The sequence below is a fragment of the Mya arenaria genome, chromosome 9 (assembly GCF_026914265.1).
Source record: "Mya arenaria isolate MELC-2E11 chromosome 9, ASM2691426v1".
NCBI classification, from domain to species: domain Eukaryota; kingdom Metazoa; phylum Mollusca; class Bivalvia; order Myida; family Myidae; genus Mya; species Mya arenaria.
In genome coordinates, this window is record NC_069130.1 from 1,498,360 (window position 1) to 1,570,448 (window position 72,089).

At 33.7% G+C, this 72,089-nt stretch overlaps 2 protein-coding genes across 2 annotated transcripts; one reads left to right on the forward strand and one right to left on the reverse strand.

Annotated features, from left to right (window-relative positions):
* The first annotated feature begins 5,163 nt into the window (after positions 1-5,163).
* LOC128203170 (guanylate-binding protein 1-like) lies at positions 5,164-18,830 on the forward strand. Its single transcript, XM_052904463.1, has 5 exons — positions 5,164-5,572; positions 6,154-6,428; positions 7,725-7,949; positions 17,081-17,177; positions 18,188-18,830. The coding sequence occupies exons 1-5, from the start codon at positions 5,164-5,166 to the stop codon at positions 18,589-18,591; spliced, it is 1,410 nt and encodes a 469-aa protein (XP_052760423.1). The 3' UTR covers positions 18,592-18,830.
* A 23,367-nt stretch (positions 18,831-42,197) lies between these two features.
* Positions 42,198-65,326, reverse strand: LOC128245520 (guanylate-binding protein 3-like). Its single transcript, XM_052963715.1, has 12 exons — positions 65,240-65,326; positions 59,982-60,060; positions 56,369-56,416; positions 55,967-56,018; positions 51,892-52,094; positions 48,639-48,766; positions 47,024-47,133; positions 45,303-45,724; positions 44,447-44,713; positions 43,952-44,176; positions 43,274-43,364; positions 42,198-42,571 (listed from the first exon to the last, which is right to left on the reverse strand). Coding segments are annotated over exons 4-9 (1,074 nt in total). The 5' UTR covers positions 55,969-56,018; positions 56,369-56,416; positions 59,982-60,060; positions 65,240-65,326; the 3' UTR covers positions 42,198-42,571; positions 43,274-43,364; positions 43,952-44,176; positions 44,447-44,504.
* Between the last annotated feature and the right edge of the window lie 6,763 nt (positions 65,327-72,089).

The following is a 72,089-nucleotide window of genomic DNA, read 5'->3' on the forward strand; positions in this document are numbered from 1 at the left end:
ACAAAATAATATGGGAGTTACAGTAGAAGTTAGAAACACAGCATTTGAGCATCACATTCTTAAAGAGATTGTTGTTAAAAATAATACACATACTGTTTCAAGGAAAGCGAAAATAATATTTAAATCGTTTTAAGGTCATTCCTGAAAAAGCTATTTTATTCATGTTATTTGTGATAAATTATAATGACTTAGCTCCTGTGTACATGACTACGTACTTCCTACAATCATCGTATTTTTCAAAGCGTCGATGTTCTGTTATATAAAGTGTTATTATTTTTCTTTGTAGACCAAATCCCAGTTTCGAAAGAGAATTATCAACAAAGTTACAATCCCTCCCGCCAAAATCACCCCAGTGAGTTCTAATTCAATTTACTATCAAAAAAGACACTGCATGGTCGCTGAAAAGTGCATTATACACTGTCTGCCGCATTTGAGATGGATTGATAATACGATTGCTTGATACGGTACATATGCAAAAAATGTACCTAAAATATATTTTTAAATACATCAGTCTAGATATGCCTAAACATTGTCATATTCAGGTATCTGTCGACGCACGATTCCAGCGTTTTCAAAAAACCGCAATGCCTAATAACCGCGAGAGAAGAAAATAAACTTGAAGTCTGCGATGGTGTGCTTGACGAGATATCCCGCATAGACAAACCATGTGTCATTGTGTCCATTGCGGGGTTATATCGAACAGGAAAATCTTACTTGATGAATCGACTTGCTGACGCACAAAAAGGTACTTATTGTATTCAAAAGATCTTAACAATAACGATTGATTCGTATAAACACTAGTCAATAATATAGACCTAAATGGTAACTTTACATTAGCTATGTTTTGGCTTTGTTTAAATAGCAATTGTGGTGTTTGGAATATTGTTTAACTTTAACTGATGCAACTCTAAAGAATATTATCATCCCTGTCAACAAACAATAAAGAAAATAAGATACTAGTTATGTATATATTGTAAACACGTGGCGTTGATGTTTTTTATTTAATTAATTAATCCTCTGTTTTTTTCGGAGTGCCTTTTATTCTGTTGGTTATGATAAGCGTTTGATATGGAATACAAGTGGTTTAAATTTTATTGATGGAATAGATGTTATCTCATTTATTTTTTTCTTATTCATTTAGACAGAAATTATAATTTTAAAGAGATTTTAAAAGAGCTTATTTTTTATACAGTTATATTGTGCTATTGTATAGGGGTTATATTTGATCATAACATTTTATGTTCAGATGTTTTCATCAAATGCCACTTACTATGAAACTTGTCCTTTGATGTTTTATCACAAGGTACAGATGCAAATGCCATAAACCAGTTTACTTCAGTTGTCGATTTAAAACGTGTTTGGGCCATTTTGCAGAATAGTACCAACGCAATTTGGCGCAATATAACCAGATCTCTTTATGACTTGAATTAACCAAGATATTTAGTGGGATAATGATGTATTCAATGCCACTGTAGGACATTTCACACCCAAACATTTGATGAAGATATATTATTGTTATATTAGTATGTTGACATGTTTCAGTGTGTGTCTCGTTGAGTATCATTCGGGCTTTGATGATGCTTCCTTTAAACAATCTTATAGATAATGTTTGGACTGCTAAACAGCTCCTTGTAGCGTTTTCTTTTTTAAGAAAATGTATAGTATGTAAATGACGTAGGTTTTGCACTCGGTGAAACAATACAGTCCAAGACGAAAGGCATCTGGGTGTGGTGTAGAGTTCATCCTGAACAGAAGGACACTGTTCTTATACTTCTGGATACGGAAGGATTGGGAGACGTTGAAAAGGTAAGCGTTGGGATGTTTCAGCAAGCCAGCTAATAAGAGCACAAAGGCACCTGAGTACAGTTATATTCAAATATTTTCCCATGTTCTTTGTTAGCATCGTCTACATAGTTGGCCATGTGATAGCAGTTACACAAAACGTCCGTGTCCGGTTGAATACCGTTCTCAATTTCACGATACCGAATCAAATGTCCATGAGTAGGTTGTGAATGCTGTTACTTACTTAGATTGTATTCAACATGTGATGAACAGTGCGCTAAGCTGAGATCAAATTTGTACCAGCCAGACATTTAACTTGGCTGTTAACGCTGATCATGTTTTTTTCACCATAAAAGCAGGCGAGTTTTGCTTGGAGTGCGCTGGTTCTTAACTTCATTAAACATTAGCTGAACCTTTGTATGCACGTCACTTTTTCACACGAATCGGATTACCGTGGTGAGCATATTACCGTTGTTCAGCCTTCTCGAACATATATACATCGTCCACCGCTCAAACTGTGCTGCTCGGACTCTTTTACAGTCATGAGTGCTGTAATCTGTAGCTCAGGCCTCTCATTGTGCTGCCTAGGTATGGTTTTTTGAATAGGAACTGACCGATATGAGCATTTTACTGAATTTTAACAAAAATGTCCATTTTGTTCAACAAGCATCGTAAATGCATTGCATGTATTGTGAGAAGGCATCATGCATTGCAGTATGGGGCAAATGCTGCTCAATGTCGCACAAAACACACGGTTTAACTTTACTCATTTGTAGTTAGGTTGGAGTGTTTGCTTACCAAAAAATAGACATAGAGTGAGGTCTCTATCAAACCTGCCGTTGAATTTTAAAAACGAAGAACAATGTCCTATTAAATGAAAATATTACATTGCATACAGTTTTATGTTCCAGCTGTTATTAATATAGATTGCTTTATTGCATATATTTTAATTGTATGTGTTTAATAATAAGGCACCATTTTTTTTAATTAATTATGTACTAGGGATATGACAATTTGAAATATATATTTATTTCATGAATTTTATTTATTTTACATTATATTATATATTTTTCTGAAATCAGTAACGGAAAAAGGAACAATAAGTTAGGCAGAGCTAAAATGACTGCACAAGAAGACTAATTCAACTTTTCTGCCACATTGGTCAATGTCAAACTGTTTTTATTATAATCTCTATCTTCTTTTTGGCGATTTAGGGGGATACAAACCACGACAACCGCATTTTCACCCTCGCTACACTGCTGTGCAGCACACTAGTGTACAACATGAAAGGAGCGTTCGACCAGGAGGCTGTCAACAAACTAACGTATCCTTTCGCTGTCATGTTTGTTGTTTTCGATATGAACTATAATTGCCAACATTTTTAATGAAGACATCCATTGCTTTATTTCGTTCCTTGATTACCGATGTAATGCAAACGCATTCAATGTTATGTTGCACAGTCATATTAAAAATAAATAGTTATGGTGTGAAACCATTTCCTCAGAACCTCATGAAAGAGCTCTATTACATGTATGTGAAACATGACTAATTTACATACCTTTCAATATGAAGGAAATGTGTAATTGTGAACATAAACGTGAAACAGATTAGTTTAATCTAAAGATGGCTTCGCAATGCACGAAAACGTTAAGTCCATATTCCTTTTTTGTATATCTTTTTTTGTTCATGGTTCGTCAACTATCATTTAAATGGTATTGCCCTGAATAAGCATTATTTGTTTTTGCATCGGCATGATACTTGATCACAAAAATGTTCTGATAACAGTGGACAAGTACAATTAATTGTAATAAAATAGCATCTGGATCATTAAAGACTACAGCCAAAATAAAACAAATAAATAAATTATATTACGATATGTCCTCTTTTCACAAAATCTTGGCGAAATGTAGCGAATCGCGGACACATATGCATTTATTTTGTATCACAGTTACTGTAGCTGTTTAAATTGCCGTCAGTACATATTGATTTTTTTAACTTGGATTGGAATGTTTTAATCATGGGTACTATTTCCCTTATTTAAATATACATGTTGTTTTTGATAAAGAATAAAAGGTATTTGTAAAACCACATAATAAACGTTATCTCTTGATTTAGAAAGAAACGTTTTATTTACTCAAGGACTTTTTTGTGCTTATTGATATAGTATCATTGGCGGCCATCTTGGATGCCATGTGGGGTAATATATGGTCTAAAGTATGTTCTATGCAATACGTATTATACCATTGCACTATCAAAGATAAAAAGAACTTATAATTTATTTGTAACAAATTCATCAAAAACAACCTTTCCGTTTTGTTTGTTTCGGTTGCCAGTTTGGACGCCATGATGGTTAACATATTTAATAAATTTCAGTAGAATTTAATTGGATGTTAATCATAGAAATCACAAATGTATAGATTTGAAAGATAACCAAAACAGTAACAAATAATTCAAAGCAAATTGTCAATTTTGTAAATTTTGGCGATCACCTTGGACATCATCTTGGATATAAATGAATATAAACGGTGGCGCAAAGGTTGATGTATAAGAGATTCCAGGCTACCTAAATATGCAATACTATTTTCTATTCTCTTTTCTCTTTCTATGCAAGGTTTTACTAAAAGACCCCATTTTGCTTCTGGACAATACGCTGTTCAAACACTCATGATAAATTACTTTTGAATTTGATATTTAACACGCTTTTCACTTTGAGCTAAAATTTAACATGGGTTATTACGGTAAATGTCGGAATGATTGCCTGACATTTTTACACGGGAGAAGTAAACATGTATTTATTTGAAAGATTTCAGTCTTAAAAATATCACGCGTTAAACAGTTGCATTAATACTTGCATTAAATATACGTTTGGTATGCCTGCATATATTCATTTCATAGTACAAGTTGAAATTGAAAAATCACCATTTTGTACATTGTAGATTATAAATTATTTTCGCGTTGATCCCCGTCCATGATTAAAAAGTAAACTAATATATTCATTGCATTATATATTAACTCTCAAGGAGTTCTCTTAAAATATTTTAAGTATTTGTAACATTCTTTAAAGAAATCCCATGTGAGAAAACGTGACTGAAAATGTCTTTTTTCTTCTGCTTTAGAAAAACTAAAACTTTCACGAAAATAATAATATTACTTATTATGCGTCCTTTTTTAAAACGTTCACTAAACTGATCACCACGTATTATGTACAAGGAGGTCGTAGGAACGGCTCTAATATTAGCCTCTTCTAAAAAAAATCCAGATTACAGAATCAAGAAAGAGTGACTTTGGCTAATTCATGTCTTTATAATCGACCTAAATTTAATAAGTAGATACTAAGCGGTCGTATCAATTTTACCTTAATGAAACAGATTTGTGTCTGAAATGTCCAAAAACATCAGATTTGGCAGAAGATGTGATGAAGATAACCTTCTTTTGCAAAGCGTCCTTCCCGGGTTTGTGCTCGCTTTAAGAGATTTTTCGCTGAGATTGATCAAAGATGATAGGCAGATAACATCAGACGAATACCTTGAAGAAAGCCTGGCAAATAGAACGACAAAAGGTGTTTCTTTCAACAAACCCCGTGAATGCATCCGGAAATTCTTTCCACAAGACAAACGAAGATGTTTTGCGTTTCCAGCTCCCGGAGATATTGACGTTTTAGAAAACCTAGAAAACCTTACATTCCAAGACCTTACGAAGAGATTTCAGACCGTTACAACAATGTTTGTGTCATATATTTACAGTCAGGGACCAAAGCAACTCCAAGTTAGCAAACCAGTCAACGGATCTAGTGAGTTATTTAAAACATGTTTAAACATTAATTAGGACACGGTTAAGTTTGTGATTTCGAACGTATGTAAAGTTACGTTCTGAAGATTATTATGTTCACATAAATTCCTTCCTAGTATCATTTGACGGCACGTGATTCTTAAAGCGAATACAACACCTGTTAACTCTGTTTTGACCTTTTTAGTACACTATATTTGATCGATTAATCGCTCGTTTACTTAACAAATCGCTATCACTTTACTAAACTAAGCCTTCTATGTTTTTTGGCAGTTGAGCCGGTGTGATGCTGTCATATTTTGTCGTAAAATATTTTACCGGATATATGGCGTAACGCGTGAATGCTTTCATAACGTTGCGTTATTGTATTATTTGTCGACATACATAAAACAGCCCGATGTTGATGACGTACCATTCGCATGTCCACTGGTTATAATAGCGCGCAATGATCTTCTTATGCTTTCTTACAATTGTATATTGATATAAGCCAGTAACCTTAAATATTTCTTTGTAGCATAAATTAATTTATGGCACTTTTCCTTTTTTTACTGAAGCCATAGACATTCAAATGAGTTCATTTTGCAGTGTTTGCCACGCTTACCAGGAAATATGTGGACGCTCTTGCAAGGGGAGCTCTGCCTGATGTTGACGATGCCTTTGCAACGGTTGCTAAAATCGAAAATGAAAGAATTAGAGACGAATGCATGAACATGTTTCGATCCGGAATAAATGATATAAAGTTGCCTCTTCCATCAAAATCGCTGGATAAACTTTTCAAGAAAATCCGATGGTCTGCACTTGAATACATGCGTACAAATGCTGTCCGGGATGTCGCCAATGTAGTTGAAAAGGAAGCCCAGGTTTGTTGTCCATGATTACAAAATAGTTCAATAATGTCAATGTGACATGCACAGCTTGGCAGACATACAGTTATTCTGTAGTTTAAACCAAGTGTAAATCAGGGAGTAAAGGAAGTCTGGTTAATACGGGCTTGAATTGCAGCGCTTGAATGTAAGTCCTTCTATTGTTGATGTGTAAAACGGACTGCTATATATTTTGCCGCAGTTTGCCGATGCTATTGTTTGTTTTTTGGTTCAGCTAATGGCAACCTGAAAAATGCGCGAATATATTGCTCATATAAGGGTCTGTAAACCAATGGAAATTAATACGAAATACCCGAGTTACATGTTTATGCATGTACAAAGGTATTTTTGCTTAGTCTTTGAATATAGTTCAATATTTTTTCGGGAACTATATTCCATTACCGTATGGAGCAAACAATGCTACTGACGCGTTCAGTAAATATTGTTTAAACAAAATATTTATGAAATACGATTCATATGACTGTATTTGTCCGTAGGTCACGATATAAATGAAGTCAATTAAGGTTGAAAGGGTTTTGCCCCTCCCAAAATGATTTTTGTGAAATATTTATCTTTAAACATCATTTAAAGTCTGCAGTAAGTCCTCAGTACATGGATTTTAATGCTTGTAGAAAATAGCAAAATGCTTGTTGTCATTCAACCATACAAATGTATCATATTACATTTATAAAAAATATAGAAGTTATTTTTGACAAACAACCTACGACAAACAACCAGGCAGAATAAGGTTCCAAGCTGTGTAATTTCAATAGCCATTCTCAGCGTTTGCAATTAAATCAGCTTGCGATAAACAAAATACGCAAATTATGATTAGTATCATTGGTATCATTATTGTTAAATGACAACTTTTCTTTCTTGTTCTGTTTGATAGATATTCTCCTAATGCAATTGTGTACTTTATCAAATGCATAGTTTTTAAGGCGAAATAAATGGAACAACTGAATTTTTAATCATGATTTTTAAAACAAATCAATATGTACTCACTTCTCATTCACTCCTACTATATCTCACTTTATGTAATTAGTATTACTTTACTATAGCAAGTCCTGCAATTATGCTTCAAGCCCCTTGAGACAGCGCCTTATTTCATCTTATCGTTCTATTTTAAAAATAAATAGCATCATCGGGTTGTTGAACTGAAAGCATTCATATTCGGTTGTTGTTTTTTAACAGTTTTAATACAACTCCCAATGTTGACATTTTGAGCCGGTTTTGTATATCTATGACTCATTTGTATACCATTATTTACATATAGTCTTTCGTTATTTACAGATGGAAATGGATTTGTCCTGGCAACAGTTTCAAAGTCAAAATGAAGAGGAAATAGAGAAGCATTGTACAAACGTACTGATAGGTTTGACATCCTTCAGCAACTTGCAAGCAGGGTTGAAGAACAAAGGTTATAACGTCCTCGGAGGCCATAAAAAATTCAAACGAGACGTAGACGAGGTCAGGCAGCAATACGAGCAGGCTCTTCAGAATTACGAACCAAGAGAGGTAAATTATCTTTTAATTCCCGGATCTACTGGGTTTTTGCACATAGAAAAGGGTTGTTTATAAAGATTCCGTATATTCAATTAATTAAATTGTTTGACTAAACGTTTTGATATGCAAATGTTTTTTGTTAATTCACCTTAGCACGACGTTCTCATGGTGGGCATTTTTTTCTGTTGTACGACGTCTTTTTTTTGGCTTTAACTCATTCACCTCATAAACAACTCTGCCAATGTCAATCAATATTACTGGAACACCCTTTGGTATTAATTCTTTTTTTGATGAATAACCAAATGGAAACAAACTAGAAATGGCCTCGAAAAGGGCTTGTATGTCTTTAGTTGAAATTTTGAAATCACGAAAATGGTATATATGTTTGTCTTGGACGGGACTCCAAACCTACGCCACAATGCATAGGCTTGCCGCGCTAAGAAGGTTTACGTCATGTATTTCAGACATTTATATGATCAGTGAATTTATTTGTTATTCTCTTAAAGCGAAAAAATCTTAAACCATCAACTACTGCTGTAGAAGCTTTAAGATATTGGTTCTGTTACCAATATAAAATATTTGCCGCCATTTCAATCACTGGAATTGATTTCATTGATGATTTGAATATCCACCGCATTTCTTGGGTTTTGTGGTTAATTTATTAGCGTAATATGACTTTCACGACTGAATACCGCACAACCTATACTATCTCGCTAAAGAGACGATGGCAGAAGCCTGAGATGTTTGTTTAAAACACTATTTTGTTAGATGTCTTGCATTCCCATAGCATCGAGGACATAGCTGGTCTGGGATCCAAAATCTGCAAGCGTCCTTACGTTGACTTTGATAGAGGAAGAATGTGAGGCTCATGAATAATCATCGCAATTTAAAACAGATACACACACTGTCAGCATATTTAGCAATATTAAGATCATAGATTTCGCATCCCAGTCTACGCTCACCGTTTGAGTTGTACTGTCGAGCACCGGAATCTGAAAGAAGTATGCAGTATATGACAGTACAGGAACTCATAGATGCAGAACGAAATGGATATGCAACTGACAAGATGTCTCGGTGGAAGAGGTTTATGTGTCAACTGCGCGTTTGTGTTGACTTGAATGACACTGTCCGTTGCGAAGGGTTTGTATGCAATGCATCAGGTTAGGAAAAAGTTATCTACCCACCTATCTTTGAGGCCCCTGTTTGTGCAAGATGCTTTCCAAGCATCTCAAAATGCCGGAATTACCGGAACAGTTGCTGCCATCCGTCAGAAATATTTGATGCAGCGTACAGGCAGAGACCCGGACGTGCATCCTCTGCAAGCAGACGATAGGACACCCAAATGAAACCCCGGACCCACTTCTACCGCCAGAAATAAGATTTTCCTCAGGTAAGATGTTCCGCTGGAAGAGACAATAAACCTTCATATGTCTTGTTGGCGTCTTTAAAATATATTGTAACTTACTTATCAGAAGACTCGTTACCGAAAATTGAGCAGCCGAAAATATCTTTCACGACTGATGTTCTTAGAGAAATGCACAACCAACACTGCCGCCTCCGCAAACCCAAAACGATTGTTTTGAACCCATTATCTGCGCAATACCCTGAACTCCATTTGAACCGAATGAAAATACATTCGTAAGAGAACTCCCTGGTTTGGAGGTTGGTTCGAAAGGCTGATTTGATTGACAAATGCAACACTAGGAAATATTTGTGGACGGTCCTTCGTCGACACATTGCAGAAGACCGTAACTGAAATATAAGCTGTAATCATTGAAATACCATTACATTGGTAACTTCAGGGGCCCGAAAACCATAGCAACTCACACCTGCAAAATTGCTGTATGGGAGGCATATTATCGGATTTCCATTTGCCACATTCCAGATAATTCATTTATTACCACCAGGTAAAGGGCTTTATCGGATCAGGGCTTATCGGATCGGGGATAACAGAAGATGGCAAGTGGAAACAACCAACGGTCGATCCAAATCGGTTATGTCGTACTTGTGCTGGACCCCTAACCACGATGCATATTGAAGCTTGTTTCAAACGAAATAACGAAGTCGGATACGGTTCTGACATTTCCGGTCATGTTCTAGCCGTCAATTTTTCCACCAAACGCTGAAAATAACTGTGCTAAGAAGTGGACGGCAATGGCGGGTATTTGAAATATTGGTTTTGAAAGCGCATTATCAAAATACAATTACATGTTAAGCCGTCTTTTTCTGTAGAAGTCACTTTGTCTGTTTATTAACAATAATCCAATTAAAATTAAAACCTGTCAATCGATGAAATGTAAGGACTAAACGGCAATGAATGTTCATGCAAAATACGTGTTTTAAGTAGTCATGGTCGTCAAAGTTACGTCGTATAAGGAAAACCAGCACTGCATACTACGTTTCTGGGTCTTATTAGCTGTAAACAATAATAAAAACTGTGTAAAATTCATTCAGAAATAAATTTGACAATATGTATATTCAACTTCAATATTGTGCATGGATAACATTGACCTTTTGACTTTCTTACTTCTTATTAAGGTGACACTCTTATTCAAATTAATAAATGCACATGTATTTTGAGTGATAAACCTTTCAATACTTCCTAAATGATACATGTATGGAACTTGGTAATCAAACATGGCGGCCGCCTAAAACTAACGTGGCAAAAAGTTAACTTTCAACTTCAAATTAAAAAGCATAATAAGCATACAAGAGCCTAAACAACCTTGTAATGAATCAAGCAATATATTCAGAGAAGTACGCTTAAGCGACGGTTACCTCCACCCTACACCAAAGAAACGGACCAAAGAAGAGACAACCTCCACGTCGACGGGTGGGGTAAGGACGCCACCACCTCAATCTAGAGGCCCAAACTCCAGCCCGAGCCACCCAATCAATCCAGATATTTATCCGTCCCTAACCAAAAATAACACTCCTGTTAACTTTGAGCTCTTAAAGCAACTCCCAAGTGATGAAAAACTGAATGCCATACTTGAAAACATTGTATCGTTGAATTTGGGACACTGCAGAATAAACAATGTAGAGCACGCCTGTACATAAAATCTCGCTTCACTTGATATTGTTGATGAACGACTAAGGCTATTAGAATATAAATCAATCGAACTAAAGGCCCGTCAACGTGAATCGAATATGTATATAGGTGGCCTGCCAGAAGTGCTAGGTGAAAACTGCACGGACCTTGCCTTAAGCGTCATTGCTCAAAATCTCAAACTGAAAGAAGAGGACTTAAATGTCGTATCTGCATACCGGGTTGGCGAACGGCAACATCAGCAAGGCCCCCGACAAATACAACATAGGCTCATATTTGTGTCTTTTTCGCACCCAGGCCAGATCAACGAGGTTATGAAAAATCCCTTTAAGTTGAAGAGTTCAAAAGTGAGCTTGAATAGGGACTACCCTAGGGAAATTCAGGAGGCCAGAAAAGCCCTTTGGCATGAATTCAAGGCAAACAGAGATAGATTTGGAGCTAAAAAACGTCAGAATCAAATTCCCAGCTGCCCTAGTGGTAAATGGCCAAACAATACGGGATCTGTTCCCGAACTGGAACACTGTACCAGCTGAAAGCCGCAACACAAACCTTAAAAACACGTTTGATGTCTGCATACGAAACAAGGCGCTCCGACCTATACGAGACGCTCGCTCCCGCCAGTTCCAATTCACATGCCACCAGGGAGCCTCATACAGAAAACACGGCTCAAAACTCACCCCAAGCGTAGCACCAATGCCTAATGAAGCAGTTCCAGCTACAGTACCGACTTCCGGTCAAGCGGCGGCACCTGGTGCCTCTGACTCAACACGACGGGGTCGTAACTCCCCTCACCAGAGAGCCAGTTATTATGGCGCGCCCGCCAATTAACAGTTCAGAAACGCTCCTCCCGGCCAAACGGCTCCAGAACCGCCTGTCCAGCCCTCCAGAAATTAACCCGCTGAGGACAGACAGGGTGCAATGACCAATGATAGAAACTATGAAACATTGTCAAGAGGATCGTTAAATGTGTGTGGAATTAAATCAAGATTGCACGGAATTTACAAATTTAATCAATATTTATGATATATTTGCTGTACTGAAACTATGTTATCTGATTTAGACATCATTACCATTGAGAATTATGAATTTTTATCATAACCTAGAAAACAGAATGTTTTGAATAATTCAGGAGGTATTGGATTGTTTATAAAAGACAAACTTGTCAAGCACTTTGAAATGATGGAAACTCAGTCTGATTATATCATGTGGGTAAAGGCTAATAAGGGATCTCTGTACATAGATAAAGATGTAATATTGGGTATTATTTACATACCTCCTGAATCTTCCAGATTCTTTAGCCATGATGAAATGCTTATTGTTGTGCTATGTGGTGACTCTAATTGTCACACTTCAAATGCAAAGCATTTTGTTGAAAGCGATGATTTTATCGCAGATTTATTCAATTTTGATGACGAAACCTTAGATTATTTTAATCAAGTACGAACACTTGATTTGAATAAGTTAACGCTGAATCGCTCTTATGTTGATACCAAAATAAATACAATCGGTACAACTATTTTGAAAATATGCAAATATAATAATTTATTCATCTTAAATGGTAGGTTTTGAAGGGATAAGGGCATAGGCAAAAGTACCTATAAGCAACATTCGATATAGATTACTTCATAAGCTCGCCTCTTTTTTTGAATAACATACTACAATTTGAAATACATGATTTAGACCCACTTTATTCCGATGGTCATGCACTATTATCATTAACTGTGGCATTATATACTGCTGCAAATAATCCGTCTGGTGATAAAATTATATCCTCTAATCAAAAACATACGTGGAACGAAGAAAACACACGCGAATTCGTAAATAAAATAAATAACAGAAAAATAGAACATTTGCAATAAAAACTAGATCAGTTTGAAAACAGTGAAGAACAGCAAAACATCATAGATGGCATAGCAATCACATTCTGTGATCTTTCTAGCGAAGCAGCTACAAATACTTTTCCCGCCAAACGTAAAAGCTCTTATAATAATAATAATAATAATAATAATAATAATAATAATAATAATAATAGCAATTATAAGACTATAAGACTAACAAACCCTGGTTCGGGCCTCAGTGTAGGAAAAAACAAGTTATTTACAACCGAGCAAAATAGCAATATGATATTGATAAATCGGAGAATAATAGAATGTAACTCAACCGTAAAAAGTAAAGATTATAAACGTACGATGAATTTCTATGTTAGGCAATACAAATTTAATAAGGCCAATACCTTAAGGAATATGCAGAATTCCCAGCCAAAAACATACTGGTCTTACCTTAAAAACATTGAAAAGAAAGAAATGGCAAAACGCCTAGTATTGCGGAATTTCAAGATTTAAAAAAAAATCTTAACACCACTAACGGTGCCGAAAACACAGATATTTTAACCATTAATAATGAAAATGATGAAGAGACACTAAATTCACCTTTAACTTCCTTAGAAATCGAAAAAAATGATTAATTAATGCAATAATGTCAAAGCTTCTAGTTTATCTGATAATATATGTAACGAATATATAAAGTCAACTAAACAAATAGTTTTACCTATATATGTACAATTCTTAAATTGCATTCTTAATATCGGATTTTTTCCGAAATCATGGACATTATACCAATTTACAAGCAAAAGGGCTCAACAAAATCTCATGAAAATTATCGTCCGATTACAATTTTAAGTTGCCTAGGAAAATTGTTTACAGCTGCGCTAAACTAACGGTTAACTTAATTCTCGGATAATTACAAGATAATTCTGAAAATCAAGCAGGTTTCCGGAAAAATCATTCCACCTCGGACCATATTTTTACCTTACACTTTTTAACCGAATTATTATGAGTACAGAAACAAAAGCTCTTTGTAGGGTACGTCGATTTCAAACGTTGTTTTCACTCCATCCCTAGAATTGAATTATTCCAAAAATTAATTTCATTTGGCATAGACGGCAAAATTCTTAGAATTGTGCAAAATATGTACTCGAACATCAAATTCTGCGTTCAACTAATTGGAAATAGCCCCGCAACATTTTCTTGTAACATAGGTTTACGCCAGGGAGAAAATCTTTATCCAATACCTTTCTCCTAATACCTAAATGATTTGTACAACGTTCTGGATACTAGAAATAATAATTGAGTAACGATTGAGTATTTAGTAGAAGATTTAACGAACTATTAAAAAAATCTTGTCCTTTTGTACGCCGATGATACAATTATACTGGCCAGATCACAAAACGATTTTCAGAAATGCCTTAGTGATTTTAATGAATATTGTCAGCATTGGAAGCTCGATGTCAATATTAACAAAACAAAGGTCATGATATTTGGGGCGAACCGAAGATTCGGAAACATTATAGATTTACACTGAACAACGAAGAACTAGAAATCGTTGATAACTATAAGTATTTAGGAATGGTATTTAGTCCAACTGGGAAATTTAATAAAGCCAAAGAACATTTAGCTCAACAAGCAAACAAGGCTCTTTATTTCCTATACAGAAGAATTAATAAACTTAATTGATCAATTGACCAATTGATCTCCAACTTAAACTATTTGATCATACTATTGGTTCTATATTAACTTACACTTGTGAAATCCTAGAATTCTAGAATACCGAAATTTATGAAAAAATACATCTAGATTTTTTAAGGAAAATAACAAATTCAAGGAAAAATACACTTGCATATATGTTATATGGCGAGCTTGGCAGAGAACCGCTTAAAATTACAATTCAATTGTATACCGCTCGATGCGACTAAGTAACCTAAATTTTAAATGGCTTAATTATATAAAGAATATTTTTTACTCCACTGGAAATTCAAATTTGTTCGAAAATCAAATAAACGTGAATGTTGAGTTCACAAGTTATAGTATAACGAAAACACTAAAAGACCAGTACTTACAATTTTGGCACGAAAAAATGAGATCATCTAATAAGGGAATATTTTACAATAGTTTTAAGTAAACGATTACACTAGAAAAATATTGAACGATCATTCCACTTAAACATGCTTTAAATTTATACAAACTTAGATCATGTAACTTTAAATTTCCAATTGAAACTTTAGCATGGCAAGGAATAGAATACGCGCACAGGCGGTTTCCGCTCTGTCAGTCAGACATTGGCAATAGCTACCATTACATATAATCGAACAAAAATTTCCAGGATCAAAGAAAAATGTTCATTTCACGATATTATTGGCAGCATCAAAGTATGATATAGTATAGCGAGCTCTTAAATACTAGTAATAAAAAAACTCTTGTTAATCTGTCAAAGTTCGCCAGATATTTGATGAATCACGTGAAATTTTAACAATTATTAATTACTCTCCTTTTTTTACCTCCAGGGTTATATTCCAAATCACGCAGCGATCATTATCTCAACAAAGTCCATTATTCATAACTAGTTAAATCTACATAATCTCATATTTAATTTGTAGCAAGTCCAAGAACATCTACATCATTCATAAATTTATGAACATGCTTTTCGCACCATTAGCATATAAAACGCGGCGAATTTCCATTCATAAGATATCCCGAGGCAAGTTGTTTTTACTAAAAATCTGTTAGCAGATCAACGAGTAGTATACATGCAAACTTCCTAAGCTGTAAAACTTTGTATTACATTGATTTCCTTTATCATGCCTGTTAGCGATTTGTCACTGTACCTGGTGGTAAAATTGTTATTTTCCGTCATGTTGTTTACCCAATTGCCTGCATATGTTATTACATCTCTGTTGTAACGATATGTTACTGTGACAAAATAAAAAGTGTGTGTGTGTGTGTGTGTGTGGAAAATATCAATTACTGATAATATTATTGTAGCCGTGTAGTTAATAAGTGAAAACGCAAAAACGTTTGGTGAGTACTTAAAGGATTACTGCGATATACTTTCGTCTCATAAGTTAAAATACCGTGTTTTCTGCAACTTTCTATCAGACTTAACTGTATTTGAATAACAAAAACTTATTATTTACATTCATTCATAACTTTGGGTATATTAAAACAATTACATTTATTGTGGTAAATCTTATTTTGGAGTAAGAGTGCATCCGCGATACTTTTTTCTTATTTCTTATTTTTAAGTTATTTTTGAAGGTACGGTGTTTAGTTTGCAGTAACTGGTGACTTTCCGTGGCTTGGATGACCTCAAATTTTGGTCTCTTCGTATTTTTAACCTACGGCATTGCATTTCCGACCTTGTGTGCAGCTAACTGTTATTAATATCTTCATTGTATGAACTTGACCAAGACCGTTTGATCTGCCTTCTCAGTTTAGAACTGTTGTATGGATCAGTTTATATTACTGGAGTATCAAGCATTCTTTAAAAACAGTGGTAGATAGTACTGTTGAAGTAGTCGCCCATAAATGGGCATGAAGCCCGAAGGCGGAAGTTCTGTACGTTTTTTATTTACAGCTGAATTGGTTCGGGGTGTACTTGAAAGCTGAGCTTGTGCAATCTGACAGAAATTTGCATTATTAGATAAAAGATAACGATTAATGTTACGTAAGATTGAAAATTTGAAACCTTGTGCCGTTGGTAAATAAGCATACATTTGTGCTGCATAGGTTTTGATATATTAAACACGCATTAAAAGGTCGACTTGTAGCTCCATCTTTGTTGCCTGTGTACATTTTGAGGATTGTTTGCCTAGGCGTCGATGGTCTTAACGATAATGTCGTTGGAGAGCAATGCTTGAAATGTTTACCTTCAATTTTAAAGCCACACGAATAAACAAGTAATTCCAATTAGACATTTCTTTACTCTGAAACTTTCATTGCAGAATTTTGAGGCTCTCACACGTATTTTAAGAAAATTTTACTCCGGTCGGCGATTTACGACCATCTTGGCTCTCATGTTGCCATAGTTACGTTTTTTTGTGTATTTGTTTCTTTCTAAATATTTAATTTAATTAAAAACATACCAATGATTAAAAAATACTTGAACAAACATGCTGAATGTTTACAGTTATAATCAGCAGGTAAATCGAGCTATAGTCCACACTCTTATACTAAATGTATCAAATAGATACTTAATGCAATAACCATGACCGTGACAAAAACAGTGCAGTGCCAATAACAAAATGTATAATATATTTCAGATCGGATTGGTTTGGGGCAATTTCACAAGCGAACTCTGTCCAGAGGAACATAAAATCCTTGAAAAAGATGATGAGCTCTCTGACGAAGAAAAAAAGAGTTAGTATTTTAAAATATATGTCTGTAAGAATAAATGGATGTTTTGCTTATTGATACTCTTCTAAATAATTACCGTGTAACCCCATATATTTCTGGTATAATTTGAAGGAGACGGTATTGCTTGCTTATTACTTAATGTGTTAAATGAATGACCGAAACTCTGCAAGAGATAAAGTAATGGCCAAACATTCGGACCGAGTTTTATGAAGATGTTGCATGTATTATTTTTGGTCATTGGATGTCGAAAAAACACAAATTACGATCAAACTTCAAGTTGTTTAGGAGGTATTTTTAATGTTAAACAACATGACCTACTTTGTAACATAACAAGAACCATTATAGACCTAGATTTCATAAATATACACCCAATCTGACCAAGACTATAACATCGAACGACTGATTGCTCAGGTCATAAATTAATCTCATCCCGGATAGGTCAGTGGTAGACCGTCCATTTCGGGAACGGGAAGTCAAGGGTAAAATATGTCACTATTACTTTACAGCTAATCATTATACTCTTGGGGTAAATGACAATAAGGTGTCGATAAAGAAATCATCAGAAAAACAGCAATGCGATCAGATTGGTTCTTTTTCATGAAGCGTTTTAGGCAAAACGAATTGCCTTAATACAAAACTAAGTTCATTAAATTCAAGATTTCTTCGAATATACTAAATATATCCTTTCAAACCATATGTTTAATTTTAGTATATAAGCATTTGCGTTTGCTTTCAAATGCAGTGGCGAATTCCTTTAACACTTTTGTATAATCCCATAATGTTTCTGTTTTGTTTTTTAAATGTAAGATTCAGTACATGTAATAAATTAATAATTATCAGTTTGACACCCGTCAATGACAAAAACATACTTATTTTTTTAACTCTAATAACCACATGATTCTAAGAATATTAATGAGCTTGCTGTTGATTGTTCTCTTTGATCGTGGTCAGGAGTCAATTTGAAAATAGTTTTAATTATTGCATGATCAATATTAGATACCTTTTGTGTTAAGGGGAGAAAGAAGAAAACGCAAAAGCAATGGAGCGAATGAACGTGGAAATGAGGGAAGCAAATCAAAAGGCTTTAGATAAACAAAAGAAGGAGCTGGAAGAACAACAATTCAAGCTGAATGCAGAACGCGAAAGGCGAGACAAGGAACATGAAGACAAAGTAGCAGCCCTACATAGCAAGCACATTGCGTCTCTTGAAAAAAATAAGGAAGACCAAAAGAGACTTCAGGATCAAATTACTGCATTGCAGGAGGACAATAAACGACAAAAAGAAGACGCGATAAAAAAACTCGAAGCAGAGAATAAATTAGCAAAGGAAAAAGTGAAAAACCTGGAGAAGGAAAATAAAGAACGAAAAGCGAAGAATGCAATAGTAAGAGCATGGAATGCTTTTTGGAATGACTAAGATACTAATCTTGTTGTGTTTTTTATTAAAACTACGGTTGTCTTAGCAATCTGACTTTATTTTTTTAAATGTTGAGGTTATTGATAGTGTAGGTTATGAAAACATTTAAAAATGTTGCTGTTTGTTTCAATTGAAAACTGAAAACTGTCCAGCAGTCAAAAGTTAATTCTTTACACCGATGACGCAAGTTGCCTAACTTTATGTTTATTAAAAAGCACAAAAGCCATAATATGAAATTCGTCAAGTTGAAATCATAAGAACATGAATTCTTGATATCATGACTTTGTGACACTGAAATCATGAAATCGTGAATTTATGAATTTATGAATTCGTGTAAATTTAATGATCAAATCGTCAATATGACAAAACGGGGATTTGAAATCGTGACTTCGTGAATTTGAAATCGTGAGATCATGAATGTATGAAGTTGAAATTGTGAAATTTGGAAATCTTTTAGATAATAGGTATGCATGTATGCAAGGTTTCAATGTTCTTCTTTTTCTAGTAATGCTTATGGTGGTTGCAGAGTTCATGTGAAAGTTTTACCTACACAAAGGAAGCTGTGTAAGGGAGTCAACTAAAATTATTTTCTGAAATGTATACTTAAAGTGTACAAGTATCTTAACTTTCCTGTAGTGAGTCACAGTGAACTCGTTTAAGACATGTTGAGTGAACCGTTTATCTGAGTAAGAGGAACTTTGTCAATATTTTTGCCATGAAATGTATTCAATTATTTAATATAATAATTATATGAAAAAGTATGAAAATGAGTGACTTTAAAGTTGCAAACCTTTACGAGGGGCACTCAGTATATAATGGCAATCATTTTTTTTATATTTTCTGAAACTTTCAAAAGATTTAGTTCTAGAAGGTTTTTAATACAGCAACAGTATCGGGCAAGGCACACACAAATGTTTCTAAAAAAAATTATTCCAAAAGTTTAATAATAAATAATTTTTGATTTCACTTTATAAAGATGTAACTTGTAGTGCTTGATTAAGTATTGACGACTACAAATATCAGTTTCAATTCTTAAAAAAATTGTGCCGAATCAAGCCAAAAGAAAAACTATTTTAGACATTATCAATTTAATAAAAAATGACAGATATTAAACTGCGATACCCACTAGGCCGCTAAATCTAATCCGAAAAATACTGTATCTGTATTAACTTATAATTGCTGTAACAAATTTCTTTCATTTTCCTTAGATTATATTTGTTTACCTCGTAATTAAACTGAATTACATGTTATACAACGTGGCTATAAACTATGTCAAATGTATAAACTTTGGTACAAAAGGATAAGCACTGTGTATATCGTTTATTTTGATAAGTATTATCGTACTAAATATCATGTTATTTGCTCTAAAGAGACGACTATTTCGAGTCAGTAATCCAAATTTAGAGAAGTTTAGTACATGTGTAATGCATTTCAAATTCGTCGAAAACTATATAAAATTAATGTGCACTCTGTTTTCAATATGAATATTAAGTATGTCTATGTAATCGGATTTTTGAATACGTAGCATTTATTATTGTTATTGTTTTTGTTTAAAATACATGTATCTTTCTTGTCAATTAACTACACGCCGAAACGCCTTGATATATGCACTGATTGAACAATGCCGGTCAAACGATATCATAAGAACATTTTTAAGACGACAAAATATTTCCCCCTCAAATCTGATAATCAGAATATACGTAAGTATTAACAATCAAACCATCTAGCTGTAAAATTATTGCTTAGTTTGGTATGATAACATATATTATGCAATTGATACTAAAGTGGTTTTATACTTGTCGGAATTAAATCAATTAAAACGAATCATTTACTGTTAGATAGACGCTCAGGTGTATGGTCAATCATGTATATTGGGTTGTTTAGTCTGTAAAAAATTGCTGACATATATATTCTGTGTTGCTTAAATCGTACCACGTCTTTATAATTATTGAATCATTAGAAGTGTTATCATATATCTTTGCAGTTTAGTTGGTATAAAACATAGCTCTAACAATTTCTCAGAGCGCCGATTCGATCTCATAGAAGTTCAAAAAGCAACTTAGGGAGCAAAATGCAATTATACTATTTTATATCATCTTAGATACTTAGATATAGGGAGCAGTTTCCGCTTCCTTGCATTGTCAGTTATTTTGGGGAGCCATGAAATGTGTATGTTTATAATGGGAAAGTTACGTGATGAGTGTCGCTAAATATACTGACGCTGCTTTTAAAACTGGGTAAACATAAAGAGTAGATTTTAAATTGGAAAATTAAGCAAACACTGCTAAAGTTAATTGTGCTGAAAGCAATGAGACACACCAGTAGGTAAAATTAATTGCGTTGGATCAATTCAATGTTTTTGACAATTTTCTTTTTTTTCTTGCAATTGTATCACCTAGTGTCTATTCCCTTTAAAGCTTGTACCATGCAGCAACAGATTAAAAAAAGGTTTAAATCATATCTTTGATAATCAAATATTGCACGAAACGTTAGCTCATAGGCAGCTAATTATGCGATTATATTGCAGGTGATTGTACTAAATTTAAACTCAGTTTGCATTGTTTTTTTGTTCAAGATCAACAGTATTCATAAAGAACACAAACTAGTTGTTAGTTTTGCATTTGGAAATAGCAGATTGTACTCGTCTAGTGCATTTTTGGCCTATTCGGATTTCAGAAGGCGCTACAATCGATGCTTTTAGCTTAAGGTATGTCTGAATGATCATATTGACTAACAAACGCCGCCATTTTTTCTGGCGGACCAATGTTAACTAATTTCACTATCAAATTGTTAATAATTCTTCTCGACTCTAGCCGAAACTACCAAAAGAAAAGTATCCAAAGAGAACAGCAAACATTAAGGGCCATAAACAATAGCCCATTACAATTGTGGATCAAGGGTAGGGCGGAAAACCAAAAATTCTTTTTTTATTCTAACCGTCAGGTGAATAATTTCGATTAGAGAGCTATGTCAATTAAATAGAAAATCTACGAAATATTGAGAGGCTTGACAGATTGTTAAAACGTATAAAGCTTTGGTGAGACAGGTATAAGTGTGTGTTATCTATACATATATATATATATATATATATATATATATATATATATATATATATATATATATATATATATATATATAATATGTTTTTACTTGTACATATTCATTTTGCTATAATGGTTTTAACATTATGATAAATACATATAGGTCTTATCCACATTTACTCGGGATTATTGTGTTGGTTGAAGGCTTTCGTTCTTATAGTAGCGGATTTCTTGCAGTTTTATCTTTTTGTTTTCTCGTAGTGACCAGAACGAAAACACGACATTTTGACACTAATCGCATATAACAAAACATTTTAAACGCTCGGTTTCCAGCTATTTCGAAATGGCGTTTGTTTATGTTTGCATTCTGCCCTTCGTAGTTCTTATGCTCGCAGCAAAACAATCGAATTTGAAAAGAAAAAAAACTTCATAACGATATATACTCCCAATATTGTCATTTTGTTCTGGTGCTCAAGGCAAGCTAACAGATAATTCTAGCAGAAATCAACTACCATATACTATATAAAAGTTGATACAATACCTTTCCAAAATTAACTTCGTTAAAACATTCTGTTTCTAATAGCCCAGAAATGATTAAAATAAATTAATGAATGGTAGAGGTTCAATGTTTTATTTTCTGAAAATCCATTGTTTTATTACTTATCACTCGTCGTGCTTATAATGATATATATTTAGAAGTTAAGTTTTTTTCCCAGAGATTTATAATTATTTTGTGAGTTGCTGTTTTAACCGTCTACGTTGTTTTAATTTCCAAGCTCTTATGTTGTTCTTGCTGTAAGTATTAATAAAAGGAGTGTATTAAATTGTTTGTGTTTTTCATATATATCAGGATTTCTATATGCATGTACTATACTATGTTATGTAATTCCTGTTTTTGTACGTTTTGGAAAAGAAGCAACTCTACCCAGGAAATTACCGTTCTTTTCAATCTTTTACATTGGACAAATCGAAAAGATTGATGAACATTTTCTTGTTCAGTACAATGCCAATGAAGCACCTTTAAAGTTAAACAAATTTGATTCCTGGAAAAGAGAACAAATCTCGGATAACCATGCGACCTATTAACAGACAAAATAACTGCTGTCCAGAGTCGCGCCTTCTCATGGGATCTGAGATGATTCTGTCTCTGGGGTTTTCTTTCACAGTTTTACAACATCCTGCAAATGTTTAATTTTATGTATTGGAATAACAATGGAAAATGTGTTAAACACCTTCTGAGTTGTTTCATTAATGAGCTTTGCTGGCATTGTACCTGAAAGATGACTAAAAGGAATCTGATGCTATTCACCAGCATTCCAAGTTTGAGGTAACTGGATACTATTATTGAACGAAATCGGTTTTTATCTCAAGGTCACCAAATCCTTGCCCTTTGACCAACTGATGTCAAAATAGTTAGGATGCTAGTCATGTTTGAGGGACCTATACCAAGTTCGAGGTCTCTAGGCCTAAGCCTTTTTCAGTTATTGATAGAAAACGTTGTATATTCAGCCTACGGTCACAAGAAGATTGTTATGACCAACTTGTCTTTAAAGTTTGAGATCCCTTGGCCATGGCATTCTTCGGAAACCGATATTTTAGCTTAAGAGCACAATCAACTTGACCTTCGATCCACTGACTTGGTCAATATGGGTCATCTGCTGGTATAGACCAATCATACTACTAATATTGATGTCCCTGAGCCAAAGCGTTCTCCAGAAGTTCAATGTAAACTGAATATAACCTATATCTTTGACCCACACAAGTTCATATCGTGGTGATGAACAGACAACATAGAGTTTAAGGTCAATGGGCCTAAGTGTTCTTCACATATTTATTTTCAGTGGGTGAATTAAGGTCACCACGACATTTACCTTAACCTTCTAAAATCAAAAGGCTTTATTTGCTGATCAAGATCGACCAGCCTACAAAGTTAAGAACCCAAACCCAGGGCCTAAGCGTTCATATGATATTGATCGAAAACCGTCGTGACGGACGAACAAATACATATGACCGCCGGCCTGTGAAAACGACCCTTATCGCATATTTTATCAAAATTAGTATTTTTGAAAAAATACAAAGTACAATATCTGTGTGTTCTAAAATTTCCAACTATAATGAAATGCATATTTTTTTAATGCCAAATTTCAATATCAAAGACCATCACCATGACGATTCTTCGAACGTTGAACAAAACAAAAACGAAGACATATAATCATTTGTAAGTTTACTGTCATTCGATTATTGGTAATAAATTGAAACTCTAACTGAATGGTCACAATAGAAAAGACTTTTGGTTACTGCCCAAACACAGTGTAAATGTTGATGTTACCATGAGAACGAGGATTGCTATTTCGAATGAAAATATCGGCTTATTTACCAACTTTTTTTGGTATATTTTTTATTAGTTTATTCTGATATTTGATAAAACGTATTGAATGATCTCCAGTAGTTATATAACGTTAATAAATGCTGTATACCCATATATAAAACAGTCCCTATATGTTTAGTGAAGTATTTTGAACAACTCCTTTGTTTATCGAAGTGTGTTTTCAAGCCATCGTCTTTAGCATTTAAAAAAGAAAAACAACAACATTAAACTATCAATATTCAATGAATATGTGTACATAATGGATGTAACATATATACCGTTACAATCTGTAATTTAACAAAAAAACAACAGCACAATAACAATTCACCAACAACAACACGCGAAATATGTCCACTTATTCAGTGATGTCAGACGCTTGGCACTATTTCTCAGAAAGCGGACATGTTGTGTCCTTGTTCTTTGCCCGCAAGTATTTTCGCACGTGAGTTGCCAAGTATGCCTGGCGCTCGCGGCTTAAACCGGCAGCTGGTACTTCCTGTGGTCTACTTCATAATACATTACCGCCGCCGAATACACAGTAGCTCGTCTCCTCGTTGTCTTCTCCTTTCTTCAAAGAAATGACACCAGGCGACTCAGATGTGAATCGAAACTGATGATATGACCTTATTCCTTTCAGTGCACGAAACTGTTGACTAAGAAATGTCTTCCATTCCCGCCATTCGAACCTCGAGGTCCCGTCAGATTTCTTGTAAGGGACAGCCTCATTTGTATTTAAAGAAGATGCAAATACGTTTTCTGAAAATGATTAATAAAATTACTCACCACATTCACGATATAGTTTCGATATTTTAGTTCATTCATTTAATAAACTTAAATGAGTCTGTTGTTGGTGACTGAGGATATATCTTTTCAACTAACCAAGGTCGCTCAAGGTTTCACAGTCCGTTCGCCTATAAAGCGCCTTGATTCGCCCGAACCCAGCGTCTATAATGCACCTGGCATGACCTGCAACCTGCATCAAATAGCGTATCACCTCATCAAGGCCGATCATGGTCCTCCAGCAGAAGCACGCTAGCAGCTAGCGGTTTTTGTTTTGTCCTGAAAATTAATAAGTTTTAGAAATAACGATTTAAACTCATAATTAAAATATGTTAGTATATTTAATTCGCACACGATTAATTCGTCAAATTATTGCCGAATTCGCGACATTTCGTACCTTTTAACGCGCTCCCATATAGCTCGTAAGGTTGGCTAATCTCGAAAATATCTCCGGAACCAAAAATGATAGGAGGTTGGTGCTGGTATTGAAATTAAGGTATCTCGATTCCCTACGTTAGGCCACCGTCGGCGCATCTCTGACGTCATTGCCTCACCGTAACCATTCGCCTACAAGGCTATTTTATACGCTAAAATGCCGCATTAATGCCTTAAAATGGGGTTGGCAATCTCGAAGATATATCAGCATCCCTGCACCTGACCAGGCTGGAACAAAGTTTGCCATTTAGGGGACGCTATACCCCTACAAGATGCACTCGTCGTTTTGTCCGGGATATTATTTTGTCACCGGTTTCTAGCGCGTCAAAGTATGGCCAAATTCGCGACATTTCATACTTTTAACGTGCTCCCGTATAGCTCGTTAAGGGGGAGCTAATCTCGAAGATATCTCCGGAACCAAAAATGATAGGAGGTTGGTACTGGTATTGAAATTTAGGTCGCTCGATTCCCTACGTTACGCTACCGTCGGCGCATCTCTGACGTCATTGCTACGATTTCCATTATACAATAACTTAAATAATAATTATAATTATTATTTATAACTAGGTGGACATGGGTCAAAATTTGTAAACAACGGCTTGATCCTCAATGTTTACGTTAATGTATTTAGAACAGATCGGGGACATTGACCATTTCAGGAATAATGTATCTGCGGAAAGCCTGTGTACACCATCGCCCGGCTTTTTGTATCTGCTCAGCCGAAATGCCCTTAAGTGGCTGCACCAGACCTTAAGCTATGAAAAATAAAAAAGGGTTTACGCAAGATCTGCGACTCCCAATGCCTTTATGAGCAACGATGTGAGATGATAACTAGTGACCAGGGAGCGATCGAAATTGCTGAATAGGGGTGCCGCAACTTTTAAGCTCATGCAAAGATACTGTACGAGGGAGCTAACAAGACAAACTGAGATCTTTTTATGCTAACACCAAGCTAGTTTGTTTTTGATTTACGTAATGTCAAGCAGATCCGTCCCAAACGTGATATCTTTCATCGCAATAATGTTTTCTCCCGTATGGCCATTGGACGGAGTGAGGTACCTTACCCGGATGTGAAAACAGGGAATATTTGTAATTATTGGTGCAAAAAAGGTAACTTCGAAATGGCATTTCTTAAAATTGGTGGTGTGATAGGCGATAACCTTTTAGTAGTTTAGTTATTATAAACAGTGCGACTACCCGCATCATCTTTGCACCTTAAACCGATTGTTGTGACATCGTGCAGTGGCTTGTGTGCATGACTGAAGTGACATAAATGAGATGAAGAGTACTATGTTATCAACAGGTAGGAATCATTATTTTCCTAGGTTGTAAGTCTTACGAATCACAGGAAACTTGGACAGACCCAGGGCATACGATGGTGTTTTGGGGCTATAGCCAAGTTTGTGTATTTCAGATTCGGCAAGTAAATGAGTGTTAAACCCCAGAAAATTGGTATGCTTCTTGGGTCAACTGTCGAAACATCTGCCACATCTTTCATGAAATTGAATAAAATATTGAATTTTGTTTCTTTTCTATGTAACGTGCTCTAAAACAGTGTTGCACAAAAATAATGGAAGGAGAAGGTGCATCAGGGTATTTGATGTTGATGATTGTTTTTTAATAGTTTCAACAAGGCAGATACAGTCAACTTAAGGAACTCCTACCACATCTTGCGTCAAATAGACAAATTTATATTTCTTTGGTTTGTATGTAACGCGCTTTAAAAACAATGCCATATAACATGATGCCACAGAATTAATGTGAAGAGAAGATGTAAGATGCGCTCTAATTTTAATGATTGAGTTTCGATAAGGACAATATACTGACCTTTTTAGAGCAAAGAAGAGGGCCAAAGTCTTGAAATTAGACCGTGCAGTCCACCATTTTACAATATCGATGGAAATCCAAACAAACAAGGGTTTTGTACAACGCCATTAATGGATTTAAAAATAACCACATCTTCAAATGTGTCTTTTGATATGTGCTATACGGACGTAAAATTAAGACTTGTCGATACCTTCCTTTTTATCGTACAATCGGCTGGTAAATGCTCATCCCCTTTTATAGCTTGACATACAAAGCATAATTTACCGGCGAGTGATTGTAACTCCCGCCATCTGATTTTGCTGCGATTTTTGACGTAACTTATTTTCGTTTGTAAGTCTAAGAATTTACAATTGGTACTCAAATTGTCATAGTTACCCTGTCAATCTCGACACTCATATAATTATCTAAACAATATGTGCCACCGAATTATATGCCGAGGATATACATATCTGACGAGTATAAAGGTAGTAATCTAAATGCAGATTAAATATCCTTTTACTCCATTAAAACCCCGAAACCCTATTTTAATGTTATATCTGCAACTTAATTAAAGGTAGAATATTTTATAGCTTATAAACCATGATCAATCCAGTCGTTCACACAAAAGTGTGAGATAAGTAACATCATGAATAAACGAAAGTCACCGCTTGGTTTTTGAACTTATCCGACTGGAGATGTTTTAATATTTGACTATGCGGGTCATTTTATACATTACATTTTTTTTCAATTATATCCGAGAGTACAGGGGATGTAAACCGGCAGTGTTAAAGTTCTTGACAGGGTGGCCCGGCGTTATTGAACTTAAAACCGTATGTTAACCTATTTAACGGTAAACTGATATTAATTTATTTTGATAATGTGACAGAGACTTTTTAAGGGTGGTATATTGCGTGGAAAATGTGCTAGGTCCAAGATGTCGCATGATGACGGACGGACAGGGTTGCGCTTTCCAAAGTAACGGGGAGAACCAAACATGTGTGGACCCTGCTTGACAGCAGATCTAGGTTGGCTCTTGGCTTAAGGACAGGAAATGGAAGGCACAGGGTTCTGAAACATCATGCATTTGTGGAAGGATTGACGGAAGACGGGCGTGATGTTTTCGTAATTGTATGGGTTCATAAACCTTCACAGATAATTGCCAGACTGGAGTAGTGGTCGACTTGGACGTGACAAATAGCGACCACAGTTCGTTATCATTTTTTACCAGGATTTCAATGAATCTATAGCTATTCGGGATCTGATCTGCTAGTCGTATAATATCGACCGTGTTTTACAGCGCTTGAAAGCTGTTCTTATACTATTCATATATTTAAATGAATCTTTGTTTTGTTAAAGCATATGCGGAAAAACAATTTTCGAAAACTTGACAAAAGCGTCGGTCCTAGTCACGATTGAAGAAATCTTGCATTGAAACACGAATCTTAGGATAATAAGCCATTGGAAGAAAGTACTTTGCTGTTTTCTTAAGTTATATCGGGCAGGGGGTAAATTAAGGCAGATAATTTCACACATTTTCCAGAAAAAAGGTTTGGGTTTCACAAGAGATTGAACAATGTCAACAGGGAGGCATAAATAGTTTAAAGCCGCTGAAAATCTAGCAAACGATTGCTTGTTTGTTTGGCACCCTAATCTACTTCAACGGACAATTCCGGTCCCTGTGCAGGTCTCTGGATCAGGGCCTCAAACTCGGGGAAATCATGGGAAAACCCCTGACCATGAAAAACCGTGCAGACCTATAAAATCATTCTCGACGACTTAAGTGACATAAATGAGATGAAGAGTGGTGTCCTGTATGCAAGACGACGTTTCGGCCTTGGTTTTGTTGCATTAGACGGGTCCCTAGGTCTCATAGCGAAGCACGGCCGACATCCTTATATTTGTTTTGTATGCCTTCTCAGTGAGAATGTAGGTATATATAAGCAGGTTTATTGAAATCTTAATTATAGTTAACCCTCACGTCCATGATCCTTTCACAATTATCATAATAATATTCTTATGGTTCGAATAACAATTGAGACATGGTGTGCACATTCAAGGCCATTATCTTTCCAGGCAACGAAATATCAGAAATAATAGTAACTATTGATTATTTCTTGAGATATACAGATAACGTTTTGTATGTTTTTATTTATCAATACATAGGTTGTTGAGAGAAGATTAATTGCAGACTCGGCTTAACTGAAGCGATTTTCGGAAGAGGAAAAAATATGTGACCCTTTAAGACCTTTTGAGATAATTTAAAAGAGAAGGAAGTGACATAATTTATTTCGTTATATTATGCGTAGGACACACAATTTATAGTTGACTTGTGACAAGTTGATGATGCAACGATTAAACAGGTTATGGGGAGGCGTTACCTTTATTGTTTTAATACGTATTTTCAATTTATTTCCGTCATTAAAATAATCGGATGTCGCAATGAAATAGCATTGAATTGTGCTTTTGAAAAAAAGCATGACACTGGACACATTCAACTTAAATGCTTAGCACTGATGAAAGTAAGTGATATAAAAATATCACAAAATACTAACTTCAATCTTACATAATTTATTCTAACAACCAGCCATTTTGGCCTATATCAGGATTTAAGCAATACAGTGAAGGGTGTTATGAAGAGGATATGGCGTTATCTTCAAATCGTCCAAAATAGCGTATGCTTTACTACCAGTATACAAACAAACAATGGAACAAACAAGCAGCAATTGTAATGCACAGTTATTGGTAGAACGGGCAAGTTTTTAACAATATTAGTTGATAAAAAGTAAAAACGAACGAATAGATAATTGGACAAATTAGAGAATATAAATGTATAGTATTCGTAAGAAATGAACCGAAATCGTGACAACATTATTGTCTTGAGTTACAAAAAACAACAAAACAATTACAGATACAGGATAAATAATCTAAATGTACCAAGAGTTATGGCTGCTTAGTAGTATATATGTCTATACATTTTTCTAGTTTGCAATAATTGAATAAGTTATAAATGTCAATGTTAAAAGTTAAAACAGAATTGTGGTTGTTTCGCACCTCACTTGTGGATATTGCTCTCTGTCCATGTTTCAAGTAATATTGTAATCCAATTAATATTTATTTATGTTATGTTTTGACAAGGGTGTGACGGTTTTCCTTGATGTGACCCGAACAAGCACCAAAACGTAATAATAATATTAATAATATGGCAAAAGGAAGGTTATTCAGTGATTGTGAATGGTATGATTGAGCTATTGTGCATTGCACGTGCTCTCGTTGCTATCTTAATGCATTTCATTAAACAAAATATCTGGTTTTTGTCTCCTGGTAATGACTTACATATTTATAAATAATTAAACAATAATTCGTCGGAAAATTTCATTGGCGGAGACATGAGCGCAGCCATCTATTTACGATTTAATTTATAAAGAAACATTTTGTTGATTGAAGGTTTTGGTTATGAAAGAGAATTTTTTACAGAAAATAAGTGTTATTTATTTCATTATTGTAAAGAACCAGTTCGAATGTTTAGCACTTATCCAAACGAAACAATATGTTTACTTTAGTGCAGAGTTTGAAATGTAATTATCATAAACGGTACAGTCTCCTCCAGCGTAAAATGAGTTGCAAATTAAATTTGACTACCATTATGTTTTATGTAAAACACCGGCTAGATATTTATAAGTTGTGATGCTCTTTACTGATAAAACAAACATCACAAAATAATGTTTATTATTTTTCTTATTTCCGTATAAGTGAAAGTGGAGTTTTAAACAGTATGACTATATAGTATATACACTATTTTGTATAAGGCCCGCTGTTTTACATAATAAGATGTCTTTCCATGTAATAATAACTTCCAATTAAAGATTCGAGCTATATAGCGCGGTATAATATAAAAAATACTGTGCAGGCCACTTTTGACCTCCTGCCATTATAGTCAGCTCCTATTCAGTCTTCGGTTCGGTCAATTAATTGTTTTCAGGCTGACAGGTCGATCACTATTATGCAATTAGGCTCTCAGTTGTTTGACACTCGTTGTCATTTAATGCCATTTCCCGCACTACATGCATTTCACAAATGAAGTGTCTGGGAAAATATGGTGATACATACCAAACGTTTTTTGGGGTTAGCAGGTTTGGAAAATATGATTTAATGTTTGTCTTGAAAATGATATGTTAAGCTATAGTAGCCAAAATGCTATTCAAACTAAATCCATTAGATGTCAATTCAATTAGTTCAATCCTAAATTCGAAGTTATTGGTCTTCCGTTTTCAGACGGTAGATGCTAGAAATAGTTCAAATTCAACCGCATTTATTTAACATTTAAATGCTCGCCACGCTTCAGTTAATGTGTCTTCTTGGCAAGTTTGGTCCACATCTTCAGTAATATTCAAATACAGTTTGGCAGTTATGCATGTAAATATTGATATTATCCTGTTATAGATTCAAATTTAAGATTTATTTTCAAAATGTTTAAAAATCAATAGCCGATGTGAAAACATGAATATACAATACGGTATGTTCAGATGAATTAAAACAAATATATATTAAACAATTTGAACAATTCAGCAAACATCAGCCTAAATACTTCATATTGTTATCGATTTATTAAAAAATATATTTGGGTTTGTTTTAGATCGGACGAGGAGAATCTATATCAAAGGAAATGATTGTATTGAGCCTTAGTTTAATATAAATACAGTTTTATGTTATTAAACTGCTTCCGTTATCAGGGAGTGAGATATGTAGGTCATGCTCTGTTTATATATTTAGGCACGCACAAATCAGTTCAATTCAACTCAACAATCATTGAAAATATACAATAACGGAACGAAACCAGGTTCTCCCTGAGTTCAGATTAGGACAATACGTTAGCTAACGTTATAGAACTGTGTGTGTTGTATCCATTGCATCTTAGCGCATTTACTGCAGACTAGGGACAACATTGCAAACGTTAGCTGCAAAAATCTTTAAATTGAATGAAGGAAAGGGCGTTACCAAACAACTTTATAGAATACCTAAGTGTATGATTCAAGTAACACCTATTTTTGGAAAAGTAAGAATGTGGACTGTATACTGTATACTGGAACATAATGACATTGTAATACGTTTAATTGTCTACAGTTGTTAAGTACTAACTATGTTTTATATTTATAGAAACAGTAAGCATAACCCCACACTCCCTTATATAGTACGGCTCTAGAAATCCGAGTGTTACACTAAATGGTATCAACCAATTTGATAACTTGCTTATCTGCTCAGATATATTTTATCATTGAGTCACATTTGTATGAAATCGCATTCATAGCTGTTTTTGCGATTTGTTTTTGTAAAATCAAAGTGAATGGGATGATGGATGCTATTTGTTGATCTTGTTTGATAATAGTATCCAATGTCCCGGCATTTATTTTTGATAACCACACGAACTACAATTATAACTCTCATTGTTCGGTTTAAAAATGTGCTAGTATTAAATAACTACACATTATAATCTCAACAACCGTAAATAGAAAATAAAGTAAGATAGTACATTTATAGTTCTATCACCCATTTATTTTACTACAAAAATAATGATACTATTTTTGTTATGTTATATATGATTTAAAACAAATTGCCTACGTGATACAATTAATATATCTTTAATTTGATTTTATATATAAATAAACTTACTAAAACAGAAAATCATCAAACAATGTTTGTGTTTAGCCCTGTGGACCAATGCGGATTAACCTTATTAGATAACGAATCCGTTGGTGGTATAAATCGTAAGTTTTAATTTATTTAGATAACGTCCCTATCCAATGAAAGGCGGTATTTAGGCAAAGGCATGGCTAGACAGATTTATAAAGATTATAATTAATCAACAATGAAGTATATGACGCGATACTGGGACAATTACGGTACCAATACCAGACAATTGAAGACAATATATTTCAAAACTCGGCCAATATATATCAAATTCGGCAAATATTACCCAAACTCAGCCATTATGAGATGTCTCCGTTTTGATTGGCTAGAAAATTCGCCAAATATAGGATTTGAGATATGAACCATTTTCATTGAGAAAAATGCTGAAAATTATTTTAAAAGGTAGCCATTTTGTTTTCTGTTTTACCGACTGTTATGAAAATTTCGTGCTTTGTTCATCCCTGTTTGGATCTACTTGCCTATTAAGTACTTTATCCTCTCGGTTTTGTTTGATATTACAGTTGTATTTAACCCATTGGTGGTTTTTACGACTATTATGTATCTGTACACCAACAAAATGGACGACAAAAGGTGAAGAATTTGACGATTTAGCAATCGATTTACGAAATAATGACGAAAAGACATGTTTCCTTATATTGTATATCGCTTTATTCATAAGTATGTGCAATGTCACTAAACGATGATTATGGCCGACATCATAATCTTTGTTCTTGTATGGTTTCTCAAATGAGAATGTAGGTATATATAAGCAGGAATTTGAGAAATAGTTTACAGTGGAAATCTTCATTAAAGATAACCCTCACGTTTAAAAACCTTTAATACTATAATAATTTACATTTATCATACGATTGTTCTTGAGGTTTGGAAACCCAACTACGTGTGGTGTTCAAATTCATCAGATAGCCGATTCCAGGCAACGGAAGATAAATAATAATATTAATTAACGATTATTGCTTGAGCTATACAGATTACGTTTTGTTAAACGTTCTCATTTTCCAATACACAAGTAATTGAGAAAAGAATGATTTCTGAAATGGCTAAATATAATCGATTTTCGGAGAAAAAATATGTTACCATTTGAGAGTGTTTCAGAAAAGAAAAGGAAGTGCTGTCATAACTTCTTTCGGAATTTTATGCGTACGTCACACAAAACTAATAGTGGACTTAGTTGATAAACTGATGGCTGCACAAATATGACGTCATTAAGTCATTGAGACTTTCGCCTGTCGCAAACGAATAGAGATGGAAGTTTGCAATTGGAACTAGCATGAAAATAAACACATTCAACTTAAACGCTTAAAACTGAGTAAATCATATCAAAACTCAAAACATAAACAAACAAAAAAAAACAACTTCTGAATAAATACATTATTCTAACCACGTTGCGGCCATCTTGGCCTTAATCAGATTTTATGCAATATATGAACTTCCGTTATGAACGAGATTTGACGTCCACTTTACACGACATCGGCGTCCTCATTAACGTCAAATAGCATACGTTTGTACGCAATATATGTTATCCAGGATCTCTAAAGATACTATAATACTGGTAATATGCAAAAAAGCAATGGAACAAAAAGCAGCAATTGTAATGCACAAATATTGGTAGAATGGAAATGTTTGAACCAGTTAAACAATGTGCAATGTGCAAATTTATTATTGAATAAATAGAGAATATAGATTTACAGAAAGTTCAAGAAATAACAAAAGCCGTGATAAAATGAAGCTAGCATTGATGTCTAAAGCTACAAAAAAATAGTTTAAATGATTATAGACACGGGCAAAATAATCCCAAAATACCAAGAGTTATTGCTGCTGAGTTAAGCCATCCTCCTGAAGTTATATATGGATATTCTATTAGGCAATGAATGAGTATTTTCTTTAGTGTCACATGACCTGAATACTTTAGTGAAATGTGACCTCAAATGAGTCATTATTTCTTCCAATTTTCATGAGAGGACACTTCTAACAACGATCAACCATTTACTGACTATGATTTATACAATTTTAAAAATGTCAAAACATACAAGTACGTTAAACCGATCAAAGATTTTAATTCAGACATCCAGGTGTCCATTCCCTTCATGCACCTTGGTTTCTTTAAACATCTTGTGAAAAGATGGACTTTATCGAACAAACTTTTCCAAATAATGTCAAATAATGAATTAACTCTGTTAGCCATGCTCATTGGAACACATTTTTAACGAAACTCAAGGATGTAGTTATGTATCAATATTCGGACTCCCAATGTCTCCTTTGTTAACAATATGTATGGTTTATGTATTGGTTGCTGTCATGTGAGGTCGTGAACATGCATCTTTCTTTGAATCTCTGTTAGGCTCGGAGTCTCTGTAAGTCGTAGAACCTTTTAAGACGTTGAGATTCGGTTTTGCTTTGAGTTTTTATTAAATCTTCTCTAATGCCTTTTGGTCGACGCTTAGTCTCTGTTAGGCTTTGAGTTTCTGTTAGGCGTCGATTCTCTGTTAAGCATTGAGTCACTTTTATACGTTAAGTTTCTGATAGGCTTTGAGTCAATGTGAAGCGTTGTGTCTATGTTATGTGTTGAGTCTCTGTTACGCGTTGAGTCTCTGTTAGGCGTTCATTCTCTTTTATGCGTTGAGTCTCTGTTAAGCGTTGAATATCTTTAACGCGTTGAGTTTTTGATAGGCTTCCAATCTCTGTTCATCGTTGAGTCCATGTTTCGCGTTGAGTTTCTGTTATGCGTTGAGTTTCTGTTATGCATTGAGTCTCTTTTATGCGTTGGGTATTTTTAATGCGTTGAGTCTCTTTTATGTATTGAGTCTCTTTTATGCCTTGCTTCTCTTTTATGTGTTGAGTCTTTTTTATGTGTTGAGTCTCTTTTATGCGTTGAGTTTCTAATAGGCGTCGAGTCTCTGTCAAGTGTCGAGTCTATGATATGAGACGAGTCTCTGTCATGCGTTGAGTCCCTGTTAAGCGTTGGGTGTCTTTTATGCACCGAGTCTCTGTTATGCGTTGAGGATCTATTAAGCGTTGAGTCTCTGTAAAGCGCAGAGTTGTGCATTGAGATTCTGCTAGGCGTTGGGTCATTGTTCAGCGCTGAGTCCGTAGTCTATGTGAAGAGTTGAGCGATGAATCTCTGTTAAGCATTGAGACTCTTTATTATATTATTATCTAGTAGGCGTTTGGTCAATGATAGTCGTTATGTAATTTTTAAACATAGTCATTGTTTAATATTTGGTTGCCAACATTGTCATGTACAAATCTAAACATATGTATTTTCATGAGACTTGGAAAACTAACGAACGACCAGGAGTCAGTTCTCCATTGTTTTTTTTAATCCTTGATCATCGGTATTATAAAAAATGTAAGAATTTACATCGAGATCCAATTATGTTTTGAAGAATTTGGCCATATTTCACATTGGTTTCGATAATTCGCAAAATACCGACGGTTTATTTTTTTAATACTGCTAAAATCGTGCGTATTAAATGTTTGTTATTATTTAGTTATTTTGATGCTTTCTTTGATAAAAATATATCATTTTAATAATGAAATTAAAATATACGGCAAACAGAAAGTATTTGTACAAATAAGTGTTATTTAACGATTATTAGTATTTTCAAAATACATACGGTCTCGAACATTTCATTATTGTATTATTTGTATTTGTATTATTAAGTGTGCAACCAACACTCGTGTGAGGGATAACTTTAAAAGGTAAACTATCAGACGATGGTACTACCCTATGACAGACTGCAGTTTATCTTAACGTACCGTTTTGATCAAAGGTCACCTTCTATTAGTCGTACTGAATGAACCTCTTAATTTAGAGGTGTTTTTCTCGATAAAGAGTTGCGACACTATTGTAACACCTTAATAATAAGGTATTGATTAATTGCGAAATCTACTCGGTTTGAGCAATTTGTCGTCTTAAAAACGTGCCACGTTCTTTAACTTCAGCAAATTATTTTCATTTGCAAAAGTCTAGCATATGATAACGAAACATTTTGGAAGTCAATGCAATTTTGCTTTATGGAAATAAAGCAAAATTCGCTGACTTTCAATCCCTTGGTATTTCACACGTGCACAACAGTGCATTAAAATAGATGCAATTAATCTTTTTATGTAGTTGTTTGTAACAATATCGAAAGTCTTTCATATTCAATTGAATACATGCTGGAACATATCACTTGAAATGTAATAAAACATTTGTAGGAAATTTTAAAACTGCGTAAGACAAATAACCCGAGACAGCAACATCTTAAGTCCTGTGCGAATGCGAGACTCTGGGCAGCAATCATGTAGTCTGATACTGATAGGCGTTGTATATAACCCGAGATTGTATTATTTTCCAATAATAAAATATGTTTAACTATAAAGGGGCCTCATTGATAATGTACCGGACATTGTGGCGGATCATTGGTTTAGTGGTAACAACTTGATTGTCAATACAGGGGTTGCAGGTTCGATTCTCCGCCGCATAGCTAAGCAAATAATAATTGTCTTCCTGGTGGGACATTGAATGGTGGTCCCGTATGTCAGTGTGATACACTGGTGCGCGTTAAAGAACCAGGACAGCTCTAACCAGGCTTACATTCTGTCTGTGCACTGTTGCTTTCCCCGATTCACGTTGATAAGGATGCCAAGCTCCTGGGAAGAGTAACATCTTTTTGAAGAAGGCGTATAAAAGGATTGTAAGCCATTATATACATGTATAATGCATGGACTCGTACATAGAATTACGGATTTATAATAACAATGCAAAAAATGAATTAAATCCTTTTATTTCTTACTTACAACAAAAAACAACACAAAGGCTTGGAAACTAAAAACAAATAGTTGGTACAAACTTTCAAAATAATTATGTATTTCTAGCAAACAAATTTACTTCTAAATGCCTATCATAATTACTACATAATATAACGGCTTGTTTTAGTAAAATGTAACAAATATACATTTTCAAAAAATCAAACCTTTCACCTGTCACATTCATTCGTTTGTTATTTATCATGTCTGGATTATTGAAAACATTTTTGTCTTAAAATGTTACATAAATTATTCTTTATAATCCTTTATTTCGATATGACGTGTTTTTGTTTTGTTTTTAACTCGAATGTTGTGCTGCGAGCGACAGAATTACAAAAAAATAAGCAAACAAAAACAAATGCGTTAAACTGACCAAACTTAACAGAGCCAAACTACTTCATGTAAATACTTGTCAATTATATACACAGACAGCAAAATATTGTGTTTTCCTTTTAGAACGAAAACGTTTTTAGTCAAATACAGATACTACACTAGTATATTTTTTATGAAGTTTTACGATTTAACATTTTTTTCAAACCTTTTAGGCTTGCGTATTTTATAAATGATTATTTGATAGATATTATGCTTGTAAATGCCCATTGTTCTTACACTTAGTATTTGTTATACTTTAAAAGAATTAAAATGCATTCGGGTCCCAAACAGAACATATTTGAACGTCAGAGTTGGTATCGGTGTCATTTAAAGTACACATATATCATAACACTTATAATTCATTCAATTAAAAACACTTAACATTGTATAATTCTAGCAACATACAATGCATCCGTCGGTATGTGTTTACAAACAAAATAATCCCGCATACGTTACTGACCATTCACCGCAACGTCTACAGAGAGTTATTCCGGCAAATAAAAACACATTGGCATCAAATTTATTTTCTTTGAATTCTTATGTCAGGCTTAATGTTTGAATTCTGCCGAAAAGGCCCTATGTATTTACGTTTTCCAGTCATTGTTATATATGAGTTTGTTGCGGCGTATGGTTAATTAGAAACCAATGACATAAAAAACTCCATTTTATAATTTTATAAACAGTTACACTGTAATCTTTCTTAACTTAGACACTAGGCAAAAATATTAAAATACAAAGGTCATCAATGATAATATCTGATAAATGATCAAAATATTACGTCAAAGTTGAGAGCAATGAAGAGATTGAAATTTAAATTATTCGTTGTAGGTGCCATTGTTTCATATCAAAAACGCCAATGTCCGCACTTGCGAGGCATGCTTTATCAAATATTATACACTTTAAAAATGTGAACACATGTTGTAAACGATTTAATAGTTCAGATGCAAATTATGAATTAAAAATAATATCCCAAACAGCATACATATTTATTGCAATAAATAGCAACACACGATCCTAGATAAATTCCAAACATTTATACGAAACTACATGTATGCTGTGTAAGTATAACGACGGTCATAGAAATGAATACGTATCTTCAATTGTTTTAGCAAATTAGATTCAGTTCAATTTTTTAAGAAAATTTTGTAAATGCTTTAATGAAACATTCACTTTTTCGTTATGAAATGTGTGCTTCATCTGTCAATTGATCAAATGCAGAATAGTTGGCATCTAGGACATCCCGTTACGATTGATAGCTCATGGGTAGGGATACGTTTTCCGAAGAAAGCACATAAACAGGAAACATAGTACATGCTTATAAAATCCCATATAATCTCGTATATAAATAAAATACTACAAACAATTTTATATACTCTTTGAAGACTCACAACGAGAATTTAAACACTACGTAGAAGCCAAAACAACAGCAACTAATAAACTAATAATGTATCAATGACAATATTATTTATTACGAAATGCCTATCATTAGTATCACGACTTGCTTTAGGGACAGGAAATAAAACAAATTCTTTCCAAAAACTTAGATTATTTCATTTTATTATGACGCTATGTCGTTTAATACTGGTGTTGTGCTGTGAGCAACAAAAGTACAAGCAACTGAGGGCAAAGTAAAACCATAAAAATGGAAGTATAGCTTCGCAACCCTTTGAAATGTTTTTTTTTCTTTTGATGGTTTGTCTTTGATGTTTTATTCGAAATGCATTCGACAAAACGAATCCTATTGAAAAAGTCAAATAAGAAAAAACCCATAAGAAACTGTTTCAGCAAAATGAATACTATGTGCAGGTTAAAAAATATCAGAGCTGAACTATTCAAAATGATGTGGTTATCCTTCTTGTTATCAAAGTTACTCTTAATGGACACTGTTTATTATTCAGAGCTATATTGATATTATACAATTATACATATACTCAAAGTTGAGTACACCTTGCTGGATTAAAATGAAATACTTATAACCCCTATAGTTGTGTAAACGAAATAAATGGATCTTTGAAAAATTATCCCCGCAAACTGTGTTTTAAGTATAGTACAATCACTTGTAGTAAATACACGTGATAACATGTGCATGCGCTAATGTTTTTGCCTTCTATATTTTTTACAAATGCAAAGGACAAGCAATTTAAACTTTTTTGCTGCATGTCACAAGCTTTTTGTATCTTTAACGATATACAACAATAAAATAGCATTTAAGTGCCCATGTGCTTTTTGAAAATCTACAAAAGTTTGTACCGGTTGTCAATTGTTTGGTTATGTTACTAGAACATAAGCAAACGTTATAACATTTCAACACGACTCATTTTAACTTTAAAACATATGGTACAATTTAAGCAACATAGAATGTTTGGTCGTTATTTTTAAAAAAAAAACATACACTGGATCATGGTATATTGTTTGTTCATAAATGCATAACAATTAAAGCAAAAACGTTCCGGCTGCTTGGTTCGATTGTTTAACGATTACCTGAGACGGGAACTATATATCTTAAAAATGTTCGTGGGAACGGCACTATTTGTATCTGTTTGTCAATCAGTGTAATTATGAAGGCGTTCCGGCGTATGGTTTATTGTAAGCAATGACAAGAGAAAATACTTTAAACTTAAAACAATGCATCAAGGTTGCATAGTGTAATATCCGATTAGATAACAACTTAGTATATATATATAACACAATTTTAACTACACTATTTAACTAAATAGTTTCGCAAGCGTTTTGAAATACATTATATATGAAATGAATTGCATTTCTCTAAATTTTGATTCCTAACTCGATATCCTTACAGTAAGAAAGCATTCTATTTAGTACGCTGGCAAAAGAGATGCACTAAACACACTATGTGCTCATTATAACATAGTTTACACGTTTGAAAATAGTTCAAAACATGGTTTTAATATGTCATACAAACAACAAAAAATAGATTTAAAATAAAATCAGTTGAAAGTGTTATACCCTCTTTGCTGAAATATTCCTGAACATGCTGATCTTAAGTATACATGTGTTATTATTTTAAAATCAAAACATTACGTTATACTTAAAAACTAAAGCTACAGAACAGACTAAGTACTCATGCTTTATATTATCTACCAACACGTTACATAGTGTTATGAAAACAACATCTATAGTTTAAAAAGAAAATATGTATGTGAGAATGCCTATGAAGGAAACATCATACATAATAAGTCTTGTTTTCGAGGACATGATACAAGGAACATCTATTTCTTTCAACAATTGTTTTTTCTTAGAATTAATGAATAACAAACAACATTTCCTGTAACTTAGATTTTTAACCTCTGAAAATTAAGCCTGCTGTACTTGAATATACATAAGACAGACCAAAATAAAATAAAACCGCATATCGTTTCATTTAAAGCTGCACTCTCACAGATTTACCATTTTTACAACTTTTTTTTAATTTTTGGCTTGGAAATGGCAAATTTTGGCGTAGATATCTGCAATTAATGAAATAAGATTGCTGACAAAAAGTCAGATCGTAAATTGTCATATTTCCGTTCGAAAATTTATGTTTTTTGGCTTAAACCGTTACTAACGGTTTACGAAAAATGCATAAAACATCAATAAATGAACTTAAGTATAAAAATCTGCGATCAAATTTTTAACATCAGTCTTATATATTATATGATTTCCATTGATTTTAGCAAAATTGGCTCGTTCCAAGAAAACAAATAAAAAAGTTGTCAAAACGTTCAATCTGTGAAATTGCAGCTTTAAATAGCACAAAGTTTAGTTTCTATATCGTGTAGGAGCATACGATCATTATTAGTTCAAGAACTTAATAAGGGTAGAACAGCCAGTTCAGCTAAATTAGGTTTCTTAGTATAAAAAATAAAAATTGAATATTTGAACGTTTCTTTCATCCTTAGACAGATACTCTGATTCATGTGTCTCCTTCCCACATTAATAGAAGATATACAAATGCTTCATAAATATTCCCGTAATAAAGTTGACATCCGCAAAGCACTTTTACATCCAATTTTGACAATATTTCTAAAGCTGTTAACTTTTTTAAGCTTACACATATATTAGTAGAAGGAAAAAGCATTTAAAGCATGATAACAATTTCTATGCTATATATGCTTCAGTTAAAGCTATGTGCCAGTCTGTAGTATGTATTTATTCTAGACGGCTGACAGGTATGCACAGTTCATTTTTTTAATATTTAACATTGATCTATTTGCCACAACAACATTTTTATGCCTTTTCTTTAAATACCTGTAGACCGTAACTTTGGATATAATTTAGTCAGATTTTATTTTTAAAAGTGTTTCCATAAATGCAACGAACCCATTTGAAAAATAATTTACAATAAATACCGCGGATTGATCTAAAATTTTGGAGAGAAGCCTACGCTCTTTCTCAGATGTTTGTCTATCAGCTACTTCCCATTGTCGTCTTTTCTTCTCTTTTAATTCTTCAATTTGACGACGAAATATTGTTTGGTTTTCTGCACTTGTTTCAAGAGACTCAATCTTGGCAAATAGCGCATTTATTTGCTCTTCGTATTCTTTGTTTTGCTTTTCCCGTTCTGCACGTAACATCTCGTTTTGTGCATAGAGCTCGTTCTTTTGTTTATCCAGAGCTTTTTGATTTTCTTCGGTCAGTTCTTCCCTCATTTGTTTCATTCCTCTTGCTATTTCTTCTTTCTCCCCTTATCATAAAAACTGCATTAGTGATCGCAGGTGTTATGCTTATAATCATGTTCAAATTGGTTTTATTATTATCAAAAGAAAGATAAAAATAAATCTTTTTTTTTTCAAACAAATCCATATTGTTACAAGGAAAGGCCCAGTTATAAGATTAAAATGTCACTGAAAACATGCCAAACAATGTTCTATATGTTGACGTAATGAACTATCTTTACAATATAAGGTTTCTTGATGATAAGAAATGGTTTTGAGGAGGGAATTGTTGTGTTTCCACGTGATGTTTCAGGAATACAATTGTTTTCTTTTGTTGTTGAAATAGTAATGACTGAACATTATATCAAAGCTGTCTTTATATAACTTTGTATAGACGTTAATATTATTACTACTAAAGGAAAAAGCAAGTGTCTCCCTCTTTTAAAACAGCGATTTGTGTGCTATCAGATCATTCGTCAAAGTTACTAACAACATACATATGAGTGTGTATTCATTTGTTTTGGCTTAATTATAAAATTGATTTAAATACAGGAATTTGATTTAAGAAAAAAGAAAACTGAGACATGCACATACAAAGGCCGGGAATCAATAGAAAGGTCAGCCAGTGTATAAATTAAAAAATACTAGTGTAATAATACGTGAAAATGATCGAATCATTGACATGGAATCAATGATCAAATAAAACGACGCCAAATAAAAAAATTACTTACTCATTTTTTCCTCTTCAGAAAGTTCATTGTCTTTTTCAATAATTTTATTTTCTTCTTGACCAAGACTGTTTGCAAAAGCGCTCCAGACCATCTGAAATATGTAAAGCAATTTCATGTGGCCACTTCACAGTTCTTCGGCACGTTAGTTTGAGTGACTTTCTAAAGGTTGGACAGAAACAGCATTAAGCTAGTAGTGGATTAACGTGAAATGTTGGGGTTAGTTATAGTAACGGCACCTATAGCTATGTCATTTATTACGTTCTTTAAATTCTGATTTACCATTTTGCAGAGCCTTAGCCACACTTGTTACTATACTGTTGTTACAAGTGACTTGGCTTGACTGTATCGCACATTTGAGGAGATAACACTGTTGTTGTGTTATTTTTACATTGTGTCCAACTCGTTTAGTGTATATTACGTCTGTTTGTACCTTGAAAAAGCAGACATGAGCTGGCTACTTGACTTTATGCCTGTATTTTCTATAACCTCATTGAACTTTTATCGCTTTGAGGTGTGTGTGTGTGTGTGTGTGTGTGTGTGTGTGTGTGTGTGTGTGTGAGTGTGTGCGTGTGCGTGTGCGTCGCATCTCAAAGCGATTTGATGCGCGTTTTTTTGCACCAAACTAACATGAACATTCTGAGGTTTGTTTAATTACATAACGCCGCGTTATTCTTTTACCTCTTTATATTCAAAATCCGTAAGAGCTTTATCATAATCACGCCGGAGAATGCTGAGATCTCGTTTGAATCTCGTATGTCCCATAATAACTTCATAACTCTTGTTCTCCAATCCTCTTTGCAAATTGCCGTACGACATCAATTTTTTAAGAGTGTTTTCACAATGTGTCTTTTTTGTCTCGTAGTTTTGCACTCGTAATTGGTGCCAGGTCAAATCCATTTCCATCTGTAAATCAAAATTTTGTTAAAATATTATTCATAGGAAAAACGAAGAGAGAGAGAGAGAGAGAGAGAGAGAGAGAGAGAGAGAGAGAGAGAGCATTTGTCGAGAAACAATTCCTGGTAAGTATCAATAAGCGTTGTACATATTTATTTACAGAGCGGATATGAGAGTGTAAAACTGTTGATGACAACGCCAATCGACAATGATATTCTACGCATGCAGATTAATACATATATTTAACAATTATGTTATCTGTACAAATAGGTAATGAACCTGAGCATCCCTTTCTACAACATTGGCAACATCCTTGACAGCATGTGTTCGCATGTATTTAAGCGCAGACTTCCTTGAAATGATTAATCAATGATTCTGACGGGAGGGGCAACTGTATTTCATTCATTTTGGAGTGAAACATGAGCATGCATTGTTTTTTTACTCGTTCATTTTCGGTTTTAGCAACCATTGCAAATGTGTCGTCAACATCAGGAACAGCTCCCCTTTTAAGGGCGTCCACATACGTTTTGGTAAGCGTGGCAAACACTGCAAACGTGAATTCGTTTAAATGTGTATGCATAACAATTAGCGCTATCTAAAATGTAAGGAAGAACAATAAGAGATTGAGAGAATGAAAGATAAGAATGTAAAATTGTGCACAGTGCAATTATTATGAATTTGTCCAATTGTTTCAGAGTTATATTTCACTGTTCTTTTGATTAAAAAACAAAACATATTGCCTTAAGCATAACTTGCATATTTTAAATAAAAACTCATTTTTCAATGTCAATGTAATGTTGTACACAGCGCTAGACCAACTACTCTAGGACGCTCTCAGTGCAAATATCTCACTTAGTAGCACAATTTTCTTCTGTAGCATTACTTTAAAGCTGCTGAAGGGAATTAAATAGTAAGCATTAATTTATAACATTGTAAACGATGATAACCGAAATGTTCAACCTCAGACACAACTAAACAATGTTATTTCCCATTGACTTCTATCTTTCTTCTTAATTATCATTATTATTTTTATTATTATTATTATTATTATTATTATTATTATTATTATTATTATTATTATTATTATTACCACAACATTTCTATTTATGATATTAACTTGTTTTAAACAACATACTACATCCGTTGACTGGTTTGCTAGCTTCAAGTCGCTTTGGCTCCTGAATGAAGATATATGAGACGAAGTTAGTTGCAACGTCCTGAAACATCTGTGAAAGATCTTGTAACCTAAGGCTATCGAGTTTTCCCAAAATATCACCGTCTCCAGGAACTGGAAATGCGAAGCATTTCCTTCTCTCCTTCGGAAAGAATTGCCGGATGCATTCACGGGGTTTGTTGAAAGAAACATTTCTTTCGGGTTTACTTTCCAGGCTCATTTCAAGATACTGGTCTTCTGATATCTCCCGACCATCTTTGATAAGTTTCAGCGAAAAATCTCTCAAAGCGAGCACAAACCCAGGCAGGATGCATTGCAAAATCTTGTTTTCTTCATCACATCGACCGCCATATTTGATGTTTTTCGACATTTCAGAAACAAATCTATTCCATTAAGGATAATCAATATAGCATATTATTTTTAAATGAAAAGATTCAGTTTTGACTCCGTGTCGTGGAAACCAGATGCGAGTTACTTTTTTCATCACATCTGCCACCAAATTTCACGTGTTTCGTTATTTTAGGAACAAATCTGTCCCATTATTAGGATTTTTAACCTCAGAACGTGAAGGTAACACTTAATTAAACCATTTTCTATAGAAAAAAATACTTTTTTTTAATTTGGTGTACTGATAATTGAATTGTTTACCAAATGAAGGTTCTTAGATAACAAAAAACACGAGCAATTTTATTTGAAATAAATGAAAGAAAGAAAACCGGAACCAAAATATAAAAGCTCGTTTCAAATGAATCTAAAACCCTTCTACCTATATTTTTGAATTGCCAACGGTAAACATGCTAGTGTCATTAAAATACTATGTATTTTTTCTGCCCTAAGACGTTTAGGAAATTCTTCTATTTCCGCATACGGCTGATCGCATTTTTTGAACTCATTTTCCAAACTTCAGTGAAAAACTAAGCCTGAAACTTGTCTAAATACGCATCATTATTAATGGAATCAAATTTTATTTTGCGAAAGAGCGTTAACAAATTGCAACTATAATTCGAATTTTAACGAAAGGTATAAGACCTAAGATTTAAATATAAAATCTTCACAGAAGTTGGAAAACTTGTTTTAAGCATTTTTAATTTTGATGTTACTCGGGTGTTTCACACATCTAGCTTTTTACATGAATAGTGTATATGTTTTTTTTTAGAAATATTAGTAAATTCATTTTATTTTTTTGCAAGACGTTTATCTTTAACGGCTTTAAAGAAAAATTCCGTATGCTTAATCGACTTAATCGACTTCAAGACAAATACATGCTCAAATGCGCTGTGCGATTTTTGTGACTGGAATGGTGTTTGGTTAATGCACATTTTCCTTGTGTTGATGGAATCAATGGGTGAGTTTGTAAAGTTGCATATAAAGGAGTATAAGAACGTTTTAAGAAATTTGTATTTCTTTATAATTCAAGATTAAATAAATATGGGTTCCCATTTGTTTTACCATCACCAGTGTGTGAAAACAAAGATACGGGAAACTTGATTGTTAACATACAAATAAACGTATCTTTTTGACTGCTCCTCAGCGAGTCTTTCACACCACAAATAAGTTACAATATAACTTTGTTATATTAACTTGTCTACCTTTCCATTGATAAGCAAGTAATGATACGAAAACAAAATTGATTAATTTGAAAGGAAATTTATAAGCAAAACGTAAGTCCCTCTAAAAGATACGTGAGTTTGTTAACAGCATCCTGATCAAACGCCCCTTTCATGTTGTACACCAGGGTGCTGCAAAGCAGTGTAGCAAGGGTGAAAATGCGATTGTCGTGGTTTGAATCCCCCTGAATCCATACAAGAAAAATATGACAAGTTTACAAAGCGTAAAATGCTTCCATTGTTTTAACATAGACAGAAATGCCAAAACGATTTAATAAGCCGCCTGCTTATGGCCCTGAATGGTTTAGGTCATAGTCGTAAACTATCATACACGCCGAGTTATTCACCACTACTGGTTTCAGTAACCAAAAGCTGTTGAGTAAATATTGCAGTCTAGACTGTTCAATTAAAGCACAGAAAGTCGCGACAAGTGTGATTTTAGTTTAAATAATTATGTTCATATGAATCACAATGGAATCAAAAAACATCTTTGCAGACAATTAAACTGTAACTGGTAAGTCCCAGTCATTACTTGATAACCACAATACTTTAATTGGTGAAATTTTAAACATGTAGAAAGTATCATTACTATTGCCTACAAACCTATATGTACTAGGCTATATAAACATTCTCACATCCCAAGATTATTGCTAGTGTAAAACCGCATAACTACAAACGCCCCATTTTGTAGCCCCGTTGCATGAATTCTTTGAGAATTTCTTGCCAAATAATGTTTTGACTAAACCTGATCGCGGTCTTAAACATTGAGTATAAGAAATTTCGATATTGACGAGCATAACAGTTCCTCTGTTCGGCCGACCCTAAATGTAAAGTTAAAAGTAAATAATAAGGACGGCAACGAAAAATAAAATTGGCACTCGAGTACTCGTGCAATCTTCCGGTCGAGTTCTCGGGTACTCAATTACTCGGATAACTTAAATTGGTTTTCGGGAAGGACAAGTGTGTGTATACATGTATCGTTCATATACCTTGTGCGTTGGTTGCATATTGGCCATTTTCATCTTTAAATAAGACTGTCATAATGTAACTCTACAGAAAAATCGTTAAACAATAAACAATCTTGTTTCATGCTTTTAATTTCATTTTATACATACATAAATATGAACTTCAATGTAAATGGAAAATAAAAGTCGGATCAAAATTCGAGCGTTTACACTACACTCAATAATGGACAACATTCAGAATTGAACGATCGTAAATTATTTGAATTTATTTTGTAGTTAACTCTACGAAATTAAATTTAAACTGACAGTTTTCGATACTGAAAGATTGTTGTGTACCTCATTAATATGCATAATTTCTGACTATGTTTGATTTAACTTGGGATATACGCGCGATATGCGATACTAAATTAGGTATTTCTACTTGACTCAATAAACATGACTATGGAGGTATTGAGTGAAACAACACAAAGAGCTAGGAGGGTCACTTACTTAACTTATTTGTGGATTACATTCTTTTGCAAGCATTCAACTGGAGATGCGCGCGAAACAATCTTGAACGCTCTGAAGCCTATTTTTCAACTAAGTCACGGGGCATATAAATACACAAAACTCCAAGTGTAATTTTGCTCTTTTAAAGAATACAGCAATCGCATATATTTCTATAATAAAATGAATGTAGATATCTGTAAAAAAAAAAACATTATATATATATGAAAGCGATTTACCTTTTCAACGTCTCCTAATACTTCTGTGTCAAGAAGTATAAGGACCATGTCCTTTTGTTCGGGATGATCTCTACACCAAACCCAGATGCCTTTCGTCGTTGACTCTATTGTGTCACCGAGTGCAAAACCTGCATAATATAGATACTATATATACATTATTTAATATCATAAAAACTACAATGGAGGACACATTACTTCTTTGAATTGATGAAAGACAATAACATAACCAATATAGATACTTTGTACACTTTTTCACATTTTGGGACAAAACTCAGTAATCACAAAACACAAAATGAACAAAACCACTTGCAACCACTTGCAACCAACACCATTATATATGATCTGTAATTAAACAGCTTCTCATTGGTCCAAAGCAAGATTGTCGACGTAAGATTTACATCGAGTCAACTGGTGTGATTCTTTTGCTTTTTGAATTATTTTAAAGTCTTCGGCTTGGTCATCTTTCTTTATTCAGGATAGTTGGGATAAGAGTGAGGTTTGTGCACGTAAACTGGTTTAAACCCCGAGTAAATTTATATTTTACTGACCGTTCCAAGGCGGTACCTAACAATCCATAATAAATATATTTAGTTTTTTATATAGGATATATGCACAGTGCTGTTTGTGGAGTTTTGTGCTGTTGTTCCATGCTTCTTGTTTGTAATGCACGAAGTGCTCAAGGTCAGCTGTTGTGATCGGTCTTTGTCCCTCGTCCGTCCGTCAACAATTGTTTAAACATTATCTCCTCTGAAACTACTTGGCCAAATTCAATGAAGCTTCAAACGAAGCTTCCATGGGTGTCCCTCTACAAAACTACAACAAGGGGTCACGACTGATGAACAACAACAACAACAAAATGGCCGACTTCCTGTTTTGCTTTTAAAAGCATATCCTCGGAAACTACCAGTCCAAATTCAATTACAATTTACAGGAGGCTTTCTTGGGTGACCCTCTACAAAAATCCAACACAGGGTTACGATTTATCAACCACAACCACAACAACATCAACAAAATTGCCAACTTCCTTTTTTGCTTTAAAAAAACATCTTCTCTGAAACTACTAGTCCAAATTTATTTCATCTATACAGAAAGCTTCCTTTGGTGACTCTCTTAAAAATACAATAAGGGGTCACGATTGATCAACAACAACAACAACAACAACAACAACAAAATGGCCGATTTCCTGTTTTGCTTTAAAAACATCTTCTCTAAAACTGTTAGTTCAATTTCAATAAAATTTTACAGAAAGCTTCCTTGTGTGCCTTCTATAAAAATACAACAAGGGCGCACAATTGATCAACAACAACAACAACAACAGCAACAACAAAAAATTGGTTGACTCCCTGCTATGCTTTGAAAAAGCATCTTCTCTGAAACTTCTACTCCAAAATCAACGAAACCTTACAGGAAGCCTTCTTGGGTTACCCTCTACAGAAATACTACAATGGGTCAAAATTGATCAACAACAACAGCAACAACAACAAAATGACCAACTTCCTGTTTTCCTTTAAAAACATCACCTCTAAAACTGCTAGTCTAAATTCAATGAAACTTTACAGGAAGCTTCCTTGGGTAACCTTCTACAAAAATACAACAAGGGGTTGCGATTGATCAACAACAACAACAATATGGCCAACTTCCTGTTTTGCTTTAAAAAAATCTCCTCTGAAACTACCAGGCCAAATTCACTGAAACTTTACAGGAAGCTCTATTGCATGACCCTCTACAAAAATACAACAAGGCAATGAAATGATCATCATCAACAACAACAACAACAGCAAAATGGCCGACCTACTGTTTTGCGAAAAAAATCTCTTAAACTACCAGGCCAAATTCAATGAAACTTTACTTATAGCTTCATTTCATGACCCTTTACAAGTATAAAACAAGGCATCGTCATCAGTAAAAGACATGTTCAAATTGCAACATTATTATTAATGCTTTATCACAGAGTTGTTGCGCTTTGCTTAGGTGAGCGTTTTAGGGCCATTCTATGTCTTTGGCGTTTACCCTGTGTCTTTAAATGGGGTTTATGCTTAAATGGTTGGCTACTGAGCTTGATTCGGTAGTTTTTCACATAAGGATTGCTTTCATATTCACGTTGGCGTTTTATTCTTATGGACGTAATTTAATAAAGAGGAATAGTAATTCGCACTAATTTTAACGGCTTAACACTATACGTCATATTTTAATAACATGGTGCTTTCATTCTTTTAACATTTTATGTCAAAATGTTTATCTGACGATAATTGCTATCGATGTGCGAAATTAAGTTCAATTTGCAGCCTTCAGATAAAAACCACTTAAATTAGATTCGTTTCAGATATAACACTCATTAAAGTCTTGCCATATGGCTTCTTGCGGCATTAATCTTAGCACCTTTTTACCTTTAGACATTGATGCATTTAGGCATGATGAAAAAAACAACGTTTAGAGGTTGACACTATAAAATATGGTAGTTAAAAAAATCTTCCTTTGAAAATTGTAATATAAGTCAAATTTGCTTTGGCTGTGTCTTAAATTTCTTCAAATATTTTACGTTTTCAAATCATTTCGAAGGAGAGAATAGCATACACTAGTCGCTTTTATTCTTAATAATGTTTTTCTTTATTTGTTCCCAGTTTTAGTACAATGATGCTTTTTATTATGAAACTCTATGATCACACAGTTTTAAACCTGTAAGACAGACTGTGTGTGAAGCTTTTGGTTTCTAACGATGACTGCATCGTATCTTTGAAAGGTATTTGCATTAGGTGCTTTAAATTGTTTCCCTCCGTCTGCAGATAGAGTTGGGATCTCTAATCATTGAAGTACTTGGGGTTTACCTTTTCGTTTTTTTTATTATTATTTGTTTTATTGATAAGTTTCCTCAAGTTAATGCATACTTTGATAAGATTTATCTCTTGCGTTTTATTTTTATTAAGAATTGTTGGGATAAGAGTGAGGTTTGTGCACATTAACTGGTTTAAACCCCCAGTAAATTTACATTTTATTGACCGTTCCAAGGCGGTACCTAACAATTCTTGATAAACATACCAATTATATATTATTAAACGTTTTGCTACTGAGCATGTTTCTGTAGCATTTTGCATATATATTGCAACAAATTTAAAGAACAAATATTCTTTAAATGATACTTATACGATAAACATATATCTTATATTGTATAACTCGTTAATTAAAGCAATCTGCTATAAAAGGGTTAAATTTACGTATGTCAAAACTAATCTGCATTTGTTACAATAATACATACCTTCGTGTGCGTCAGCAAGTCGATTCATCAAATATGATTTTCCTGTTCTGTACAGCTCCGCAATTGCCACGATAACACACGGCTTGTCTATGCGGGAAATCTCGTCAAGGACATTATCGCAAACCTCAAGAATATTTTCGTTCCCAATGCTTATTAGGCATTGTGGTTTTTCGAAGACACTGCAATTGTTGGTCGACAGATACCTAAATATGACAATCAAGACTGATGTATTTAAATGTTCTGTATCAAGCAATCGAATTAGAAAAGAAGATCAGGGCAGCATAATTGAGTTTTTAATTTTAAAAGACCATTCAGTTATCCTTGGGATTGATAGTTGAATTAGAACTAATTTGGTAAATTTTTGCGGAGGGGATATAAACTTTGTGGTATCTTTCGAAACTTTTTACTTCAAAGATAACATATTCCTACGTCAGAAGGTTTCATGTTTCGCAAGAAGTCGATGATTTTTTTTAAAACCTAAGTCTTGTACACATAAGTTAAGAAATAATATTTGATCGCATGTATCATAAAGAAAATACAGTTTTTGCGGTATTCATATTTAACAATTTAAAAACAAATCGAGTCATATTCATGTTGTGTTTCTTACTGCTACTGGCATTCGGTTGGTCTTATTGATTCGAAATATATGTTTCATTAAGTTATTTGTTACAAATGTTTATCCTTGTTTGATAAAAATGTAAGAATGTTTAAGCCTTTCTGAAAACACTTAGTACTGCGTCTGAAAATTGGTGAACTTAAGTATGTACCTTATTGAAAAGAGGCACGCCTTTGTTGATAAATTCAAAAACACTTTTAGATATATTGACGATATTCAAAGTTTGAAGAATTCGGTATTCACAGATAATATAAGATCGAGATACTCCTCAAAATTGCAACTTAATAAATCTAAAACATTCAAGTTTAAAGCATCCTATACATTCAATTTAAAAGCATCCTATTTAGATATGCAACTCGAAGTAAGGGAATATATATTGAGTATCAATCTTTATGATAAACGTGATGACTTTAGTCTAAATATATTAAGAGATTGTGATGTTCCTAGTTCACCATCATATGGATATATATGCAAAAAGCTACAGAAACATGCTCAGTAGCAGTTTAAACATAAACCCGGTTTAGTGGCAATGGGCAAACGCCAAAGACATAGAACACAAAATGACAAACAAGAAACATAGAACAGCACAAAACTCTACAAACAGCACAGTGCATAAATACTATATATATATATATATATATATATATATATATATATATATATATATATATATATATATATATATATATATATATATATATATATATATATATATATATATATTAATACTTGGTATATTTATCAAGAATTGTTAGGTACCGCTTGGAACGGTCAGTAAAATGTAAATTTACTGGAGTTTTAAACCAGTTTATGTGCACAAACCTCACTCCTATCCCAACAATTCTTAATAAAGATAAAAAGGATTGTTGGGATTAGAGTGAGGTTTGTGCACGTAAATTGGTTAAAACCCCCAGTAAATTTGACTGACTTTTCTAAGGCGGTTATAACAATTCTTGATACACACACATAGTTTTGCATATAATATATACGTACTGTGTTGTTTGTAGACTTTTGTGCTGTCGTGTTTCATGTTTCTGGTTTGCGAATTTTTTGTTTTTGTGGTCTATGTCTTTTGCGTTTATCATTTGCCATTAAACGGGGATAATGTTCAAGCTTTTGGCAAATGTGCTTGTTTCTGTAGTTTTTCATATTAAACCTACACTGTAATAAAGTCCTTGCGATAAGCGACTCGTGATAATTTTATATGAAAAACTACAGATAAGTCACGTGACTAGTGCTAATTCGCAATGGAGAGTTTGAAACAGTGGAAGGAAAAATTACTCCTATTTGATGGAAATTAAAATAAATTATGGCAGTGCTACAATGAGTTTGATGCACTTCATCGTAAGTGTTATTAATTGTTTTAATATATGCACAGATAATCTGAAAATGCAGGGAAATTAAATAATAAATATAGAATCCGATTGATGTATTAACATGACTGTTTCAGCACATTCACCATTTTTTAATAAAAGTTAAAGTATTATTAATTACAGGAAAATCCAAATAAATCTTACGAAGAGGACCTGCAAAATTCCAGTAATAAATATTTGAATTGTTAGTTTTTATGAATACATGGTTTGTTTAACAATTTTACACAAAAAGAACGTCATTACGCGTGCTACACATTCAGACACGACACTGCTAGCTCTGAACCGTTGTGTTAAATCATGCTGATGTTTAAACATTGGTAATATGAGTAACACTTCCCTGTATTTCGCGTCGTGTTATATAGCATTTGTTTCCCTTTTTCGACAAAGGGTCACAACACAAGTCAGCATTTCATGTACCTTAATATTGCAAAGACCCAAAACATCATTACTTATTTTTCTTATATCTCGCAAAGGGCCTTAACACCATATAAAATGAGTCCTGCCTCTGTTAAGGCCAAAATGAGCAAATCTTCGCCAAATGAGCTAATCTTTGCAAAATGAGTAAATCATCGTACATTACTCCTCTCGTTTTTACTACAATTATTCTGAAACGCAAGTTACACATTGACTAACATTCTCTTATAAATGTGGAGTTATACCATTAAAGCATTCGCTGAATAAATAGTGTCCCTAGCCAACTGCAACCTAACGATGGGAAACACAGTTCTCATTCATCAGAGGTTCAATCGTGGTAAAAATAACTTCTGATTCAGACGCTGCTATATCCAGTGCAAAACTATAAATATATTTTTGCCTGATGTCATTATCGTCCCATCAAAACACTCGTTACTTTAAGCATGCTACACTACCGATCAATGACCATCGATACTCTGTTTGTCTGCTTATTTGTTCAATAATTATGTAAAGTTAATTAAGCACTCTGTTTCGATACGAATATGAGATGTCGTAGAAAAATATCTTTTCCCAGATATTTACATTTTAAACACAAGTCGTTCAGGTACTTACTGCAATTTCATATGGACACATATTTTAATGAAATAATAGTTTAAAGCGAACAATTAAGTCAACCATCAAATATTGAAATAAGGCTACGAAAAAAGTATTAATCTTAAACAAAAAATATAAGATTCCCATATTTCACAATTGTATGTGTTATAACGCAAGTAGTTTTAAGGTCAAAATGTGTTTTTTTTTTCATCTGCACTATACGCGAGAAGTGGGAGATACTGTTGTGCGAGTGTTTTTTGGGTAAGGAGATGTGTAGGGTGGTGTTTTTACATTGACACAATTGATTGTTCACACCTAGTAATGATTATCAAATACATATTCAAAATATTCAAGCATGATTTTTCGCCCGATTTTTAAATAAGCTCTACGATGCCTGCAGTTAAGAAACGCCGGTTAGTACAAACTGTTTTGACTAGTGACTGGTTGAGCGATACCTACGCTAAACGGTTACAGCGTCACAAATAGTGCAGTTATGAGTCCATATACATGGATGTGGAATTCTGCAGTTGTGTGTATTTTATTTTTGTAAATATATAAGATATGTTTGAACATTATTGAAACTTTCAGTAGTACGTAACCTAAATAATGCTATTTATTACTTAGTTCTTTAGTTGAAGTAAGACGTACTTGCTGATGTTCTAATATTAAAGTTATGCTTTGAAAGACAGTGAAAGAAATAACAGAGGCAAGTGCTGATAACATGTGCTCTCAAGTTTATGACAATAAGTGAGTTATTTCCCTTTGCAATCATTATCACAACTAATTTAGTAATTTCCTTTGCAATCATTATCAACAACGAAGTTAATGTGCTATATCACTTATAAAAATATTCTTGCTTGTATCATTAGAGTGAACTGGCAGGTGATATATCATACTTCAGTTGTTTTTTCATGTATGATCGAATCTGAGGATATATTTATTTTACCAAGTTACAAGGGCCAGGTTTGCTGAAAACTTTACTAGGATATAAACGGCAGGACCGAAGAATGAAACGCGGGTAATATAATAGTTAGCTCCCGTACATACTATGAATGAAGATTGTTTGGAATATACGTACATTTCTTGAGACGGCGATTCTTTTTCAGTTAAATCCAGTTGTTGGGGTGGTTCTGAAACATGAAAGACACATGGGTTTTAACATATGAGAATTGTCGATCCGAACCATATACTCGAGTGTCTTTTTGGAATAATTCATGCTAAGTGGCAGTGTAAAGGGGCACGTTTCCAAAGCCATACATATTCATTCGCACTTTCTACTGTTTTTGATAGAAATGTCAGCATATAAACACTCTTCGCATCATTTTGATATTCAGATAGTCTTAATTCTGATTTTACGGTTAATCATGAGTTTTAAAACCCTGTTGGAAAAAAGCTTGAATACACTTCTCAATTTCATTACTGTTTACTTATAAAATGCGTTTCCAGATTATATGTGTTGTTCCACAAAGCATGTACTAACCGGGTCCCCTAAAGGCTGGACTTCATTTGGCTTGTCTGTCGGTCTTGTCTAAAAATAATCGGACAATATCATCATGAAATATGAAAACACGATGGAATTAAATTCCGACAACAAATGTGGCTATCATTCGGTTAGCATACCATTGAGACGATTTCACACAGTTTACATGACACCTTTCGTTAAAGCAAAGATATTTAAGGTCAAAGGTAAAAAATAAGAAAGCAAAATATTAATAACGTCAAGGCATTAGTAACAAAATAATTAACATCTTGATACAGATACATGTCAGTTAAAAATATTGTTTATATTTGAGGTAACAAGATCGACAAATGTTTACATAATTAGTGTTATTAGTAATCAAAAATACATTTATTAAGTTATTTAAAATCAGAGGAGTCAAATTTGGTCCGCATTCAAATGCATTATTCAATGACTTTTTTTTGAAACAGAATGGCCATTATCAAATGAGACGAAAACAAATTATTAAATGGCAAGAAGTGTGTCAATGTTTAATAATAATAATAATAATAAGAGACTTTGCAAAAATGACGGGTCGAAATAATTAAATACAACGTTTTGTGAATATATGATCTTTCATATGACGAGTGCGTTAGAAGGCCGTTTCATCCATTGGCATATGAAAGAAAATAGTCCATACTCAAAGCATCAATCGTATAACAATTATCAAACGAGTTAAGTATATAACTTAAAACAGCATAAATATTGAGATGAAAAATTTTGAACTCCATTTTTTTAAATATAAATCAATAAACATATAGCTGTGTATTTTGACATTTAACGAGTTTCCTATTAAAAGAACGAAATTCTGAAATCTCATACTTAGGATGGAAAAGGTTGTCAAGGCACATATATTACGCTTCACGGAGCACTAGATTGGCACACATATGCAATTATACCTGTCAGTCTGAATATTTGACGCAAACAATTAAATTAAAACAAATGATGACAGTAGTAATCAATACTATGACTAATGTTAAAACTGCGTGACGACATCAGTAAAGAAGTAAGTCTATACAGTTAAAGTTGGAAGAAACCTGTTCATCAGTATTCAGATCCAAAGTCGCTTTTTTCTTTAGAATTACCTGATGGATTATTTAAGGAATGAATTGCGGGGTTGATGTCATTATCGGGGTATGCACATCAATGACATCAACCCCGCAATTCATTCCTTATATTTACACCAATAGTTCATTATTTCATTCAAGAATTGTTAAAAAAAATACTTCATTTCATTTAAGAAAACCTTTCAGTAATCCAATTTTACCCATTCTGTAAATAGAACGACCCGACTATAACCGGAAACATTTTTTTTCAAATGACGTCACAATAACGCGGGAAAAGATCAACCACTTGAAATCACTTTAAAACGTAAAAATTAAAACACTTCTGGTACCAGTATATTTAATATATAATAAACGAACAATTTTAAAAATGTTGATCTATATTTTACGGGACCTGCAGACACAATACAACCAATAACAAGATCAATAGCTTTCATGTATATTGTTATGCAATGAATTACGATCCGAACATATCCGAAGATGTTGCGTTCATCGATTGATGAACGCAATTGCCGAAATGCAGTTCATTTAAGGAATGGAAGTTGAGGTGTAAATATTGTCATATTGATTAAATGTACACATGTACATTACCTCGTTGAACAATTCACACCAACATAAACCACCCATAAGTTGTGAATTGGCCTGGGATCAATGAATGTAACCAGAGTTTAGGATTTATAAGCTTTACTTCCCTTGTATTTCCACCTGACAGTTATTTCGTTGTTTTTCTCTCAAAATACTCCAACTTTGCATGGAAAAGGTCTTTCACAAATAGTTTCCCAGAATTAATACTCGGCTCGTTCCCTTTTTCCAGCTGCCTTTTACAATTTTAAGATTTTATTTTGAGACAAGCTCGGTCTGATTTTTACCTAATAGTATTTGCTTCTTCACATTTACTATTTAGAGACATAAGCATAGATAGTTTTTGAGTCATGATGGAATAGAATTTTCGAAATTCTTCCATATGTTGCTGATCAATTTAATATCGAAAAAGTGATCAGTTGATACACGGGTCTTTTTGTAGGTTTGTTATATATCAATAGGATGCAATAAAAATATATTTTAGGATGCTCATATTGCTTAAAGATGTACGCTTACTCTCAAGTAAGATTTACCACAATTAATAAGTTTGCTTTATTATTAAAAAAAGGATGAATAAATGTCGAAAAAATGGTTCTTATGAAGGATATCTATTTTTTGAAAAAAGTCTTCATAAAACACGGTATTTCCACCATATGAGACCACAGTTAATCGTTTAGCATTCACCAATAATTTAATATGTTTGCGCTTTCTGCTATTATATACACGCTTACTATCTTGTTATCAGTAATTAATATTTTCCATAAATGCATTAATTAGTAGTTAAATGTTTATCAGTCAAATTTGATGTTTTTACACATGTGTATGTATTGATTTTGAATAAGAGTGTCATTATAAAACTACAGAAGAAGGCTGGACGGTTTCCCGACAAAAAAAATCAAATCAAATTTTATTAACAGTCGGTATAACATAACAGAGAAAACATTAGCAATGAATAGCTTTTGATTGACTGAAAGATTATCAAACACTATCTGAACTGAGCGCGCTTGAATATTTGAGTTTTCGATGATGCGATTACATATTTGCGTAGTTAGAACGCTATGCATTTACTTTAGGGTTTAAACAACTGCCAAGTCATGTTCTTTAATGTTATAACCAGTTTATTCAAGTAGATTACGGTCTTATGGAGAGAAATCGGCATTCCTAATGTATCGAAGAAATTATCAATGAAACCATTCAGCGGAGTTCTTTTTTTCAAATTGTTATGTACAGATGTCAGTTATGTGTTTAAACCTACTGTGTGACAACGCTTTTTATCTATATCGCTGGTCGTATTTCGACTCCTCTCCGATTTTAAGATTGACCCATTATTAAGAATAAAAAATGTTTTCGGAATAAAATTGTTTGTACACTCTATCTTTATTTCAAAACAGACATTGGGTACAGTGAAGTATATTATTAATCCATCACTCACTTCACTAATATTTGTAAGCATGGTTAAACATTGCAACTTAGTTTTTTAATAAATGTCTAACTGAATTCCGAATTTGATCATCCGGCATACAGCTGTACCTTCAGGGTTCAGAACATGTACCTGCCTGTGTAAAACTGGAAAATGTACCCGAAAGCTGTTTCATGCCTTATATGAATACTTCCTTGATGGAGCCATTTATCAAATTCATGCCAAAGTATTCGAAAGCTTCATGGTTTTATGTACGAGAGATATGTGTAGAATAAGTAGCGGGCGAGATTCGAGCGTGTTTAGAACCAAAACTGTAGATGATCTATTGCTTGTACCTTGTAACACTCGTTGTGTTTACAAAATATAATATGGTATCACTCCTATACATATAGAATAAAACGAAATCGATACTGCAAATCAAGTAATTCATTAGAAAATAAAGTGAGATTGACAAGGAAATGCTCAAAGCGTCTTGAACTGGTGTTAAATATAATATATTAACTATGATATAAACGTATGTTAAACTTACTTTTGTTGGTTTGACTTTCAACTTTAAATCCCAGCCGGTGGACGAATCAGAAGGAATTTCATTCGAAGCCATACCTGGCCTGCAAGAAAAACACTCAAACAAATTGGTATTAAGTACCGCTACGCATCCAATTCAGCTCACCCGACATGTTGCTGCTTAACAATATACTGACTAGATTTGAATGTCTAGTGTGAAATAACCTTAATTTAAGGCCACAACAAATAGATCATTTGTTGTATGGATTTTGCTAAATATGCGAAAAAAAACAACACTTTTTTTTTAATTTAAGGTAAATTTCTTATAAAATTTATCATACAATTATGTTAAGAAATGCTTTTTAATTCAAACAGTTCTCAGTTATCACATAAAAATCTGTCTCAATATTTACAAATGGCAACAAGACCCAGTGTTTTATTATTTGAAGACCAATACGAAAATTATTGTATTCATTTCGTAATAATCTAACTTATTATCACAAAAAGAACATTTTAGACTAGTAAGAGTAATTCATCATTTGAGCATTTCCAAATATGAGGTCTGGTCTAAATTTGAACCTCCTAAAGGAAATGAAAAAAAATGACAAGGCAGAAGATCGAAAATGTAAATATCGCATTTTCTAAAACAAGACACTGTGGATTAAATTGAGGGACAATATAATTGAAACAGTATCATACAAATCTGCAAATTTGGCACCGGTCATTATATAATGTGCATATGGTGGAATAAAAAATGTTTCCGTTTCAAGACCTTGCCTTGACCACGAACCTATGGTTTATAGGTGCCTTGAAAAAGAAAAATATGACGGCCTCTATAGCTTCAATGCCCGTAAGAAACAGGCCATTTTAATAACAGACAACTGTACTACTTATCGATCAAAGAACATAAGTGGATAAGAACAAAGAAATGAGCAAAATAAACAGACATTTTACCTTTAAAGTGCATACTGTACATTGTATGTGTAAATACAGACATTTTTGTAGCTGTTTACAGCAATAATGAGCATATTAATACAGAGAAAAGCATTTTTTAATTAAAAATATAAATCACGAAACCATGTTAAATGGTTGTAGGTCGTGTGTCCGTGTATTTTAATTTAATACAAGTTTTGCACTCAAAATCTGATTTAGTCATTATTTAGAACCAACTTTTGAGTACAAAACAATGAATTACTTAAAGCACACATAGATAAGTATTGCCTTCGACATTACAAAACTGTTGTTGTTTACTGAAGACTATAATCTATTGACTATGACACTTATTTCACTTAAAACATGTTTTTTACATTACGAAAACTGAAATTAATCTGAAAATAAAATACCGGAAATGAATATAAACTGTGCGTCCTGCAAAATACAGGAAATACAAAATCGACTGTCAACAAATATCTGCTGTTTTCCGGTTACTCGGACCTATTTTTTGTACTGACACGAGGAAAGTTTGCTCACGAAGAGTGTAAAGCTTTGAAATACCTTCAAAACAAGACGAAGTCAACGTTGCAGGTTAAAAGTCCATGTAAAAGAAATTTAGAAAAGAGAAGAAATTCAGAAGAAAACAAAACATAATATGCGCGGCAAAATAGTAATACGGGTGCAATTTTGTTTTTCGTTTTTATCGAATTTTAGGTGTGGGAAATCCGACAAACGAATGATCAATTAGTTGTGGCCTAAACGGACAAATGATAACGCCCCAATTTTTACACATCGCGTGCCATTATATCTCCGTGATATTCTTATTTTGGATTTTAAAAATGGATATATGTATAGATATCCGAACACATTACCGACAAATTATCTATAACCTGTCCACCGAGTAAAATCTGCTGACGGGAGTAACATTCCGTATTCGGTTTACACAGACAGTTAATTGCACTCTAATATAAAAATATAGGCTAATGCTGTCATGCGTTTTCGTAGATGTTCAAATGAATTTCCATGACCACCCAAACATTCATCTTCATCTATATTGATTTCCTGATTAATATTCATTTTTGTGTTCTCTTGTGACTTTAAACGTTTCTCAGAGAATGTAGGTTATAGGATAAAGCATGTGTCTCTATATTTGACTGTAGTTAATGTTGCTTTTCTTTACAACATGCATGTAATGATCATGATGTCCGTCGTCGTCGTCCATTGCGCCGTTTTCAACATCATCACACATTCATGTTCCACTCTTAATAATTGTTTGTTACACATTTTAACTAAGTTTGGCAACAGTATTCAATGTCATGAAATTTCGGCTGAATTCGATCCAAACTATATTACACTATTAACTTTAAGTTATGGTAATGAATGGTAAAAATTCTTGCCGCTAGCTTATATAAATCGATTTCTATCAGAGATATAGGTCTCCAATTTTCAAGATTTTCTGGACCCCCCTTTGTTATATGATAAGGAATAAGTGTTTTGCTTTGAGGTTAAAGATAGTTCACCATTTACATAGCAATGATTTAAAGCTAAGACTACACGCTTTCAAAAAGAATGCCATTTTGTTTCGTAAAAATCTTTTGTATTGCCGTCGAGTCCAGGACTTATATTTGGTTTCATCTTATAAGGTGTTTTTGTAGTTTCTTTATAATGTTTCCCTACTCGCTACAGCTTTTTTAATCGAAGATGAGTTTTAAATCAATATTAGTTACATGTTGGTTACTATAACAATCATGTTCAAAGTCCGATGCGTACAAATCTTTATAAAATATGACTTCAGCATTAAGTAAATACAATCGAACCCCGTTGGCTCGATATCACACAGTTCGATATCCTCGTTGGCTCGAACCAGATTAAAAGGACAGATATGATAGCTCGATATCTTGAGGGTCGATTATTCTCCACGCTCGATGTCATTTTCGCTCCCCCGAGAAAGAATTTAACACTGTGTTTCGTTTGCTTTGCTCGCTGTCATTTTCAAGGGCTCAGGTAAATAATCACACCTTGATTTGTTTGCTTGGCTTCATTTAGCACAAATCGCTAGTCGATAAGCTTTGTTTGATTATCTTTACAATTTCAAGCAATTGTAAAGTGTTTAACTGTTTGAAAAAACATGCCATCATTTTAAATTCTGCCTTAAATTGGCACTAGTCGAACGTCAAAATTATGTCATTCCATGTAATTATCTCAATGCATTTTGATAATGCGTCGTTCACATAATATAGTGCACTGAATGCTTCTCTTAATGAAGAATTCTCACAAAAGTCAAATGCCTAGTTATCTAGATAAGGACCTGATACAACCTAAGCCATTCGTGTGTGTAACTGTATAATGATTGAGTGTTTATTGTTTTCGCATAGACGGGCTTTTATTTTTATAACGTAGATCCGTCTATCATGACTGAATTTGTTATTTTTAAAGATTTAAAGGGACTGTGTCACAGATTAGTACCAAAAAAAAAAGGTTTTTTCTGTAACGAATCTCAGGACAAATATCTAATAGAATATGATATCTTTGATATCATTATTGTAAAAAAAGGACCAACATGTTAAAAAATGTGTCGGAGACCGGGTTCGAGCTCGCGTCGCCAAAATTGAATTCAAGCTTCTTCCTGACTGAGCTATTAAGGCTTACACTAATCGAGTGACAAAATTAAGCTATACACTTTACATGGTAATAGCAAGTGATAACACAGACTATCCAGTCACGCATAAGGAATGGATTCTACCTGGTAGACATACCCAGTAATCTTCTTTAATAAAAAATACGAAATGACTGCTAAACTTTAATAAATTGTAAACTATGTGGTACTTCAGTTCGTAAGTTTCAATGCATTGTACACATCGATGCCAAGTTTATGTCATTTTTCGACAATCTGTGAGACAGCCCCTTTAAGAAATATTAATAATAAGTAACCCCGTTTCGAATGAAGTCTACTTATATCGTATTGGAATTTGGAGTATATAAATTCACTTAAGTGTATGTATTATCAAATATGTCTATATTAAGTAAGACTATCATTTCCTGTGTATCGCATAACTTGTCTGAAATCCAAAATTGACACGCATTTGATGTTGAACAACTCTAAACATTCGATTCACCACAACTATTTATTAATACTCATTTAATAATCTCACATTTTATTTTTTTTATATTGCTCGTAAAATGTGTTTCTTGCAGGAAAGCAATATAAGTTACTTTTCTTCAGCCAATGGATTACCCGAGCGTGGTCGTTCAGGATATCAGATTGTTTTCGATCATTTTTTAATGTTTTTCGATTGTTGCATTGTATGCGGCTAATTGAAATAGTTTGAGTCGAAGAACCATGATGGAAATTATAATGAGAGCGAAGAGATAGCATATCAAAGTGTTTATAAATGCGGACATACTATCTTTAAACAATAAAGTATGTGAAAATAGATATTTTGTAATAGAAAATAGCTATTTATTATTATTATTATTTTTTATTTATTATTTCTTATTCAAGGCGAGAAATCTATATATTGACATATTTCTAAAGAACAGAGTGACCTTCAGTCATACGAACAACATCGCTTTATATAAAAAGAGAAACATGATAAATGCTTAAGAAACCATACATGTATCACATACACAAGTGTTAATAAACTTCAAAAGTAGTAAATCAATTATGTATAGAAATGCTATAATCACTGTGCAATAGTTTTCTAATTTTAGTTTACGAACGTAATTATGCACTTCAACATAGATGTCATTGGAAATAAATCGCTGTAAAATGTCACAATGGTTGGACAATATTGGTAAGCTGACATGGGTCACTAGCGTTAAAGACTTACTCTTAGGGTTGTTTTTGTGTATGTGTTGATAATGTGTTGGTAATAATAATATGTTTGTATTTGCTTTCAAGTGTCACTGATTGCATGACCGAGACGCGACCTAAACATTTTTACAAAATCCAAGCGTTATGACACTAACAAATGTTTTAAATAACCGATAACCCCCGAAAATAGTTAACAACTCACATAAAACGAAGATAAGAGGATAAATAGCGCGTTTAAGATATTCAAATCATCAATTAATAAAGAACTGGTTGACATTAAAACGTAACGTGAAGACTGAATTTGTTGACTTTTCATACACTTTAATTGTACTGGAAATTAGTGTCCTACCTTTTTAACTTGTGCGATGGTCAGAGAAGCCTAATATTATTTATGAATCTTATGAATAACAATGATACATATTTATTGTTTAACAAGTTGCATGCTCTATTTCCCAAATAAAGACTTCAGTAAAAAAGCAATATGGCACAACAAGCATACGTACAGCAGAAAGAAACACTGACACAATAATGTTTACCTTCAGTAAGAAAAAAGGAAATCATCCGATTTGTAATCAGTTTCTGTGAATTGATCTTAAACGTTTTAAAGAAAACTATAGTTGTCGGTTTGTTGAGACGCAACCTGTCAATGAATGACCAAGATAATAGTTAGGTGGATCATAGCGAATATGCTTATCTGAATCATACTTTTCAAATAAATACACATGAACACACCGTCTAGTGCACTTGCATTAAATCCAATTTCAATTTAATGCTCAATTGATTGTATGCAAATACTTTAAAGCACATTGACAACTAAGTTTAGCATGTCACGGCAGGGAAAAAGATTGTTTGCCTAAGGTTGTCACATATAAGGCAGATCAGACTCAACAGTTTTCACACGCTGTCGAAATATTGTAAAAGTTGGCCTCAGGATCTCGAGCTTTAATAACTTACGTATCTGCTCAGCTTATTTTATCAGTGAGTCAGTTTTGTGTGAAACCGCATTGATAGCTGTTATTGCAAATTGTTAAATGGAAACTGTTCTTATCACAACATCTAAAACCGCATTGCCAAATCAAAGGGACTTGGATAATAAATGTTAGTTGTTCATGTTGATTTAAGATAAAAATGTAATGTGACAGATATATAAATCTGTTTCCTTTGTTTAATTTTTCTTTGTGAGCAAATTCTGTTTAAATTTTTTTTTTTTTATAAAATACACACACTACACCAAAATGGCCTGCTAAGCCCAGATTGAGCCCAAACGGTGAACGTTAGCCTCGTTCAAACATTCATGACCCCGTCATTGCAAAACTCGGTGGAAACGCTCCCAGTGAGGAAGGGAACAGCATACAATTGCACCAATGAGCATACCGGAACTGAGTTGCTCTAAGCAATACCTGGATAATGTAAAGCTTTTCTGCTATAAAAAGGGTTATGCATTTAACTAAGACAGACAGACAAACACTTACTTACAGCTATGGAAAGAACGCAGCAGGTTCTTCCTTAAATATATGTTTAAAAACAAGAAGTTTGAAGAATCATTCTCAAAAACTATGCCGACAAGCTTAAGAACTCACTTTGGTACTGAAGTGTAATTATTGGTTTCTTTGAGAAATGTATGGAACAACGTTCATATACTTAAGTACATGCAGATACCTGGTCATAATATAAGCAGCAACACACGTCAAAGTAAATAAACATATCACGTTAGGGTGTAATTTCACTGATCTCGAACGGGAGTTTGAGTGACAATAAATAAAGCAATATTTTAAATAAACTGATATAAACTTGGATACCTTATGTTTGTATGTTGGCTGACTATGGATTTGTACAAGAATACAAAGAGTGCACCCGCTTTACAAGGGAAAACACAACTTGGTCGCTTGATGAGGATATTACATGTAAGATAGACACAAGCAGGATTCATATCAAAAGAATGATCGGACTTCGTAGAAACATCAGATCTTGTCTGCAGAAGTGGTAATTGACTACTTTAAAACTGAATGAAACTGTCACTAGACCAGACACTTTATGCCCTAGTTTCTCGAATTCAAAATGTTTTATTTTGATTATTATAAAGATAACTTCTATCCAAAGAAATTTAACTTTCAAAGCAGTTAATATTATGCAACCTATTGAAAAACAAAAATAGTGAGCTCAGTTTAATCCCGATAATTTATAGGGGACGAGAAATTTGGGTCATGTGTGTTATGCACTGACTTATATGTGTAACATTCCGTTCAACTTATGTGTTAGAGACTGAGAAATTAAATTAATAATTGTGTAGAAAAGTGATTTTAGGAAATACATCGATTTGTAAACCCTATGTAGTTCTATTGACTAAAGGCATGCTTTCATTCAAATTAATTTGCTTTATGCAATAAAATGTACATAAAAGTATTTTGGGCTGCAAGTATTTCAGTCAATGTATATCAGTAGTATGCGTCATGGTTCCACCGTTTACGTTCGTACATTTTTTAACCCGCTTAAAGTAAATTCCCGTAAATGAATCATTTTTCCCGATGAACTAATGTTGCGTATTACCTTCATTTTATTTAAATGTACTTCAACTTTAACCTTAAGTTACTGGATAGTGATTATCTTGGCCACTGACAATCTAAGCTTAATGGGATACTTACTGGCATCCATTTTTATAAGTTATTAAATGTAGTATGCTTATCCTTAAAGGTTATACTTGAATAAAATATAATTAATATACTGACAGATCTTAAAATAGAAAATGTAGGACGGCATTTAACTCATTAAACCAAGTTAGTCGCAGCATATAAATTATTTGGAAATATTAGAACAGCTTTAAAAGCAGCTAGATAGAGTAGATAGAGGTCTAATTAGATGCACTGTCGTTTAAGCTCTAATTCAAGCCATGCATGATGTTGGAGAAGTTGCTAGTGCTATTCCCGCCTGTATGAGTGTTTTGCGAAGTTAAACTCAAATTGACAAAGGCGTCAGGTGTAATATACTTCATGTTTTCTTCTTTTAGAAAAGGCATTGCTGATGTGTGGCTGAGGCACTGTCCTGATGGAAAATTATTTTGTTTTGACCTTCTTGTAGGGGTTTAGGAACGTATTTGTGAAAGAAATTGAATATCGTATTAATATAGTACTTGCTGTTTACTTTTATTCCGTTATCAGTTACACGAATATCTTTATTTCCCCCCCCCCCCCAAGACACACCAGCCCATGCCATGAAAACCTTTGCAAAACATTCACGCTTAACAAATTTAAGTCTGTCTCTAATCTTTTCACCCTTACTACTGTAGCAAACGCTTCCACGTCCATACGAGCCGCCTCAATAGAACGTGTCAGAAGAAGCAAAGATTTCCAATATGACAGTGCGCATCATCAGGTACAGCCTCCATGACCGTGCCCTCTTCTTCTTAACTGAGCGTATGAACTTTGTACTTTTCCGAAGTTTAACTTCCATTATATCGGTAATAAAATTTGTACAATTTCTCTAAAGGTAACTTACGTCGATGACATCTCATTTGATAAACTTGATTAATAAAGGTATAAAATAAATAAATCTAACATTATTTTAAGCAATACGGCTCGTCCAATATGGTTGTCCTAGCTATGTACTAGTTCAAATATATTTCTGTATTCTACAAACCAATTATGTTTTTTTTTATAATATTATGTTTTGAAAACCTTTGTTTTTAATACACTGTAGTTAACATCCTCTACGTCCTCTACCCAGAGTTTTTCCTGGGCTTTTTACCTCGTATCTACACTATCAAAGGCATCAAATGACATAACATATTTTAATGACATTACCCACGCATATTTACTAAAACATCTATAATTGTTGAAAGGTTTGCATGTCAACTATGTCTGCTGACCACATTTTATAAATATCAATAGCCATAATAAGTCTTTTTTAAAACTTTCGTTTGATTCGCTTGTGCAATTCATTTGCTAATGCATCTGCCACCCACTTGTTTTCCCATTCTTCAGACCATAAGTTCTTTTCCCATTCTTCATCTCGGTATTAGTCAATAGTTTACATAAAATGTTTTTTTAGTATGTTAACTCATTGTAATCATGTTATGGATAAATACCGTTTACATGTCTTTGTCCTACCCCATCCAATGCAACCTTCAAATGACATCAAACCAGGCTAAAAGTGTTTAAGGTAAAATGATATGTATTTATTTTAAATTTGAAAAGAACATGCGCTTTGAATTCATATTGCCCCATAGATGACAAATTAATGCCGCCCAAATTGATCACAAGGCTGCACAGTGTCTTGCTTGACATTGCCTTAAGTCGAAATATTTATTACATCCCAGAGAACCCTAACCACTGTATATTTAAGTCATCAGCCTTCAGACAATGTCCACTTTACCCCCTATGGGCTTGACACGCTCGAGCCACAAGTGAGTCGTCAATAATCCAAATACCATTTAATAAGGTAAGTTCGATGCACTGATGTTTTATAAGAGTCGTAAGTCAACCTCCTAATCCGTTGTATCGCACTTTTGGAGACACCGTCCAATGCTTACTGTATGGCTCTACCAATGCAAAATCTATGCGATTTAAAATTAGCATATGCTAAATACACATTTGTGATGGTTGAGGTGGGGACCCTAGTGAATTGAGCCCTAGTTGGTTACAGTCCGTACTAAAGGAGGAAAAGAAATCCTTACCACAATGGCGTACATAAATATAATCGAACATCGACTTAACTGGACAAAGCGTTTGCCTTTTTCCGCGAGATCCGCGTGGTCATAGGTGTCCTGTTAGTTTTGGATGACATAAGCGTAACCAATAACGCTCTAGTGTCGCCTTCGAATACGAGATCGCTCCTGCAAAGTAGATGTGGTGCAGTGTCTATTCAATATAATACAAGTCCCATAACTGTAAATAACCAAAATAAACCGAGACATACACAGCCCTGAATTAGACTGTCTCAAAATGAGAAGAACAAACATTGCCCAAGGCGGCGTGTATTTTCGAAAATATATACCGCGTTAAACTGTCCTTGTGTCGGGTCTTTCGTCTGACCTACGACAACTTTTTTATATTTAATGTGTTGCTGTGTGATGAAAATCTCCTGAACTTAAACGAGATAAAGAGTGTCAAAAATGCTTTGTACTAGGGAGTGCAAAGCTCTGATAAAAAAGTGCCAAGCATACGAGTATAAAACTTATTTAAACCACCATTACATGACATGAACATGTTTAGATGTTGTAGTGTTTATGACTGCCATCGCAGATTTATTGTCACAATTAAATTGATATGACTTTGAGCTTGGTGCGCAATAGCCTAATGGCCACCAACATTGGACCCCCAGAATTTAAAAAAAAGTCTGAAAAGTGGCAAATTGTTCAAAGGTTCTGCAAGAAATGTTTCTACTGAATGGCTCATATTTATCAAAATAAAATGTACTCCCGAATTGTAGCCAAAGCAAATTGCAATCATTTTGGTGAACCAGCAAAAGTCTGAATATCCATCTTGAAAAGCATTGGCCCTATCCAAGACCCAGTATCATTTCAATGGCCATGTCAAATCTGAAAACTGGACCGTTCATAGGAATGGTCAATTATTGTTTAGAGAATTACCAACAGGATTAGATAGATGATGTATCATCCTGAAGTCTCTTGGGACCTTATTAGGAACCCGTTTAAAAGGAACCACTCGACGCTTCGGGATTGGACTTGAAACAAACGGTCTGTTACGCGACCTGCAGCTACTAATTTTGCATTTTTCTTAAACTTTGTTGCAAAAAAGGATTGCCTAGGGCCGCTGTGATTCACAGAAAACCAAAATGTAACTAGCTGGTGGTAGTGTTGGCAGGTAATGAACATTGATGGAAATAATTGTCCAAACAATTTCGTTTTGCATGTCATGGCAGGTCAGTTTATTCCCTGAACAACTACGTTCCGGACCGAACTTACTTCTTCTGCCGCCTCACATCCCTTGATCGGTTGTTCAGCCATTGTCGGTGTTTACTTTGGAGCGGGCTCAAGGTAAGATTTAACCCGTTTCCACCCGTTACCCCTACCTGACATTCTGATAAGCTTGCGTGAATATCTGAGAACTATATGAGATGTAGCAGAAAGCAGTTAATTAAATACTAAATTTGATTCAAAAACATTTCTGCGAGTGAAGACAAAGTAGATCTATCAAATTGGAAGTTAAAGGGAGAAAATCCAAAACTGCATTCACACCCAGATGTTTCGAACTAACCGATTTGTCCGCGATAAAGGAAATGACAGACGTCATCATGCGAAAATAAACTCGAACACGGCACACGACATGATCGCCATTATTTGCATTATTGTTTATTGATAGCTGACTCAATTACAAATTAAGGTATATATGTTACGCTAATAAAGTCCTTTTTTTCAAACGGCCCGAAATATGTTAACAACGTTAATTTAACATAACTATCTTTAGAATAATTTCGAAATATTTTATTGTTTGTCATTAGTGATAGTTCAGCTTGACCCTTTTTTGGTTAAATGCTGTTCACAATATTAAGTAAAATACAATTAATCTGCTCAGTATTATTTCCATCATCTAGTTAAAAACCTCGTAGTTTACTAATCTACCTTATTAAGCCGGAGTCACTTGATGTTCATGTCATAGGAACATTGTCTTTATTATACTTTTGTAATCAATTATAAAACATTCCGATGCTCTATCAAAAACAATCTGATAAAGTGTTCATTGGTGGATGGGTTCAATAGTTTTAGCTCTTTGAATAGTATGTCTTATAAGAATATCTGTGTCTTATTTATAAATAAATAATAAAAGAAGCCACAAGTACACTTATCTTTTTTTTATCGTGAATTTTAGCAAAACAACATCTAAGATATAAATGTAGTTAAAGTCAGTAATACCGTACTGCACAATAAAAAAGAATATTTTAGATGTAATTATCCATGTAAAAAGACAATTTTCTGATTTATAGGAGCAGTAACATAAGGTTGTGTTACTTTTGAATGAAACACAGTTTATCGCCTCTGACAACATGTTTTCTACCTATACAGGGTCTGGACACAAATGTTAGTCATTCTGATATTACTATATTTACGGGCATTTCAACAATAATTTACCATTCGCCGTTTGAAGAAATAAAACGAAACAGATCAACCTATTAATTTAATTTATGATTGTGTATTTCCAAATACAATTATTTGTGATTAAGATCCATTTGAGAGAAAACACCTAGATAGTATCGGTTGCTAAGTGAGAAAACGTATTAAAACTCAATAAAAGCTATGCTATTAAATGTATGTTTATAAAGTTTTAAAAATGTAATGGCCCTTTTTCTATGTTTGTTTTTTTTTTCTTTTCAATAAACCTCGTTTCCAATTGTTGCAAATACTATAAAGGAAACAATAGAAACTACAAGAAC

What these genes read in the sequence shown, in the direction of transcription:
- LOC128245520 (XM_052963715.1), bottom strand. An exon ending in ACTTGCTGACGCACACGAAG is followed by an intron (nt 48,767 to 51,891) that starts GTATGTATTATT and finishes TATATTATGCAG; the next exon opens with GTTTTGCACTCGGTGACACA. An exon ending in GATGCTGTTAACAAACTCAC is followed by an intron (nt 45,725 to 47,023) that starts GTATCTTTTAGA and finishes TTAATGGAATAG; the next exon opens with ATTTGTTTCTGAAATGTCGA.
- LOC128203170 (XM_052904463.1), top strand. Translation starts at nt 5,164, where the DNA reads ATGTCCAAAAACATCAGATTTGGCAGAAGATGTGATGAAGATAACCTT. An exon ending in TAGTTGAAAAGGAAGCCCAG is followed by an intron (nt 6,429 to 7,724) that starts GTTTGTTGTCCA and finishes CGTTATTTACAG; the next exon opens with ATGGAAATGGATTTGTCCTG. An exon ending in AGAATTACGAACCAAGAGAG is followed by an intron (nt 7,950 to 17,080) that starts GTAAATTATCTT and finishes AATATATTTCAG; the next exon opens with ATCGGATTGGTTTGGGGCAA.